This window comes from Gigantopelta aegis, chromosome 3 (assembly GCF_016097555.1).
Source record: "Gigantopelta aegis isolate Gae_Host chromosome 3, Gae_host_genome, whole genome shotgun sequence".
In the NCBI taxonomy this organism is placed as follows: Eukaryota; Metazoa; Mollusca; class Gastropoda; order Neomphalida; family Peltospiridae; genus Gigantopelta; species Gigantopelta aegis.
Genome location: NC_054701.1, coordinates 19,268,636 through 19,339,256, shown reverse-complemented (window position 1 = coordinate 19,339,256; position 70,621 = coordinate 19,268,636). Strand labels below are relative to the sequence as shown.

The window sequence follows — 70,621 nt, the reverse complement described above, 5'->3', positions numbered from 1 at the left end:
GAAGGCCAAGTATCCAGACACGTGATCTTTGTCAAGAGCCACGAGTGGGGAAAGCAGATCCGCAGTAAATTTGAGAAAGCCATTCTGTTGGTGCGCGAACCATATGGAACCTTATTAGCGGAGTTTAACAGACGTCATGGCGGACATATGGGACATGCAAGGAAAGAGGATTTTGGAAAAGGTAGGCCCATGTCATATCTTTGTACTATTATATTTGTTTCAGGAATTATTTAAAAACTAGATGCATTTATTACGGGAATGTTTAGATTGGCTGTGGTGTCCTTACACTGGACTTTCCCTCCGTGTAGATAGCCAGCCCATAGACACTTCTTTGTCAAGTGACAAAGATGGCGGCCTCCATAGGCTTTGAATTTATGGAATCCACCTTTGTACTCAATATTCAGCATGATGTTATGTGTGTACGGTAGTCGACTGGGCCTGGACGCAAAAATACCATTGCTAAGTGAGGCGTCAGGTGAGTGCAAAGAAGGCGGTCGACAGTACAGATCAAAAAAGGAGAAACGGTCAGAACGATGGGAAACTGTTAAAACGACCTTGCATATTATATTATAGATATTCCAATATTTAGGAAGATGTCAGTGTCCTTTAAATGTTTTATGACGCACCAAATTTGAAGTAGAGTTTGTTGGCCTAATGTGTTCCTATGAAAATGTGAAGCACTTTTATACCTGACGAGGTAAGATATTAATAACAACAATAACAATAATATAATATATAAAAGGTATCCACTGTCTGGTCTTTGGGAAGTGCATATAAAAGATCCATTGCTGCATTTTCGATATAGGAGTAGCCCATCTGGCAGCAGTGAGTTTTTCCTTTCTTTTGACGGAGTCAAAACAACCCAAACAGCCGTACTTTAAAATGTGCAGACATGTCTTGAACCAAATGTATCTTTTCTGTACATGTTGTCATTTGCATTATTTAGGGGGAACGAGACGTAGCCCAGTGCTAAAGTGTTTGCCTGATGCGCGTCAGTCTGGGATCGATCCCCACCAGTGGGCCCATTGGGCTATTTCTCGTTACAGCCAGTGCACCACGACTGGTATGTCAAAGGCCGTGGTATGTGTTATCCTGTCTGTGGGATGGTGCATGTAGAAAATCCTTTGCTACTAATGGAAAATGTAGCGGGTTTCCTCTTTTAGACTATATGTCACAATTAAAAAAAAATTGACATCGAATAGTCGATAATTAATAAATTAGTGTGCTCTAGAGGTACAAAACAAACGGGGGTTGTTTTTGGTACTTTTTAATACTATGGTAATGATTTGTGTTTTACAGAATGGTTTGGATATGTTCACAAAACAGCCGTTGCCTGGGTGGAGCACAACGTTGATTGGCTGAAGTTCGATGGCCCTCTATACGTCATGAACTATTCCGAATTAAGACGGAATTCTACGGAGTGTATTGAACATCTGCTTCGGTTTTTAGACGTGAACGTTACTCACTCGGATTTGACGTGCATGGCTAAAAACTCACAAGGCTACTTCAAACGACTTACCTTCAAAATGCTTGACTATGACCCGTATACTTCTGTTATGAAGTATTCGATTTCCAATTACATTCGAAATGTGTCCAAGGAAATAGAAAATTACTACAAGGGAAAGATTAGATAACCCAGACTAAAATTTGGCTAGTGTTGCAACGTTTAGTCATGTAGCCAGGACATTTGTGGGAGGAAGTGTGTGTATGTGTGCGCGCGCGCATGTCTTTTTAAACTGGACTCACACAAATTGGTCTGCAAAGTGCAACCACTGATGTTAAAGGGACAGACCCTAGTTTCAGCCCATGAAAATGCACACTAAGTTTCGTTAATCTACAAACCTGTAACACATTTGGATAAAGTTACAAGTGAGTGAAACATGATTCTGTGACTTTGAAAATAGACTAAAACTCGACTCCATAACCGATACTTCTCAGACGCACGTGCGTTTTTAAAAATATGATAAATTCATTTTCTGATATTAAAAACACCAGGATGACCAAAACCATTTTAAATGTACGCAAATTGATAACCTAAACCATAAAATCCAAGTAAAGTATGACTTCAGTTATCAAAAACAGCTATTATAGTAAAAAATATGCCTTAGTGTTTATAAACTAGGGTACGTCCCTTTAAGTTTTAAGAGCTATTGGTCTTCCTCACTGGGGGCGGGACGTTGCCCAGTGGTAAAGTGCTCGCTTGATGAGCGGTCGGTCTGGGATCGATCCCCGTTTAGGAAAATAGTGGTCAAGCTTGACATAAAAAAGAACACAAACAACAACAACAACAACAAAAACAAACAAACAAACACAACAAAAACATGCAAAGAAAAAAACATTTAAAGTACATGCATATTATAGGGTATCATTATTATTCCTAAAACTAAACACAAGAGAGCTAGACCGCATTGAATCTGCCTCGCTGCACATTTACTTTTAAAGACTCAAAGGGAGAAATGATAACGGTCAATATTTTATTATCATTTTCATTGTTAGTCTTCCCAAGACAATCCGTGCTATTAACTTTAAAAGGTCCCCCTTCCTCCCCCAACTCTTAAACTGCTGTCTTCCAATGTGACGTCACGATTACACTTCCACTGCATCTAACTGCAGACTCCGTATAAGCAACTTCTTTTCAATCAAAGATCTCGAATGCCATGTTTGCTGAGAGCTGGCTTTAGTTTGCAGATTAGACTGCTTCGTTCCAAGAACATCTCTGCCGATATCACAGTCTTTGTAGTACATAACCTCAGATGTAAAGTAATGAAGAATGAACTCAAATATGAATTTTAAAAAAAGTTTGAAATAATTTTATAGCCTAAAGATTTAATCATACGTTTGCTGTTGTGATTCACTACATTTTTTGTTTTGTTTAATGAGGTTTTTAAAAAAATGTTTGGGATATTAAAACTGATATTATGAAATTTGCCAAATATGCTTCTTGTATCTCCACTTCCTACTTCCTGTGGCGAGAAGGAGTTTTCACCACTATAGGAAAGGAAAGGAAAGACCTCAGTATATTTTAAAATATACTACGCTTACGGCTATTAAATGTTTGTGACCAACATAACCTGAGAGAGAGAGCGAGAGAGAGAGAGAGAGAGAGAGAGAGAGAGAGAGAGAGAGAGAGAGAGAGAGAGAGAGAGAGAGAGAGAGGGGGGACAGGGAGAAGGTGGATGTGGAGACTGATGGGAGACAGAAAAAGATACATAGGGAGGGAGAGGGAGGGTGACAGAGATAGATGGGGTGACAGAGAAATGGGGGAGACGGAGAGAAGTTAGGTGGGTCGGTCACAATATAGAGTCATTGTTTAACACAAGTTGAAACAAAACAGATACATGCTCTAGTGCATCATTAATCGTATTTGAATCTTATATCTGTGTGATTCTGTCTGTCATTTGCAAGACAACGTGTCATTAATTGAAGTAAGACAGCCGCTAGCACCAAATTTACATATCCCGACTCATCAACACCATCTTCATAAATCAAGGCTAATATTCGTTCCTCGTATTCAGCCTTGATGCATGTCGTCAAGAAATCGTGCCACAAAATGCTTAAATTTCATTGGATGCGATGAGATCTGATTGCAACGAATCGCAACGCTCCTTATAGATTCCCTTGTTATTGTAAACAAAGATGGCAGCGTTAGCGTCCGGCGGTTAATTTTTGATATTGCTTTCAAGATTGTCACATGTTACCGATGCTGTGATTGGTCAGCGACGTCGTCGTGTAAGGGACATAATCGGTGTTACAAATTTTCTTCCAACAGAGGGCGCTAGTAGTGGATATCAGTAATCTTGACTACATGTGTAGCATTTGGGTTAAATCCCTCAAATCAGAAAGACAACAATGCTGGGTAGGATTCGGTTTATTTGGCAACCGTCAAATAAAGGTCCTGAAAATAGTATATAAAAATATGTAATATAATATAATTGGTAAAACGCCGTGTCATCATCATACAATGCAAATGTTATACATCTCACAACTTGACAAAATACACATCGTCAAGGATACCAAGTTATAGATTACTTAACAGTTATACGTTATCAGAATAAACATGTATATACATCCAAAACCTCATCCGTGGACATAACCCACTGATTCAATACAACATAAATACACTACTGGTTCATCGATCCAGCTTACAAAATGACAAGCGCTGGCCAACACGCTTGTGAAACCAACAACACACGAAAAATGCGTGCGTTGTTACTGGAAACTATACACACAAACACCTATAAATAGTTAAGTTACACACCTTGGCTGTGGGCTATGGACCGAACTGGTTGCCGAGTATTAATGACAATTCCTCATCCTATAAACAAACATCATAATATAAGCGAAAATATATAATGGTTAGACCTATATATATTTATCGTTATTCTATACAATATAATTACCCTAATAATTATTGTCTTTACAGTTAGTAAATTAAGAATATATATTTAAAAATACATTAAAATTACATTAAATATACTTTTAAATACTTATAACCACTACCTTTCCCTAGTGTCAACTACATTATCAATTTATATCTATCCATAGTTAATACAGATTATGATTTTTATTTATCAATAGTTAATACAGATGATTTTATATCTATCAATAGTTAATACTTAAATCATAATGGAACATAATGTGCACAATAATTATATAAATATATAAATTCATGTTAGTCAAACCTGTGTAACCGTCGCAGAAAAGATGAAAAAATAATCAAGAAATAGTTGAGAATTATGTCGTGTGTTGATGGCTTGCTGTTCAATGTGAATGTGGCACGGACTAGCCGTGACCAATGTCACATGACACCAGAATAAAATATCATTGGCTAAACTCCAATTTGACCGGAAAGAAAGGTTAGGGTGTTGTCTAATAGGGTATTCTCTACGACGAATATCCTAAAAACAAACGAAATAACCCATTAATAAAATATTATAAAATAAGTAGCAAATAAAATAAAACATATATACATACAGTGTTATATATTTTTACCCCGTTACACATGTATCAAGGCTGAATACGAGGAACGAATATTAGCCATGATTTATGAAGATGCATCAACACTGAAAGGTAGTGCATTTCAAAATGTGGGGGCGGGACGTAGCTCAGTGGTACAGAGCTCGCCTGATGCGCGATCGATCTAGGATCAATTCCCGTCGGTGGACCCACTGGGCTATTTCTCGTTCCAGCCAGTGCTCCACAACTGGTGTAACAAAGGCCGTGGTATGTCTTTGGGATGGTGCATATAAAAGATCCCTTGCTGCTAATCGAAAAGAGTAGCCTATGAAGTGGCGACAGCGGGTTTCCTCTCAATATCTATGGTCCTTAACCACATGTCCGACGCAATATAACGGTAAATAACATGTGTTGAGTGCGTCGTTAAATAAAACATTTCCTTCCTTCAAAATGTGTGATTCCTGCTAGTCAGACATGATTGAGGTTCAAAAGCAGTCTACGGCACCCACAGGACGTATGTTCAGCCACTACACACTGGCAAACTTGTCATTTTATTATTAATGTCAAAAGGTGAAAAACAGAGTGGCTTTCTAGAAAAACTTTTAAATTTATGCTTTAAATAAAATATTATGTAATAAAAAAAAAAAATCTTTCTTTTTTAAAAAATATTTTTGTAACGACAGTTGATACTTTATGCATTCCAATTTAGTTGTAGTTTTCATAGTAAACTACTAGTATTTTATGTTTTTCTTTACCTGTATATAACAGCGACCTGTACTTAACGGTCACTTTTGTCAGGTCCCATGAGTGGCCGTTATATACAGGTTCGATTGTATACAGGCCCGTAGCCAATGAGGGTCGGTCGACCCCCCCCCCCACCCCCCTTTCCGATGACTTTTTTTTTTTAATATGCCCCCAGACCCACATAAGCAACTCGTGTGAGGCACTTTGTGCCTCACTATAAGCCTAAACGACCCCTCCCCCTCTCAAAATACTGGCTATGGCTACGAAGAAAATTACAAATGTCTGCTACTAACGCAAGCACACAACTACAAACACATTGGATATACAGACATAGCTATTCTAAACCAAAGAATTAATTTAATATGTAATTATTTTATTTATTTTTTATGCCAAAAAGGCTCTGTTAGTCGGAGACATCTTACAATGGCTGCAGACTGCCTTTAATATGCCAGTCTGAAAGCACCATATTTGAAATGAGAAACAGTTAAGTGGATTCACCAACAAGTTCAGTCAGAACATGTACAATTTATTCGCACCTATGGCAGTGGCGGATCCAGAAAATCCATTGGGGGAGGGCAATGGCGAGCCCTGTAACCCCTAAACGTCGTTATCTTCATCACCATTGTCATCATTTATTATTATTATTGTTGTTGTTGTTGTTGTTGGAACAAATGTAGAGGTTTCGGATATCAAAGACTGTCAAAGTAATCAAATGTTTGACATCCAATAGTCGATTATTTAATAAATCAATGTGCACTAGTGGTGTCGTTAAAAAAAATAAACTTTAACATTTCGTATTACTCACAAATTAATTGGCATTTATATTTATTTTAATGATGCTATAGGTTGTTTTTTTTTAAATCACAAATGTAGAGATATTATATTTTAGTGGAATCAAATAACTTAATCACCGCAACACAAATTATTGACGTCATTAAATTTTATGACGTCACTGTGAATGTCTAGAGCCTTAAAAGTAATACAGTTTTGTTGTTGACATTTTGCTCACAAAAATGACTTACCACATAAAAACAACCGACGGAATAAGGGTGCGACTGATTTTAGATCCCAAGCAGCAATTTCCAGAAAAGGTTTACGAAGTTGCAAGCGACGGCTTTCTGATTCAGTGGAACGACAGTGGGACAGGTGTGATTCTTTGCCAAGAAGATCAGTTTGAAAAACATGTCATGAAATGCTATCCAGGATTCGTTAAAATTCCCAATTATGCTAACATCAGACGATTGTTTCGAGAGTACGGATTTGACTGGACACTTCATGAAGACGACTCAATTGAGTTTGAGCACCCATGTCTTGTTCGTGGCAAACCTAATCTACTCTCTGGAGTTAAAACCAGACGAAAATCATTATCAAGCCCCTCGCTACGTAGAGCCAGAGAACACTTTCCGACCAAGAGACCTGCCAAACCAGAACGCCGACTTAAAAAACGACCACGATCTATACCGGAAGAAACAGAAAGCAGCGACGACTGTACAACATCATTGGGAAATTTGTTAACCTGCAACCTCGTAGGCCTACACTCGGAGAATTTGGTGAGGGAAAAACCAGACTTGGATTCCATACTTAACGTGTACGCCAAAAACGAACTGAATGAAGACGAGCTACTGGATCTGATGTACAAGAAGTCGAGTGAGGTCCAGTACACCGACCAATCGGCGCCCCAGGCAGGTTACGAATGGCTGTACAGCTACCCCATTCCACCTGACATTAGCGGAACCGCCGGCATGGAGCAGTCATTCCAGAACTATCAACCAAACGTCTTCCAGAACTACACCGATACCACGCAAGATTTCGGTTCTGGGTGGTATGGCATTTCGTCGCAGACAACAAACTTTGAGGAACAAAACGATGCCACTCAGTTTTTCAATGATTACGACAATTTACAGGACTGTCATCCAGAATCGTATGTGCAGGCTGAGACCACAGAATTTCAAATTTGTGACTCGCCTAAAACGTACGAAGAACTAAAAACAGTACATTCAGGCCTTAATTTGCAAACCGATGTTCCTGAAGATATTAATGTTTTGATGACATCCATCCAGGAGTCGTTTCCCTTAAATTATAACGGTTCTGGCGATACAGAGTCAAAACTAACGTGTTGTGATTGCCACTGCCATAAAACACCCAAACTATACGCTTAAATAGTAAATGTACACAAGGCAGTACCTAGCCTAAAATAACATGGGGGGAGGGAGTAGTGAATCAATTAGGGGCGCCAGGGTGGGAGGTGTCGTTAATATAGGTTCTCTCCAGCTAAACAGAGCACTTATAAACTAAAAAGGGCAATTGTTCGTATTTTGGAAACAGGTAACGCCACCACCCACCCCCACCCCACCCCCCACCACCAACAACTCCCGTTAGGTACGGCCCTGGTATGGTGGATCGCTCTTTATTTATCTATCTCGTGTGTAAACCATAGAAAACAGCACTGTCTGGGTTTAATTATTGAAGCATGACGCATTAAATATAATAATTTATGGTTAAACATTTTGCTGTCTGTAAATTATTATCTTAACTGTAACATGTTTGTTTTGTAAAATAAGAACCTTTGTTTAAGTGTAAATAAACATTAACTAATGTTAGTGTAAATAAGTATTTTTATAACTGAAAGTAGACTTAGAAAGTTCGTTAACTTCTTAAGTAGTGATTGTTAGTACATGTGTACCATATTTAGTTTATATCTCGATCAGATATTGATTCCTCATTTAGTGAACACTAGACCTACATCTTTGAAAAGGTTAGTGAATAGTTTGATACCAACACATTTTTAGACCTGATCACAATATGTGAAGTGGGGGAGGGGAGGGGGTGGATGTATGGAAGTAATTTTTTTAATTATTATTTTATTATCCGTCATCACTAGAATAAATTTCCATAATTTTCAAATCCTCTTGAATGTAACTCACAGAATGCACGCTCTCTATGTTTAGTACTTGGGGGCCTAATTGACGTTACGTTGTGGTGGTGCTAAAGTTATTTTCATTGCATAACAATACATTACAATTATGGTATTTTTTTCTCCAAAAAGCTAAGTAACGGAATTTCCAAATATGTATTGTAAACTAGTTGTATTTATTGGTGTAAATAAACAATATTTATTGTTGATGCAAATTAGTTGTCATCAATGTGTAGGCTAAGCATCTAAGCTAGACTTAGACTGGGAACTTATGCTAGTATCAGAATACCAACTGACACAACGGAGTTGGCAAAATCTCCGATCTCTCGACTTCTACAACTGTCCTATTGCTAGTCATAGCAACTCTTACAACTCGATTCATGTCGTATACAAATCCTACCACAGAGTAATAGTTAATCTAGGCACACCCGCCGTAAGTACGGAGTGGGGAAATTACAACGCAACTGTCGAGTTGGCGAACTCCGTCGTGACAATTGATAGTCTGAGTCTAGCATTAGCTTTCCCCTATAAATTGAAAATGACAGAAGAAAGCTACTGGCGTCGTACATAATACTGTTAAGCAACAAGAGGTCTATTACATTATTTGTGTTTATATATTCACTTCCCTCTAGTTAGTACACACCAAGGTGTTTGAGACTAGCTTTCGGCTCAGATCACCTAAACGCATGGGTATTTAAAACATTGGTCATGACTGCCTGTATTTTACAAATAAAAATCGCACGTGTTTTTTAAAACGTTATGGTATGTAACTTGACAAACACACATCCTCTCTCCAGTGTTTTGTAACTTCAAAAACACATACCATGACCCCCTTCCCCTTTAAATCGTTAATGTAATTGTTGAACAACCCTTGATAAGTATCGGTCTTTATTTATTATTTACTCTCTCTCTCTCTCTCTCTCTCTCTCTCTCTCTCTCTCTCTCTCTCTCTCTCTCTCTCTCTCTCTCTCTCTCACTGCCCTTTTCTTTTCTCTCCTTTGAATACCATCTAGCAGCTTGTCTTTCAACTTCTTTCACTACCACCTCCACATCCTGGTCCTTGTCTCTCCAGCCGCGACAGGTGCTTGTCTCTTGTACCCAGCTGTGCCACACACCTGCCACTTCGAATCATCTTTAGCTGTGGACTTAAGTCTGACCAGAGCGGGATTTAGCTGAGTCGGTTGAGGTGCTTGCGTCGCAGGATCGAACCACCTCTGTGGATCCACTGAACTGATTTTTTCTCTCGTTCCAACCAGTGAACCACAACTGGTCAAAGGCCGTCTGTAGAAAAGCGCATAAAAAAGATACATTACTGCATTAGAAATTTAGAAAGCATTATTTAAAAAATGTACTTTTCCTGTCCTAGACGAAGGAGCCGACCGAGACCGGCACATGTGCCCATGACAGGCGTGCGCTACAACAGCTTGCTCTGAATGTGCACGTTGATCCCTACAACATAACATAACATTAGGGAAAATGTAGCGGGTTTCCTCTGATGACAAGTCAGAATTACCAAATGTTTGACATCCAATGGCCGATGATTTAAGTAATTAATGTGCTCTAGTGGTGTCGTTGAACAAAAACAAACTTTAGTCTGACCACAGGAGACTGTTCAGTAGTTACATCTGGAATTGTTAAGAGGCACTTGTAACTATCTACTATTCTCCATTACTCTATACCGGCAGTCGTTAGCTTTATTAGCGGTATAGGATGAAGATGTTACGCGAGTGCGAGAAAGTACAGAGAGATAGCACCCGTGGAGGAAGTTGAGACAGATGGCCTCGGATCAGTTATATGTCCGCGCAAATAATCTGCTGTTTGACTATGATTATTTCATAAAACGGCAACTATTAGACTGAAGCTGACAGGGGAGAGCATGTAGTTTGTACACGTGTAACTTGTTGACATTGAAGACTTTTTTGTGGCAATTGCAGCCCATGCAAAACTAGTGATTTTTGTGTAAAATGGGTGTACTCCGGCTAGATTTGGTAGGTGTGTTTGTTCAAACCAATATCGTGAGAGAAAGAGCTGGACAATAAGGGTTGTCCTGTCAGGGTATGTTGCCCTCAGGCAGGCAAACGTACATACAAAAATCCTACTGATATTAGTAAAAATACTAACGCTATAATAATAGAAACATATAGCGTAAATAACTGTGGTCTGTGGCAATTAGGTCACGGTGTGGACAGCACAGAATCTAAGGAAATTGAAAGAACAAGGTCTCAACTGAATAACAAGGCCTCAAACTGAATTTTATGCATCTCGACCCCCAAATACCAGTAAACGAAATGCCGATTAATACAATTGACTGTCCCCACTTCCGCCCTCGACTAGCAGCTGTATCTTGTGATGCCTATGACTCGTGAGACAATATCAAAATCTGGCAAATATGTCCAGCCAGTTTCGATGGATGGAAGAAGCGTTTATTTACATAACTAGGAACTAATATAGGAACTAATATACACTGTACATTTAATTTGACAAGCCATACATCATTACATGTAATAAAGGCACACGTGTCACATCCATTTAGTGTTGCAATTACACATCACAAAATCATATTTATCATAAACAGACAATTATTGTGGATTAATCTACCCACCCTGTAGTCATTTGAAAAGAAAATGTATCTTTAAAAAAATACAAAAAACACCCCCACCAGTTTTGATTATGACTATAATGTAAACTTCGACCAAGTACGGAACCAAGAGGGGTGCTGGGATGCGTACTCCTAAGCGAGAAACATTCCAAAAGCCTAACACTCTTGCAGTTCAACTGATGAACTCCCAACAGACCAATTCCCTCGAAGTTTTTCTGTTTATTACCCATATGGTTAAAAATATCTTGGCATACAGTGGCGGATCCAGAAAATCCATTGGGGGGGGGGGGGGGTACCCAATGACATGATCCGCCTCTGATACATATCAAAGTTATACGTCTCACTAGAACGCTAAATGGGACGCAACACTTCGACGTCATCGATTGGAACATTACAACCTTACAGGAACATCTACCAAACGAGTTGAATGATATAAATTACAATCGAATATGTGTAATAAATAGGATATAAATGTTGCTACTATTTGAAAATTATTCCACTCGAAATGGAAGCTCATTTAATATCCTATAAATATATTACCAGTCTTGGTGGTATTTTGGTTAAATCAGGGACGCAGCCAGCCGGTTTTATTTAGATGGGGACTTTCAATTTTAGTTTTATTTTGTCGGGATACTTAATTACAATAGCAGATTCCGGCAAATTCTATGGGGGCAGGTCAACAGTTTTCCAGGTAGTGATGCCCCGTAAGCAAACCCCCAGCCCCATCTGGAGATACAGACCTGGGTTAAATTATTTGGGTTTACGGTGCATTGGTGCTGGTTCACTTCCCAATACTAGCTCCCATCCACAGCGAGTTTCATCGATTCATCGAACTGTGAGATCAACGACACCGGTGCCGGGTCTACGTCTGGCGAGTGTGGCAAACCCACCCTGCCTGGTGAATTGTGACCTCTGGATCTGTAACTGTTGTGTGTTATCAATATGTATTAACTGTGTTCATATCTTTTGATACATTTTCGTCTATTAACACCAATAACAGTCCTGATTAAGAGAATTTTAAATTGCTTAATATATAGATATAGATATAGATATAGATATATAGATAAAAAGAAAGAAAGAAATGTTTTATTTAACGACGAACTCAACACATTTTATTTAAGTATATGACAAGACAAGACATGACAAGGCTTTTATACTGAATAAACATTGTCTTGTCTTGTCTATATATATGTATACCTTTTCTATTGTTTATTAAAATAACAAGTAAGGTTCGAACATTGTGCAAGTGCCACTTTTGCAGTTTGAAAACATAGCACACGTTCTATGTTGTCCGTTAACTGATCTGTAGTTCACCCCAACACAGATACGGTGTGTTTTGGCACATTTCATTCAGTGCAATTTGTAGTGCTCGCTCAGCTCTTACCTTCTTCTTTTTTCTCCCAGTATATAAGTGTAGCCAGGCCTAGCCAAGTGGCTGGTTCGTTTGATACTATGTAATATATATACATGTATATAGAATCACAAAATGGTTATTAATACATGTAATCGTTTTATTTAGTAATGACTTATCTTAGGAGCAAATGGCCAGACACACACACTCTCACTCACTCTCTCTCTCTCTCTCTCTCTCTCTCTCTCTCTCTCTCTCTCTCTCTCTCTCTCTCTCTCTCTCTTTCTCTCTCTCTCTCTCTCTCTCTCTCTCTCTCTCTCTCTCTCTCTCTCTCTCTCTCTCTCTCTCTCTCTCTCTCTCTGTCGGTCTCATTCGCTCTCTTTTATTTTCTACACTGGTCATTTCATTTCCTCTTGGAAACCTGATTAGTATCACTTTCACTCTATGGTGCCCAACTGGCGACTTTACCCAAAGTTTGTATTTAATGTTGAGTGGTCTTCCGACTTTTTTGCCATTTGGCAAGGAGGAAACAATATCTGATCAACATAATCTAATTAACATGATTCCGATGCATTTAAAACAGAGAATCTGGGAGATAATCCTTTTTGTTTTCAATATAGATGTAATTTCACTGGAGAAATAGAAATAGTGAAATGTTTTATTTAATGACACACTCAACACATTTTATTTACAGTTATATGGTGTCGGACATATGGTTAAGGACCACACAGATATTGAGAGAGGAAACCCGCTTTCGCCACTTCATGGGCTACTCTTTTCGATTAACAGCAAGGGATCTTTTATATGCACCTTCCCACAGACAGGACAGTACATACCACGGCCTTTGATGTACCAGTCATGGTGCACTGGCTGGGACGAGAAATAGCCCAATGGGTCCACCGACGTGGAAAGATCCCAGACTGACCACGCATCGAGAGAGCGCTTTACCACTGGGCTACGTCCCGCCCACTTCACTGGAGAACTGGCTCAGAAAGCTGGCTTGAATGGATCATCATAAAGCTTTATACAGATTTTGCAAAACAAAAAAAGTATAGAGTATAAAAACTAATCCGCAAATGTCAAAAAGAGCTAGATCTTTGTATTTCTCAGAAGTCCTTTCATTGTAGATATTGACGAGTCTCTGTAGCCACCACCAAAATGGTTCCTGAAACAAAAAGTGTGAATTAAAAAAAAACAGTGTAAAGAACAAGACAATATGAGTTAATCTCCATGCTCAGTGTTCAAGAGTATAGTTATGTTAATGCATTAAGATGAACTGTTAGCGTGATTGTGATTGTGTTTGTCTTTAATAGCAGGCTATTCAGAATAAATACAATCAACAGTATAGCAGCTTAATGTTCAATGTTCACAAAAGTATACCTTTAAGGTTTTATCAGTCCAAAACCAACATTCTCAGGAGAATAAACCAGGGCTTCTAGATTATGGTAGCCCCACTCCCATGGCTAGTGGTATTCAATGTTGGGCCAGTAAATAACTACAAATGCTATGCCCGATGGCTAGTGACTTTTTTGATCAAATGTTGCAGTTAAGTGTATTTTGTATATATAAATATCCTGGCCCAACCCCAACTGCCAATGTTAGTGTTTATAAGCTCTATCTCCCTCTTTAGGTGACATATCTGATTATTACTATTATTTAGTAAAATTGTATTAACTTAAAAATAAAGTAGGGCTAGTGAATTTTTAAATTCACTGATCCCATGGCTTATGGATTTAATAAAAATTGTAGAAGCCCTGTAAACCAGAAAAATATAAAATAGAGAAAATCTAGTATTTATTATTAAAAAAAAAATACAAAGAAAAGCCAATAATATTGGTCAAATATATATTATAGTGACAGTTATACAGGGGAGGGGGAAGAGTGTCAACAAGAGTGTTAATTGGTTGTCAAGGGGAAGTAATCTTAGCATTACAAAATGGTGGGATAGTTAGGAGATTAACCCCTGCAATTAAGAAAAAGTTTATAATATAGTCTACAGGCTCAGCAAACAAAAAAAGTGCTGTGGGGAATGAAAACCATAACATTGCAGACATATTTTGTTTTACCAGAAAATTATTATGATTGTTGAACAGCCATAATAAAAATAATTAGTATGCTTTAGCATGTGAGATAGTTGAAGTTAAAAAACATTATGTATAAGTTGAGTAATATGTATACCAGTGGTTCATGTAGTGAAACAGCTTGTAGAGCTGCTGTCGTATTTCGTATCCCGGAGACTTTGGTATCACCTGGAAGTAGGCCTGGAAGAAAGCCGAACTGAATCCTCCAAACATGTTGGCTATTGCTAAGTCATACTCAGAGTGTCCATAGAAACTGGCAGGGTCATATATCACTGGAAAACAAAAAACGAATGTAAAATGTTTCTAGCCTGGAATCTGTACAAACATGGAATCTGAACACAATTACTGGTTTCTAACAAGAACCATACTGAACAATAGAACAGACTATTAAAATTCAGCAATTCCTCAGATAATGTAGCCCAGTGGTAAACCACTCGCTTGATGCATGGTTGGTCTAGGATAGATCCCAGTTGGTAGGCCCATTGGGCTATTCCTCATTCCAGCCAGTGCACCATGATTGGTACATCAAAGGTTGTGGTATGTGCTATCCTGTCTGTTGAATGGTGCATATAACAGATCCCTTTTTACTAATGAAAAAATATACCGGTAGCAGGTTTCCTCTTTAAGACTATATGTCAAAATTACCAAATGTTTGACATCCAACAGCCTATGATTAATAAATCAATGTGCTCTAGTGGTGTCCTTAAACAAAACAAACTTTAAGACTATATGTCAAAATTACAATTTTTTTTACATCCAACAGCCGATGATTCATAAATCAATGTGCTCTAGTGGTGTTGTTAAACAAAACAAACTTTAACTTCAGTCTCTCCACACCTACCAGGACCTGATTTGTCCGCTGCAGCATTCCCCGACCACAGATCTCCATGAAGTAAGGCTGGTTTAACATCAACATCTTTAAAGAACGAGTCCAGTCTGGGCAAAATCTGCGACCACAGATCCTCAGCTTCTCGATCACCTTTGACAAACTCGAGCTGCTGTTCAATCTTACGAGCATAAAACTTCACCCAGTCGTCGTTCCAGGTATTGTCCTGTGGGTAGTACCCACAGCAGGTTGCCACGTCAAACCCAAATCTTTCGATGTATTTCAGGTCTCCAGATCCTCTGTGTACCGAACTGTCTTTCTTTTTCAGCTCTTCACCAACCTTCTCATTCTTCAGATGGAGTCTGAATAATTATTAAAATAGTAGTAAAAACATTTTTAAAATAGTATAGTCCTATATACTTGTTCAGTTATAAAGAGCAATAAACTACATACCGGACTGTTTCAGGTACATCCACAAGGAGTGGTGTGTGTGCAAAGGCATCCATTGTTTCAAAGTAAAGAATTAAGCATATTCTTAAACAATGTAATTAAACTGAAATGTAATTTATAAAATGTAACCACCACAAAATTTCAATAGCCAATGAAATTTATCTGTTTCCAGCTTATTAAATTGACATGTCTTGGAATGTGCTGGGATATGTACTATCAATCTCAAACTTTGAAGTGCCCTGAAAAAGCTAATGTTTAATATTGACTTATTTCTTTTTGTGAAACGTAATATCCTATGTACTGTATGTTAATGTACTTTGGAATTATGTAAGTGCTCTTTTTAAAATCCCTAGAAAAACTTGCATCTGTCCAAATGAACAGCAAAGAGTAATACAATAAACCCTGTGAGTTTTACTGTGAACGCTTTGAGACCAGACAATGCCTAATGTAGCTTAATGCCAGCATGTTTTAATACTAGTATAAAGTTTGTTTTATTTAACGACGCTACTAGAGCACATTAATTTTTTATCTTATCATCAGCTATTGGACGTCAAACATATCGTCATTCTGACACTGTTTTTTAGAGGAAACCTGCTGTCACCACATAGGCTACTCTTTTATGACAGGCAGCAAAGGATTTTTTATTTGTGCTTCCCACAGGCAGGATAGCACAAACCATGGCCTTTGTTAACCAGTTATGGATCACTGGTCGGTGCAAGTGGTTTACACCTACCCATTGAGCCTTGCGGAGCACTCGCTCAGGATTTGAAGTCGGTATCTGGATTAAAAATCGCATGCCTCGACTGGATCTGAACCCAGTACCTACCAGCCTGTAGACCAATGGCCTTAATACTAGTACATGTGCATTTCGACCTTCCTACTAGTGTGACCATGCTTGTACAATGAGATCTCACCTCGCAAGCTGCTGACCCAGAAGACCAGCGTGTCTTGAGAGACTGCCTGACAAATCGAGGTACTCCATGGCTATGGCTGCTCCACCCACTGGGAGATCAAAAACCTGTACCAAAACATACAACACATTTTATGAGTATACGGTCACATGACTGTATCATTTCAACAGAGACTGCCTGACAAATCGAGGTACTCCATGGCTATGGCTGCTCCACCCCCTGGGAGATCAAAAACCTGTACCAAAACATACAACACATTTTATGAGTATACGGTCACATGACTGTATCATTTCAACAGAGACTGCCTGACAAATCGAGGTACTCCATGGCTATGGCTGCTCCACCCCCTGGGAGATCAAAAACCTGTACCAAAACATACAACACATTTTATGAGTATACGGTCACATGACTGTATCATTCAACAGAGACTGCCTGACAAATCGAGGTACTCCATGGCTATGGCTGCTCCACCCCCTGGGAGATCAAAAACCTGTACCAAAACATACAACACATTTTATGAGTATACGGTCACATGACTGTATCATTTCAACAGAGACTGCCTGACAAATCGAGGTACTCCATGGCTATTGCTGTTCCACCTCCTGGAATATCAAAAACCTGTACCAAAACACACAACACTTTGAATGAGTTTACACATCTGAGGTCATTTCAACAGATTGCAAAGTCACTGATTTAGATAAGCACTGGTTCACAGACAAGACAAGTACATGTGCGGAAAATTATGCTGGGGGATCTTGGGGATAGGGTTTTGGGTCACCTCACCCAGAAAACATATTTTTAAAAAGAAAATTTGCTTTGAGTGAGATTGACTCCTAAAACAATGCTTGTAAGAATTTATCCAGGGATTAGTGGTGAAAAAACAATAATCTGTTAAAGATTAGTCCTAAAGCAAAAAAACAAAACAGTTCTAACAAAAACAAAAAACAAGCGAACAACAACAAAAACAAAACTAAGATAGCTTATAGCTAACACATTGCATGTTCATACACATGAAAGCAAAACATAACATAAAACCTACTTAATACCTGGAGCCTAATTACAAAGATCTTTTAGACTGTTATACAACAAAGTATCCTCTTTGCAAGTCTTTTAGCATTGCACTGCGAGATCGCAGTTGCGAGAGTTTAGTGAGGTAGGCCCTGATGGATAAACTCAAACAGTTTATGGATGGAATAACTGTTTGAACATTATTGTGTTAAGATTTTGTCTAAAATAAATTAATACATAATGTGATTAATGGCCATAGTATTGAATGCTACCTTGATTGGTTTGGGTACTTTGACTTCAGCAGCTGTGTACATAGCCTTCAAACTAGCAGCTTCTCCATCAAACATACGACGAGCCTAAAAACAAACACTGAAGATTAATATACATTTCTAAAATAAACATATTCGTTGATAGGCTATATATCAATGCATTTCTGAATATTGACAACTCTCCAGCAGCTGTTACTGGCAGTACTGAACTAAAACAATCTTCCTGTGCTCAAAAAAGACAAATGTCCCTGTTGTGCCCAAATTAGTGAGATCTAAAGCCCTTCCGGTTAAGCAATCATGTTGTAGGTGCTGCTTGGTATATGGCAGGGGTCAAAATTGCCTGAAAACCTGTCATGCATGTGTGCCTGCTTTGGCACACTACCCTTTCAGAGGTATGTACTCAGGAATTCATATTTAAACCTTAAGTGAATAAAAGCACAAAAACCACACAAACAAAAACACCTGTGATTTGTTGTTGACTTTGCCTAAGTATCCCAGACCCAACACACTAACATGGCATGGTAAAAATGCTATTTTTGTTTTTTAGTCCAGATATAATTTTATATTTATAATTATTTAACAAATGATCATTAAAAATAAAATGTCTTGCTCTTAAAATAGTTTATAAAAATGTGTATATCATAATTGTCGTACTTGTACTACTTGTAAAACTTATCGTGAATAAATCGAACCGCGAATAAATTGAACTGTGGACCAAAAACCAAAAATAAAAAAACATGAAATGTCCCATCCCTTGTTGTAGGTGCTGCTTGGTATATGGCAGGGGTCGAAATTCCCTAAAATTCTGTCATGTACATGTGCCTGCCTTGGCACACTACCCTTTCAGAGGTATGTGTTCAGAACAGCATATCTGAACCTTATGTGAATAAAGCACAAAAAACACATCAACAAAAACACCTGTGATTCGTTGTTGACTTTAACAAACACTCTGCCGTGATCAGTGTCATATCCTTGTCCACTGCTGATGCAGCCACCACCACCTCCTCCAAATGGCTTCAATGTTGTGGTTTTCAGTTCTCTCTTCAGAAGTTCTTCATCCATACCATAGGGTCCGACAGTCAGTCAGTCGGTCAAGATGAAGCCTTGAATAAAGAAAAAGAATGTCTCTTTAAAAAAGGACTTAGAATTAATATATTTATATACATACATACATACATACATACATACATATTTATTTAGCAGTACGGTACTAAATAAAAAGGAAAATGAAGGGGGCGGGAATCAGAATGCATAAAATATATTACATAATCTGCCATGTGCATGTACATATCTTATCATATTGGTAGGGTTAGTGGCAGTGCCAAAGGAAAGTCTTTCCATAATTTCCTACAGGTAACAGGTTACATTTATATCCAAAACTTGGCAAAAAAAAAAATACAACCGCTAGGTGACCTGACCATTTAAGGGCAATAATTAACTTAACACCGGGTGGGGAAAACCAGGTGTATGTTCAGGAGGCCGATCAATCGTGGTTACTCGAAAGACTGGTTTTTGCTCCCACGTTAGATGAAAAGAAAGAAAGAAAGAAGTGTTTTATTTAACGACGCACTCAACACATTTTATTTACGGTTATATGGCGTCAGACATATGGTTAAGGACCACACATATTTTGATAGAAAACCCGCTGTCGCCACTACATGGGCTACTCTTCCGATTGGCAGCAAGGGATCTTTTATTTGTGCTTCCCACAGGCAGGATAGCACAAACCATGGCCTTTGTTGAACCAGTTATGGATCACTGGTTGGTGCAAGTGGTTTACACCTACCCATTGAGCCTTGCGGAGCACTCACTCAGGGTTTGGAGTCGGTATCTGGATTAAAAATCCCATGCCTCGACTGGGATCCGAACCCAGTACCTACCAGCCTGTAGACCGATGGCCTGCCACGACACCACCGAGGCCGGTCCCACATTAGATGAATGCGATATGCTAGAAGACAATGGACCGATGGTACCAGTCAATTTATTTAGCGAACGCTCGGTCGTCTGAACACGCCTTAGGACTGTTTTTATCAGAGGAAAAAACGAAACGTTTGTTAGGCTAGTTTAGACGCTTCACGTTAAACGGAATTATAACACAAGCAACCAATCAAATAGTTCACACACTGTCGCTGAACGCAGAAGTAATACAGTTATTACAGACCGGAAGTTTGTTAATGGGAACAAATAGTCCAAACACCGGCTACGATAAGAAGCAGTGGAAAACGGCACAGAAAAGCATCAATTTAGAAATGATGAAAGTTGTAGTGATAGTCCCGCAAAAATATCAACGAAAGATGCGGATGACAAACTGTTAAAACATTGTCTCACCTGGTGTGAAAACATTAAATTTGATATTACTGATAAGGTACATGTAGTAAAACAAAGAATGTTTGTATTTATCTGAGACTGTTTTCCGCCAAATTACAACAAAGCACCAGAATGAAAAGTAAAATGAGCACCCCAAACCCGTTGTTTGTTCTTTGTTTTTAAAGTTTTAATATATTTCGGGGTTTAGATATAATCATACAACATATATAGAGAATCCAGCAAGTGAAAAAATATATTTAATTAATATATATTTTCAGAGAACTTAAATTTGTGTTTGTATTCTAGGTAGTGCACGGGGCACGTTAAAGGAAGGGACAATTAAGGCATTTAGCTTGGTATGCATATTCAACGATATATAATGCACATTATTGCTTAATATCAACAAGTATAATCGTATAGTTAATTAATAAAATAGTTAAATGTGACGGCTATTATATATAACGGGCGCAGCCATTTTGTACCATCTCAGTGTCAAGTGAGTACACTCTCTGGCGAGCTGGTGGTTACGTAATACTTAACGCGTAACGTCAGGAATGAGTCTTAGAACTAGAGAAATACAATCTACCTGTTTTTTGCGGGATGATGAATAGTCATACATTGCAATGTTCTGTAATAATACACATCCCAGCAGGCCTTTCCCCAATCTAATTAAAATTAGAAGAAAAATCTCACAAATGAACAACAACAAATCGGATGTTAATTGCGCGAACCGTGCACGAGAAAACAAACCGAACTAAAATGATAACGGTCACGTGATATACCAACGTCTGTGACATTAAAAATAGATTGGACCTCGCTTGCTTAACGGTTTTTTCTCGACAGAACGTCTTGTGTAAAAATGCAAAAAATGCATTTCGTGGTTTTACAAACATCAGGATTACCAAAAAGCACTTCAGGTAAATGGAAATGTGTATTCTAAATAATAAAATGTAAGTAAAGTGCAATTTTATTTGTGAAAAATGGGGTTTAATAGCGAAAAACAACGCCGTAATGGTTAACAAATAAACGTAACTAGGGTGTGTCCCTTTAACTCTAAAATTACGCGTTTTTTATTTGCTAAAGTGTCAGTATGTGTTGGTGGTCCGGGTATGCATCTTTCCAACACAAGGCTCTTGTTTGAGTTGACCCTACCTTTAACACCACAGTTATTACGTCCCTCCGGACTACATTCTAGCATCATACATGATACTGCAGGCACAGATCTAATATTTTTTACAGGGGGTTGCGGGGTCAACATTACAGCTACGTTTAAACTGGAAGTTGTCTGCTAGTGTTACAATAAGTACATACAGTTTTGTTTTATCATGGGCAGGGGTCCGGGCTAATGGGCCCACCGACAGGGATCTATCCTAGACCGACATCTCGAGTCCAGTCATGACATGCAACTTACATGTTGTTAAAGGGACACACCCTAGTTACGGCTAGTTGTTAACCATTACGGCGTTGTTTTTCGCTATTAAACCCATTTTTTCACAAATAAAATTGCACTTTACTTACCGTTTATTATTTAGAATATACATTTCCATTCACCTGAAGTTTTTTTTGTTGGTAATCCTGGTAATCCTGGTGTTTGTAATACCACAAAATGCATTTTTCGTATTTCTGAAAAACGGACGCACGTTTGAGAAAAAACCGTTGAGCAGACAAGGTCTAATCTATTTTTAGACAGGATATTTCCATTTCAATGTCACAGACGTTGGTATACCACGTTATCATTTTGGTTCGGTTTGTTTTCTCGTGCACTATTCGCGCAGTCAACATCCGATTTGTTGTTGTTCATTTGTGAGATTTTTCTTCACAGTTCGTGAACATTTTCAGTAACAATAAAGTTCAGACAAGTAAGTGTCTCAATACAAAACGTTACAAACTCTTAAAACCAATAATTTTGCTAAGTCTTACGATATCTGGAGAGGGGATACAACCAGGACAGAACAGTTGGAGCATGTCCAGGAGAGGTGAAACGAACGCACCCCAAGTCTGTGAAATTTGTCGTGACGTAGTCATTGTTGTGCTTCGAGCGACATCTACCGGTGACATCAGAATACTAACTTTCAAAATTATTTCAAGCAATTGGGACATGGGGATTCCCATGGTATTTATCGATATAAAACCTGCTTTTTCACTCCATTTGATAAAAACGTGATCTAAGTGTGTTACAGGTTTGTAGATTAACCAAATTATACTTTATTTTCGCTGGATGGAACTAGGGTGTGCGGCTTTAACCAGTACCATCGCTATACGAAGAACCCCGACTCCCCTATACGTCACCAGAACAAAATACAACGCTGGTTCGTTTTGCATAGGGGAGTCGGGTTTCGTCGTGTAGCGTTGGTACTGGTTAATAACGTAAGTTTAATGTCATAACGACTCGAGAATAATCAAACTAAAGATCAGTGGCATCAGATTTAGGGGGGGGGGGGGTATTTTAGCTTGCAACCATTTGGTTGTTGACAACTGCCAAAGCATTATATAGACTTTCCTTTAGCCTTATCCCCACATATCATTATCAATAAGCACGGGAGTAGGAAGGTGCCAAAAGTGTTGGGGGGGGGGGGGGTTCACACATATGTAAATGTAAAATATATTTAAAATATGCCCCCCCCCCCCCCCCCCTCCCTTACGCCAGTGATAAGGGTAGGCCCTAGGACTGGAGGTGACTCGAGCTAGTCTACATACAGCAAAATAACCATTCAGTCATTTTTATTTGCTGCAAAAGCCAGAGCGTCTACCTCCAAGTGCAGTACGAATAGCAACATAATGGGATGGGTAGCCTACTTCGTAAGTACGCAACATGGGTCTGTGTTGAAGCCACACAATGGACAAAGTAGCAGCACCAGCATCTCTAACCAAGATCATTAGATGCAACTGCACTGGAAAGTGTGACAAAAACACATGTTCATGTAAGAAAAATGGACTCCAAGTATTTATGTAATTTGGCATGTGGTCAGTGTAAAGAATTAACCTGCTTGAATGGACAAGCACATGATTTCACTGACACACTAGACTAATCCGTGTGCAAACGTCAGAAAATCACCTAAGAAGAGAATGTATGATAATGTAGTGTGAACTTTGCGATATTTTGTAATACCCATTGATAAGAGAGCATATATAATAGGTAGCAGTATACAGTTAGCCCCCTTGTGTACCCTGTAACGGAAAGAGTTTGCTTGTTGTTATTTTAACAGATGCATGTTTCAAGGCTAATTATTTGGAATATAAAGTAAATTCTTAAGCTTAATAATAGCCAAAGAGCTATTTTTATAAATGACATTTGGTTTTTCACCAGAAGTGCAAACGGTTTAGGTGTAATGAGGCTTGGTTCTCATGCACCAGGTTTTCCTTATAACAAAAGTGGTGCTCGGACAATTTGGGTAACTTTCAAACAAGCTGATTTTGTGAAAAAATTAACAGCTGAACCGTTATTCAAATGAGTATTTTTGTAAGGTGTGATGGGCAGTTTCCATAAATATATGCCTGATATCCAGGGCCGTAGCTAGGAATTTTTGTTGGGAGAGGGGACTGAATAGTTAACAGTCTAAAAAATCCTTAAACGGTGAAGATTTTTCTTTAAGTTTCTATAAGATTCACAAATAACTATGGTCTTCTACCAATAGATTGTATGGTAGCCATCTTGTATATTGGCATGGAGATTAATTTAGCCAGTGGTTTGTAGATGGAGTTGTTACAGCCATGTAACTACTTTATAGTGGTCTTAGTTATATACATCTGATAATATTGTACGTTTTTAAAAATATTGGCGGCCATCTTGAAATTTTAGATGACCCTGAATATGAAATATAACATCCATTTTATGTATCTTTTCCAGCTAATGTGATTAGACTCATCATAAATGTATTTATCTTGATTGGTTCCATATTTGTAACGTTGTTGTTTTTTGTTGTTTTTTGAGGTGGCCATCTTGAATTTGACCTAATTTGAGGTATTTGTCCAGTTCAGATTTCGGTAAACTTTTAATTTTTTGATGTAGAGGTATCAAAGAGACAAAATCCATTGAGAAACCTTTTGTGACAATTTTGGTGAGTCTCCTTGCAAGAAAAAACACCTTTCACTGACTGGACTATATCCTCTGATGACTACGAGTCAGAATTACCAAATGTTTGACATTCAGTGGCCGATGATTAAGTAATTAATGTACTCTAGTGGTGTCGTTAAACAAAACAAACTTTAGTCTGACCACTTAGGAGACTGTTCAGTAGTTACTTCATGCATTGTTAAGAGGCACTTGTAATTATCTACTATGTTCCACTACTCTACCGGAAGTCGTTAGCTTTATTAGCGGTTGAGGATGAAGAGGTGGGTGCGGGGACGCACACAGAAACTGCACCCGTGGAAGGAAATGTTTTATTTAACGACACACTCAACACTGCACCCGTAGAGAACGTTGAGTCATGGTGTGGTTAGTTCAAACTCGGAGGAAACTGACAGAACAAGGGCTCAAACTGAATTTTCAGCATCCCGACCCCCAACACCAGTAAATGAATGCCAATTAATATAAATGACTCCCTCATTCCCGCCCTCGACTAGCAGCTATGACTTGTGATACAATGTCAAAATGTAGTAAATATGTCCAGCCAGTTTCCACGAATAGAAGAAGTGTTTATTTACATAAACAAATTAGGAACTAATATACACTGTACATTTAATTTGACAAGCCATACATCATTACATGTAATAAAGGCACACGTGTCACATCCATTTAGTGTTGCAATTACACGACATCACAAAATCATATTTATCATAAACAGACAATTATTGTGGATTAATCTACCCACTCTGTAGTCATTTGAAAAGAAAATGTATCTTTTAAAAAACAGAGAGAAAAAAGAAGAGTTGATTATGGTTGTAATGTAAACGTTCCAAAAGCCCAACACTGCAGTTCAACTGATGTTACTCGCAACAGACCAATTCCCATATAGTTAAAAATATCTTGATCAGTGGCGGATCCAGGGTTGTGTGTGTGAATAGGGTGGCTAGCCACCCCCTTCCTTCCTGGGCACTGTTTTTTAATGTTCATTCCAAACATATACCGTTACTTCAAAGTTTGTTCAGGAAGATGCAAATAAAACCATTTCGTTAGCGAAAATAATATGCATCGCCCTGTTGTCAATCAGGTGTACAATTGAAACGAGTATGGCTTGCATCAATAAGGACAAAATTAAATCGTTTTCTATATATTTTGGTGTGAATCAGGAAAACGGCAAAAAATTTATCAACTTTATGAAATTATTAATTAGGAAATAGATCTTCGGAAATCAGTGAAATAACGTTCTAAAATGTCCATAATGTCTAAACGTCAGGGGGCTTTCCCCCCGGAACCTTCACCATGGCTCAACCCCCGCCGGTTCACTCCATCCCAATCCAGCCACCCCATCTTATTATTTTCTAGAACCGCCACTGCTTGGTACACATCAAAGTGGGACGTAACACTTCGACGTTATCGATTACAGGACCGTCAACCAAACGAGTTGAGTGATATAAATTAAGATCGATTGTTTGTAATAAATAGAATATTAATCTCGCTACCATTTGAAAATTATTCCACTCGGGACATGTTACGAAATGGAAGCTCGTTTAATATATTACCAGTCTTGGTGGTATTTTGGTTAAATCAGGGACGCAGCCAGCCGGTTTTATTTAGATGGGGACTTTCAATTTTATTTTTATTTTGGAGGGATACTTAATTACAAAAGCAGATTCCGGCAAATTCTATGGGGGCAGGTCAACAGTTTTCCAGGTAGTGATGCCCACTAAGCAAACCCCCAGCCCCATCTGGACATCCAGACCTAAAGTGTGCGTGAATATGTGGATGGCAGTCATGCACACGTTTATACCCATAGTGAGAACGTATTACACAGGCACAACATACAGAATTTCAGACATGGGTACGTTGAGACAACCTATTAGTTGGTGTGATAGTAACACATACTCATATTGAAATCCAACTGCTACTTGGGAAACCTCACTCTGGGCCTAATCAACGAAGGCCATACATTCCTTCTTTCATAATTAGTGTGTTGAACGGGCATCGTTAACATGTGTCGTACTAACAATATGAGTGACCCTTCAATAGAGACGCTGAGTATATATACATGTATATAGAATCACAAATTGGTTTACAGTGATTAATAAAGTAATCGTTTTATTTAGCAATGACATATATTAGGAGCAAATGGCCAGACACACCCTCTCTCTCCCTGATGGTCTCGTTCGCTCTCTTTTATTTTCTACATTGGTCATTTCATTTTCTTTTGGAAACCTGACTAGTATCACTTTCACTTAAACTGAGAGATCTTCAGAAAGTCATCCATGCCATTTGGCAAGGAAGGAACAATATCTGATTAACATAAAACAGTTAGATAAGACATTCTGTGTCTCTAAAACTGAGAATCTGGGAGATAATCCTTTTTCTTTTCAATATAGCTGTAATTTCACTGGAGAACTGCTCAGAAAGCTTGCTTGAATGGACCATCATAAAGCTTTATACAGATTTTGCAAAAAAAAAAGTATAGAGTATAAAAACTAATCCGCAAATGTCAAGAAGAGCTAGATCTTTGTATTTTTCAGAAGTCCTTTCATTGTAGATATTGATGAGTCTCTGTAGCCACCACCAAAATGGTTCCTGAAACAACAAGTGTAAAAAGAAACACCAGTAAAAAGACCAAGACAATATCAGCCGACCTCCATGCTCCGTTTTCACAAGTATAGTACTGTTTAAATATTAGTGAATTAAGATGGACTTCAGTGTAATTGTGTTTGTGTTTTACATCAGGGAATTCATAATAAATACAGAAAACAATATATATGAAGTTCAATGTTGACACAAGTATAGTACTGTTTAAATATTAGTGAATTAAGATGGACTTCAGTGTAATTGTGTTTGTGTTTTACATCAAGGAATTCATAATAAATACAGAAAACAATATATACTCTTCAAAAGAAGAAACGCAAAACCACATTGTCGTAACATTTGGAGAATTGATTTAATTATTGAATGGTGAGTCCGATAATTACCAAATGTTGCAGGATTGTTCACAATTCACTCTAGTCCATTGTGGGTAAGTGATAGGACACACCACCAAGGTCAAGGTCATCTGGAGTCAATACCGGGTGTGGCCTCCGCGTGTGTTGACAACTGCCTGGCACCGCCTGCCCATTGAAGCAACCAGAGTACGGATGACGTCCCGGGGGATGGTGGCCCACTCGGCCTGCAAGGCTGCTGCCAGCTCGGGCAGGGTCTGGGGCTGTGGTTGTCGCTGTCGGAGGCGTCGGTCCAACTCGTCCCATAGATGCTGAATTGGGTTCAAATCCGGTGATATCGATGGCCAAGGAAGGACATTAATGTTGTTGTTCTGTAGGAAAGCCGTTGTGAGACGTGCTGTGTGAGGCCTGGCATTGTCATGTTGGAACACTGCGTTGGCGTTGGCCATAACTGGAACGATGTGTGGCCGGAGGATCTGGTCAATGTAGCCCTGTGCATTCAGGTTGCCCTGCACGTGGACCAGGTCAGTTCTGCCAGTGTGTGAGATGGCTGCCCACACCATGACACTACCCCCGCCGAATCTGTCCACTTCCTGCATGCAGTTTGCCGCATAACGTTCACCACGACGCCTATACACGCGTCATCTTCCATCATGACGTCGGAGCAGAAATCGGGACTCGTCACTGAACCACACCTGTCTCCATCGCAGTTGAGGCCATTGTCGATGAATCTGGCACCACTGCAGTCGGAGTCGACGGTGTTGTGGTGTTAAGATGACACCTCGAACTGGACGTCTGGCACGAATTCCTACCTCACGTAGGCGGTTCCGTACGGTCTGGTCGGATATCCTACGCAAACCTGGTATTGCTGTGGAGGTGGCAGTAGTCAATCGTTCCCGAAGGTGGCGTACCCGGATGTAGCGGTCCTGCCCGGGGGTAGTGACCCGTGGTCGACCGGATCTAGGGAGGTCACGTGTTGATCCATGTTGCTGGTAACGGTCCCACAGTCTGGAGATGGTGCTTGGGGACACATGGAATGCCCTGGCAACGGCCGTTCTGGATTCGCCTGCGTCTACTCGGCCGATGGCATTGTTTCTCTGCGGTTCACTGAGACGTGGCATGTCCTGGATTGTCAACTGTCGGCCAGATACAGAGGCCAGGCAAGCGAACACCCTGCACTTTTATACTGTCGGTGGTCATGTTGCACGTGCAGACAACGCACGTGCAGTGGTGACATGGTTTGCACGTGGCTGCGTTTTTGCGAATATTCACATTTTGGAACTTTATTGTACAGTAGCTGCGTTTTATCGAATGTAACCGTGGGAATGTGTTTGGGACATGCAATAACCTTATATTCACAAAGCATGAACCGGTAGGAAACATAAAATCGGAGTTATAACCCATTTGTACCCTTTTGCGTTTCTTTTTTTGAAGAGTATATATGAAGTTCAATGTTGACACAAGCATGGGCGGATCCAAGGGGGGGGGGGGGACCAGGGGGATGCGTCCCCCCAAAAATTGTTCAAGTGCCCTCAAAATGTCCAAGTGCCCTTTTTGTTTGTAGAATTTTTTTTTTTTTTAAGTAAACAATAATTATATTGTAGATAAATGAAATCAAGATTTTCGTGTACATGCGCAAGCTTGCAGATATGTGTCTGTGTTATTGAGTCTCAATGGGGCCCCATTGAGGTTCTAACGCGAGTGACGCCAATTTACTTCATTATTGCTAGTATATTATGACGTAGAACTGTAGGAATTCATATTAATTGTAAATATCAAAACTTGTAGTAAGGTGCCCTTTTGACGAGTCAATGTGCCCTTCTTTCTTGGTTCCCCCCTAAAAATATTTCCTGGATCCGCCCATGCACAAGTATAAATTTAAGATATCGGCCCAAAACCAACATTCTCTGGAAAACAAAGGAACTGTAAACCAGAAAAATATAAAATTGAGAAAATCTATTATTTATTATATAAAAAATAAAACAAAATACAAAGAAAGGCCAATAATATTGGTCAAATTATGTTATAGTGACAGTGATACAGGGATGGGGAAATAGTGTCAACAAGAGTGTTAATTGATTGTCAAGGGGAAGTAATCTTAGCATTACAAAATGGTCAGATAGGAGATTAACCCTTGCAATTAAGAACAAAATTATAATATAGTCCACAGATTCGGCAAAAAAAATGCTGTGGAGAATGAAAACCACAACATTGCAGATTGCAGAGGGCAGCTGCAGGGATTGGGTGATTCGTTTACAAAAAAGCCATATTTTGCTTTGCCGGTATATGATTATGATTGTTGAACAGCCTTAATAAAAATAATTAATATGCTTTAGCATGTGAGATAGTTTAAGTTACAAAACATTATGTATAAGTTGAGTAATATGTATACCAGTGGTTCAAGTAATTAAACACCTCGTAGAGCTGCTGTCGTATTTCGTATCCCGGAGACTTTGGTATCACCTGGAAGTAGGCCTGGAAGAAAGCCGAACTGAATCCTCCAAACATGTTGGCTGAAGACAAGTCATACTCTGAGTGCCCATAGAAACTGGCAGGGTCATATATCACTGGAAAACAAAATACGAATATAAAATGTTAGTAGCCTGGAATCTGTACAAACATGGAATCTGAACACAATTACTGGTTTCTAACAAGAACCATACTGAACAATAGAACAGACCATTAAAATTCAGCAATTCCTCAGATAATGTAGCCCAGTGGTAAACCACTCGCTTGATGCATGGTTGGTCTAGGATACATCCCAGTTGGTAGGCCCATTGGGCTATTCCTCATTCCAGCCAGTGCACCATGATTGGTACATCAAAGGTTGTGGTATGTGCTATCCTGTCTGTTGGATGATGCATATAACAGATCCCTTTCTACTAATGGAAAAATATACCGGTAGCAGGTTTCCTCTTTAAGAATATATGTCAAAATTACCAAATGTTTGACAACCATCAGCCGATGATTAATAAATCAATATGCTTTAGTGGTGTCGTTAAACAAAACAAACCAACAAACTTTAAGACTACATGTAAAACTGTCCAAATGTTTGATATCCATCAGCCGATGATTAATAAATCAATGAGCTCTAGTGGTGTTGTTAAGCAAAACTTCAGTCTCTCTACACCTACCAGGACCTAATTTGTCCGCTTTAGCATTACCCAACCACAGATCTCCATGAAGTAAGGCTGGTTTAACATTAACATCTTTAAAGAACGAGTCCAGTCTGGGCAAAATCTGCGACCACAGATCCTCAGCTTCTCGATCACCTTTCACAAACTCGAGCTGCTGTTCAATCTTCCGAGCATAAAACTTCACCCAGTCGTCGTTCCAGGTATTGTCCTGGGGATAGTACCCTAAGTAGGTTTCCACGTCAAACCCAAATCTGTCGATGTATTTCAGGTCTACGGATCCTCTGTGTACCGAACTGTCTTTCTTTTTGAACTCTTCACCAACCTTCTCATTCTTTTGATGGAGTCTGAATAAATATTAAAATATTATCAACATTAATTTGTTGGAACTCTAGTTCATCTGTAAACAGCAACAAATTATGTACTGTTTTAAGTACAGCTACAAGGGGTGGGTGTGTGCAAGGCAATTATGTTAAATATTTTGTAAGGCAACTCATTCAACAATGTAATTAAACTTATTGTAATCTGTAAAATGTTGCCAGAATAAAAGTTTCAGGAGCAGATGAAATTTGTCAGTTTTTCAAATCCCTACCAAATTAGAGGGACTACCCTGAGTTTATAGCCATTTAAAAGGTTTTCAGCAAATAAAAGATTTTTACATCATTATGATTACAATTTACTTACATGTTCTTGCTTATATTCAACCTCCCTTCTACATTATTTATAAAAAGGGGCACCCTGGAAATATTTTAAGGTAGGGTTCCAAGAGCAAAAAGGCACAAGGAACACCCATGAAAAGGATATTTCAATAAACGTTTGGCATTTGTGTAAGGGCAATTATAAACAAATTGTTAAAAAGGGGGCACTTAATTTTTTTCAGAGGGGGTCAGGTCCCCCTGGTCCCCTCCCTTGGATCCACCCATGTATAAATACACAACCAATATGTAAGAGCCAGGCAGAATGACCATGCTTATACAATGAGATCTCGCCTCGCAAGCTGCTGACCCAGAAGACCAGCGTGTCTTGAGAGACTGCCTGACAAATCGAGGTACTCCATGGCTATGGCTGCTCCACCGCCTGGAATATCAAAAACCTGCACCAAAACACACAACACTTTGTATGAGTATACGGTCACATGGGTGTATCATTTCAACAGAGACAGCCTGACAAATCGAGGTACTCCATGGCTATTTCTGCTCCACCTCCTGGAATATCAAAAACCTACACCAAAACACACACACTTTGTAAGAGTTTACACATCTGAAGTCATTTCAACAGATTGCAAAGTCAATGATTTAGACAAGCACTGGTCCACAGACAAGATAAATACATTTATTTCATTTCAACTTATTTTCGTGCTTATATCCAATTAAAGTTCAAGCACGCTGTCCCTGGCACACACCTCAGTTATCTAAGTGGGTTAGTTGTTAATTGTCAGTGGTCAGTGAGAGAGAAGAGGGTGCGGTGGTCTTACACCTACCCATTGAGTCGTTAAAACTCGCTCTGGGTGGGAGCCGGTACCGAGCTGCAAACCCTGTACCTACCAGCCTTATGTTCAATGGCTTAACCACAACGCCACCGAGGCCGGTGATAAATACATGTGCAGAAAATTGTGATGGGGGGGGGGGGGGGGCTAGGGGTAGGGATTTGGGTCATCTCACAAAGAAAACATATTTTTAAAAAGAAAATTTGCTTTTAGTGAGGTTCACCCCCAAAACCTCTGATCTGCATACACGCCTGTAAGAATTTTTTCCATGAATTAGTGGTGAAAAAACAATCTGCTAGAGCAGAAAAACAAAACAGTTCTAACAAAAACCAAAAACGGGCGCGAGCGCTATCACGCCCGTCAACTCAATCTGACGGGCACGAAATAACGCGCTCCTAAATTGAACAAATCACGCTTGTGTTGTTTTTTAACTCTGCCATTTTAATTGTTTATTGAATTCAATCCACAACGCCACAAATCTTTCCATTCTGTTCACAATGAACTTCCTAAAAAACTTTTTACATATTGAAACACGATTGGTTGGTTATCTTTACACTGAGCCAATCAGCTAGGAGTTCACTTCTTATTACGATCTCGTCGGTTTTGTTTGTTTAATGCAGGTAATGATCGCGAAATGTATTTATACTGTCGTCGTTTTGATCACGTACAGGAAAAATAATAGGTGCGTGTCCAATATATATGTAACCGGGTGTTTTAAACTACATTCACTACACACATACTATTTTAAAACACTGTTCACATAGTTTTATTCTGTCAGGTTATATCTGTGTAGGCTTTCTTTGTTTTCTTACTTTCTCTGGTTTTGTGGGCTTGGGTTGTGCTCACTGACAACTCAGTTCTTGCAAGCCCAGTGTCATTGTTTCTGTGTTCTCCTGGTCAGAAGCTTTATGACATTCAAGGAGAACAGACCATTTTTATGAGAAAACAAGCTTTTGTTCACAGTAACTGCACAACTAACATTCACAGAGAATTTTAAAGGTAAATACATATTGTACATGATTTACACCGTAACTACCTGTTTTAATTACTTATTTAATCAAGAAATGAGATTAGGAGATTTAGTTATTAATATTAAAGTAATAGTATTGTAGTTAAGTTAAATATAACATTGTGACATAGTTTGATTAACTTTTTATTAAATGGTTACGTTCTATTTATAGAATAGTCTATATTTTCTATCATAAATGATTATAATTTACAGTATTTAATAAAGTAACATAATAAGTAAGTTATTATGAGATAGTTGTTTAATTAGTTTGTGTACACGTATGGATTTATGTGTACTTGATTAACTTAATTTTATTATTAGGTGCCACAATCATGTAGGTGACAACCAGCATTATGCTTCTGTAAAGACCCGACCCACAGTCGGTAGGTAAACTATTTGTAGACAGGCTATGGTTTATTTAGCTTTGTATTTATGAAATATGTTATAAGTGATGTTATAGTGTTTCTTGAGAATAGGACATTCAATGTATTAAATAGTGTTTATGTGTAATCAGTGATTTCTAAGTCATTTTATGATTCTTTAAATTCAGTGATGTATTGAATTTAATATATGGATATGTGGTTGGATAAGATATTCTCTTTATATGCTTAAAAGGTCAGTGTGATAACACAGGCTAGTATATAGGTTAATTCTGAATGTTAAGTGTGTAATTAATTTTAAGACGTATTATAACAGATTTATATATATATATATATATATATATATATATATATATATATATATATATATATATATATATATATATGTGTGTGTGTGTGTGTGTGTGTGTGTGTGTGTGTGTGTGTGTGATTTTAAATATTCCCTTTTTGTTGTTTCAGGGTCTTCGTTTGTGTGTATATGTCTGTTATACATGTAGTGATATCTGGAACAAGGGATCTTCATATCCCAACCGATTGATGATCCAGAATAAACCCGAAACCCCTGCTGAGTTGTTCGTGTTTTCCTATATACAACCATTCGGTAACATATATAATGTTTAATGTACAATGTATAATGTTTATACATGTTGATATCACAGTAAACGCGTACACAAACAAAAACGTAATTTAGTAAAGCAGGTTTTGTTTTCGTTAATAACATAGCGATGTACTCGTAGACATTTCTACTTTCTCTTTCACGATACTGCCACGTGATTTAAAGCAAAGGACATTGCCCTTGGTAGAGTCAGATTTCTAGTACATGTGATCGGTTGACGGGACCCTAAAACAAACATACACCGATTTAATTTCAAGTCAGTAATTCGAATTTATCGAGTGTAAAGCATGTATATTTTAAAATTAAATTTACATTAGGGTGGTTATATTGGGGGGTTTTGGGGGTTTTTTTTATGGGTTGCTATGATTCGAGTTAGTATAATAAATGACGTGTTAACTACAGTACACCGATAATTAAAGTTAATCCTGTTTGTAAAAATATATATTTATAAAAATTGTAGTAAGATATATTTGGGTAGAAAACAATAGATGTTGACATTATCTCTGTTATGACATTATTATTATTATCATTTTTAAGTAGAGAATTTGAAGGTACATGACGTATATTATGATATCATGATAAATGTGATAACCCTGTGCCATGTGGTTGTTACACTTTTAATTTCTTTTTAGTTTAAATGATTTACAAATAGGCCTACTGACATTATTTTTGTGAGTGTTTTATTAGATATTTTACAGTTAGAATTCTTAATAACAATACCATAGTTGTTACAATGCCAATTCACATTCAGTTCACAGGTCTGTGTCCATGGAAAAATCATATCATTCTGCGATGAAGATTAAAATTATTGTACTTGTTTTAAATAAAACAGAATAAACACAAACAAATCAGTTTCAATTCATTATTCATAAATAGTCAACAGATTATCATGATTCAGAATTTTAATGCAACATAATATGCATATAATATATAAAAGATCGATAAATGTTGTGTTCATGGTGTTTCTTTTTCTTGTGAAAGACTGCAATGGCCCATTCCTTCATCTTTGAGAACAACTATCATATTAGTTAAATTAAGATATTTATTTTGAAAACACAAAACATTAACTCTTAAGATATTTAATTTAGAAATCATTACTCCTCAAACTTAATCATGTTCATGGGTGCAATTCCTCTCGGTCTCTTACCTCTAATTCTGATTATTGTGAGGAGTGCGATTTTCCTCTCCTCTGCATTTTGAGCAGTGTCATTTCTACTCCCCTCGTAAGCATTTTGAGGAGTGCGATTTTTAGCACTCCTGGGTTTTTCAAAAACGAAGGTCTGGTAACATAACATAAACCTACTTAATACCTGGGGCCTAATTCACAAAGGTCGCTTAGCTCTGTAAGACAACAACGCATCCTCTTTGGAAGTCTTTTAGCATTGCAATGCGAGATCGCAAAGTTGCGAGAGTTTAGTGAATTAGGCCCCTGATGGATAAACTCAAACAATTTATGAATGGAATAACTGTTTGAACATTATTGTGTTAAGATTTTGTCTAAAATAAATTAATACATAATGTGATTAATGGCCATAGTATTGTATGCTACCTTGATTGGTTTGGGTACTTTGACTTCAGCAGCTGTGTACATAGCCTCCAAACTAGCAGCTTCTCCATCAAACATACGACGAGCCTAAAAACAAACATTGAAGATTAATATACATTTCTAAAATAAACATATTCGTTGATAGGCTATATATAAATGTATTTGTGAACATTGACAACTCTTCAGCAGCTGTTACTGGCAGTACTGAACTAAAACAATCTTCCCGTGCTCAAAAAAGACAAATGTTTCTGTTGTGCCCAAATTAGTGAGATCTAAAGCCCTGCCGGTTAATACATCACCATTGGCCTCAGTAGTGTGTGGTTAAGCAATTATGTTGTAAGTGCTGCTCATGGGTGTCGATCGGTGGGGGACAGGGGGGGACGCGTCTCCCTCATTTTTCAATGCCGAGGGACAATCTATATAAATGTCCCCCCCCCCCCCCACACTTTTTCGTTTAGCACACACACGTATGTACGTATACACACACACACACTAACACGCCCCCCCCCCCCCCCCCACACACACACACTTCTAAAGCCGGATTGACGCCCATGGTGTTGCTTGGTATATGGCTGGGGTCGAAACTGCCTGAAATCCTGCCATGCACTTGTGCCTGCTTTGGCACACTACCGTTTCAGAGGTATGTGCTCAGAACAGTTATTTGTTAACCATTACGGCGTTGTTTTTCGCTATTAAACCCCATTTTTCACAAATAAAATTGCACTTTACTTACATTTTATTATTTAGAATACACATTTCCATTCACCTGAAGTGCTTTTTGGTAATTCTGATGTTTGTAAAACCACGAAATGCATTTTTTGCATTTTTTCACAAGACGTGTTGTCGAGAAAAAACGTTAAGCAAGCGAGGTCCAATCTATTTTTAGAGGGGATATTTCCATTTCAATGTCACAGACGTTGGTATATCACGTGACCGTTATCATTTTGGTTCGATTTGTTTTCTCGTGCACGGTTCGCGCAATCAACATCCGATTTGTTGTTCATTTGTGAGATTTTTCTTCACAGTTCGTGAACATTTTCAGTAACAATAAAGTTCAGACAAGTAAGTGTCTCAATACAAAACGTTACAAACCCTTAAAACCAATAATTTTGCTAAGTCTTACGATATCTGGAGAGGGGATACAACCAGGACAGAACAGTTGGAACATGTCCAGGAGAGGTGAAACGAACGCACCCCAAGTCTGTGAAATTTGTTGTGACGTAGGCATTGTTGTGCTTCGAGCGACATCTACCGGTGACATCAGAATACTAACTTTCAAAATTATTTCAAGCAATTGGGACATGGGGATTCCCATGGTATTTATCGATATAAAACCTACTTTTTCACTCCATTTGATAAAAACGTGATCTAAGTGTGTTACAGGTTTGTAGATTAACCAAATTATAATTTATTTTCGCAAGATGGAACTAGGGTGTGCGGCTTTAAGTGAATAAAGGCACACAAAAAACTTTAGGAAAAACCACATCAACAAAAACACCTGTGATTCGTTGTTGACTTTAATAAACACTCTGCCTTGGTCAGTTTCATATCCTTGTCCATTGCTGATGCAGCCACGACCACCACTTCCAAATGGCTTCAATGTTGTGGTTTTCAGTTCTCTCTTCAGAAGTTCTTCATCCATACCATAGGTTCTGACAGTCAGTCGATCAAGATGAAGCTGTGAATAAAGAAAAAGAATGTATCTTTAAAAATCTATAAAAAAACCCAACACTTTATAATAAAATAAAATAAAAGAGCAGTAGGGGCCTACGGTACTAAATAAAAAGGAAAATGAAGGGGGCGGGAACCAGACTGCATAACGTTCCAGCATGCAGTTTATTCAGGCTTAGGTTTAGGGTTAGGGTTAGTGATAGTATTAGCATGCATGCTGGAACGTTCGGAAGTCTTTCCATAAAATATATTGCATAATCTGATTTGTGCATGTACATTCACATTGTCGTAGAATTTCCTCAAACGAGTAGTTTAAAGGCACACCTACCGGTAACGGGTTACACTTATATCCAAACTTAGCAAAAGGTCCAGGCGACCTGACCATTTAAGGACATTAATTAACTTTACACCGGGTGGGGAAAACCAGGGCATGTTCAGGAGGCCGATCGATCGCGGTTACTCGATAGACTGGATTTTGCGCCCTACGTTAGATGAATGTGATATGCTAGAAGACAATGATACCAGTCAATTTATTTAGCGAACGCTCGGTCTTCTGAACACGCCTTTGGACTGTGTTTATCAGACAAAGGGAAAAACAAAACAAAACGTTTGTTAGGCTAGTTTAAGCGCTTCACGTTAAACGGAATGACAACACAAGGAACCAATCAAATAGTTCGTGAACGTCAGCGTCGTTCACTGTCGCTGGACGCAGAATGTTAACACAGTTATTACAGACCGGAAGTTTGTTAATGGGAACAAATAGTCCAAACACCGGCATCGATAAGAAGCAAGATGGAAAACGGCACAGGAAAGCATCAACTTACAAATGATGAAAGTTGTGGTGATAGTCCCGCAAAAATATCAACGAAAGATGCGGATGACAAACTGTTAAAACATTTTCTCACCTGGTGTGAAAACAGTAAATTTGATATTACTGATAAGGTACATGTAGTAAAAGAAAAGAATGTTAGTATTTATCTGAGACTGTTTTTCGCCAAATTACAACAAAGCACCAGAATGAAAAGTAAAATCAGCACCTCACCCCCCGTTCCCCCGTTGTTTTGTTCTTAGTTGGGTTTTTTAAAGTTAGGAAGGACTTTCCTTTGGCACTGTCACTAACCCTAACTATTTATAAGTATTTATAATGTTCTTTATACGTGACAGTGCCAAAAGAAAGTCCTACCAAGTATAATGCTGGTTCGTTTTGCATAGAGATTTGGGTTTCTTTATGGTTAACAATATGTAACTTAGTTTAATGTCATGACTGGACTCAAGAATGATCAAACTAAAGTTCAGTGACATCAGATTTAGGAAAAAATTGGTATTTTAGACACAGTAGCTTGCAACCATTTGGTTGTCGACAATTGTCAATGGGCAATTCCGTGGTCAAGTAAACCAATAGGTCATTTTTAAAAACTCGTTCAAGTGAGACCAGTTTGGTATCATTTGAAAGGTTATTATCTCAAGTGTCAAATATTACATTAATCCTTTTTCAGTAGATGTGTTTTATTCATTTATATTAAATTATAATGCAACTAATGCATCAACCATGAATGCTGCAATATTTTATGAAAAATTATATTAAATTTAACACATTTATCTGCAAATGTTTTATACATAAATGAGTAGAAATAAAAATCTTTATACAGAAATAATCCCAGACATGTCCTTTGTTAATTGACATAATATATAAAAGACATATTTATATTTCAAGCAGACTTTTATCCATAATATTTGACATACGTTACTTGTGTATATGTTCGACACCAAAAATTAAATATAACATTTTTTAATCTCCACTTCTGCTATCTGGTTGTAAAATGTTCTAAGATGCAATATTAATTTTATATGGTTGATTAAAAAATGTAAAAACAATTACTGAATATGTAATAATTGCCATGCTACTGTGGTGCTGTTATAGTGTACGTCTGATGCCATGTATGTACGAAACCATAAAACATGTTTATTTTTTCCAATTTTGAAGCAAAGTATTGATATTTATACAATACCAGTGTGATATTAGGAGACTTTTTTATAACTAGAGCCAGTTATGACCATCAGTATTAATTTTTTATCCATATAAGTGGATTAAGAGGAACTTATCAAAGTGTGCGAACGGCAAATGTTGTGATTATGTTTTATAAGGTAAAAATTATACTTGTATTGTAACTAACTGTTCATCTCCATAACAAAATAACAAACCCAGTAATTGCATTTACTGCCAGAATTATGCAAATTGGAAAATTTGTAAAGGATCACAACTAACATGATAAATGTGACGTCACATTTGAGGAAACAATTGGCATCATTTTACTATTTTGAAATTTTCTGGTTAATTTTACAGAGATTATGTGTGGGATCAATAAATATAAAGTTACTTATCACCAATAAATGCAAAAATATTAAAATATGTTGCTTGCACCTTGTTCAGGTCCCTAGTCAATGGGGGCTGCCACAGTTACCCCATCTTATACGCCTTTAGTTTTAGAATAATGATTTTTTTTTGTTCTGTGGTGCTGTCATCTCGTAGTCATACATGTGTAACAGCTAACAATTTCATCGCCGACGACATCACAGAATGGGACAACGACTCGCTGTAAGGGGTTGAGAGGTTCTTTATTCTGGTAGTGGCTCAAGTTACAACAAAACATCAAATTGTTGAGATACAAATAAAAACATCCTGAAAGGATCAAATACAACATTGTCAATATCATTTCATGACACCACCTAATTCATAATAATACATCACTCCACATACTAATTGTTATGCAGCACAATATTATATTCAATACCTTAATGTACTATTTCATTTCCACCTACACCTTTGACAGACAGCTACAGTCATCAATAAACATCTAGACTTTATCTAATCCTAGTACATATTGAAATAATACATATCTATAACGGTATACAAAATGTCCATGTATACAACATTACATAAATACAACTCACCCATTCAAGAAACCAGGTGACCAATACATGTAACTTGAAACCATCAACCCACGAACTCCTTAAATAAAATACACATGTATAAAATATAATTACCTGACTAAATATACCACTTTAAATCCATAGTCAGAAAGGCATTAACAATATAAATACACTAACATTAATTTTATCATTGTACCTCTAACTCGATACCCTAACCTATAAACGCTAGTTGTACAGAGAATGAAATAAATCTTTTCCTGTCAAAACTAGTACCAACTAATGTATTATAAACTACAACAAGCGTAACATTAGCAAATGATATATTCATACCTCCACAACTACAACAAATTACTCTGTATGTATTATCAAGAATTACCTACGTAATTTTTCCTGTACAGCTTAAATAAACTTACAAATATGTCTGTGTAACTATACGAATTATGTACATATAACTATGAGAAATAAAATGTTCCAACATTAACCTCTCCGACAATTCCGTCCACAATCCCACAACCACGCAGAATTATGCTAGACTGAAATGACAGCGAAACCAATCCACGTGCTGTGTAGCCCAAGTTGCAGGTGCAACCGCTGTTCGGAATTTTATAATACAATACTTGGCAGACAACTACTACATATAATATCTTTTGACAAACATATTGAAAAAACTATATACATTAAAAATAAAACCTCCTGCTACACATGTAGCTAGTGGCAATTTTTCTTGTGTCACTTGTCATTTGTACGTGTACAATGACACTAGTCACAAGGTAGTCACCTTACCCCTCCCCCACCCCATGAAGTCATGGGTGTTATCTTGAATTTTTAAATGGTGTTCATCTTTGCACTGAACTAGCAAAGTTTATGGCTAATATTTAAGGTTTCTTTCAAAACAAAAAACTGCTTTAAAGAAAACACATGGCCACTAGGAGGGTTCATCCCCACCCCTGAACCCCCTTCCTGTGATGCACCTGGTAATTGTTTTTCATTTTCATCCAACAAAAATAATAATTCCTAGCTCAAACTGGTTTTCTTTTTTAATATCATCTTGTTTGTTAACTATAATGACCGTTTTTCAAAACTTGTAAAGTTGTATTTCACACGAATACATCCTACACCAAAAATATTTACGTCTGACACCATGTATGTTTATCTATTGTTTTAGTGTGTGATTAAAACACAAAGTTTTTACATCTGATATATACAGATAAACATCTACCTTACAGGAACAGGACACAATATTTCTAATACGCCCTCATACATCGAAGAGAATTAGACATAACCATGTGTGGGTGAAAAATTACAGTTTGTGTGCATACGTCAGACACCATGCATATTTCCTCCTGTACACCTAAAGCAACATAAGAATGGAATAAAGTTTATATCTAACAATGGTGCCCTAGTTGGTTCTTACAATGTATGACAATAAAAAGTTGTGGAAAATTTTGTACATTTATGTAATGCTTGACTGAAGTGTCTGAAATGTACGTCCGACACCACAGAATTGCCCATATAGACTTTCCTCTAGCCTTACCCCACATATCAATATCAATCAGGGGTAGGGCTGGAGGTGACTCGAGCTACATGTAGTCTACATACAGCAAAATAACCAATCGGTCATTTTTATTTGCCACAAAAGTCACTTTTAAAAAGAATTGCCATAGGCAGGGTCTAAATTGCCATCAATGGGCTGTGTAAACCATGGCTGTTTCAATAAGAATTGCCATAGGCAGGGTCTAAATTGCCATCAATGGGCTGTGTAAACCATGGCCGTTTCAATAAGAATTGCCTTGGGAGATGAATTCTTAAATTTGAGCCCTGAGTTACACATTATTCAAGTGAAAAAAGTAAACACTACCGTACTGTTGGTAACACGTTAGTGTGACAACGCTGAGCAGTAATCGAGAATATTAACACGATTTAAATGTCAGTTTTTATCAATGTTGGTTATTCTGTTTTACAGGTAAAGATCAGCAAAGAAGGCGCTTGTGCTCAATATGGAATGGTTGCTGTGGATGACCTTGAAGAGGGGGCAGTCTTATTTAAAATTCCTCGACCCAGCCTGCTGTATCCAAACACTTGTGGCATTGCAGAGTTACTTCAGAACGGTATACTTATCAAATAGATGCATATATTGTGGTTTTAATGTCTTGTTATTTAACAAAATATATATATTAAAACAAATCTACAAAGTACATTTACATTCAGATATATGGTCAGCTTTGTAATACATTTGTAGTTGTAAATTGGTAGATCCCCGTCGGTGGACCCATAGGGCTATTTCTCGTTCCAACCAATACTCCACAACTGGTGTAACAAAGGCTGTGGTATGTACTATCATATCTGTGGGATGGTGCATATAAAAGATGCCTTGCTGCTAATCAAAACAGTAGCCCTTGATGTGGCGACGGCAGGTTTCCTCTCTCAATATCTGTGTGGTCCTTAACCATATGTATGACACCATATAACCGTAAATAAAATGTGTTGAGTGCTTCGTTAAATAAAACCTTTCTTTCCTTCCTTCCTTCCGGGTGGAAAGAAGGAAGGGGATATTACTTGACTGGAAGATGATATCGTGGGTGTTTTGGATGATGCTAGCCAATCGGATGTTTGGACCAGTCCACTGACATGGGTGAAAGTGCCATAGGTCTGGTTAAGGTTTTTTTTTCTAAGCATACATGCTTGAAATAAAATTTTATTTTATGGATGGTAGGTAAACGAACCAATTCCCTACCGAGCCCTGCCTCTATATGTTATCAGTTCTAGAATAGCTCTGTCATAGATATATCAACATTTGTATTACGTACATGTAGGTGGAAATTCTCCCAGTTTTGATCTTTCTGTTATGAATTAAAAAGGTGAGATATAGGTATTATTTTTCTATTGGCAGCATAAACTTTTGTTTTAAAGTTTTGCATATATATCAGTTTCTCACAAACTATAAATCCTAGGACATTAAAACATTGTTTATATTTGCACCTATTGATGTTTATTAGTTACAGTACACCAAAAACGTTGTAAGTGAGACATTTAATTCCATGGAATTCTTGTTCTAGAATTGTATTGTTTCTGTCTTTGTTCTTTAATAATAAATTGACAGAAAGCTTTACTTTTCAAGACCCTTCAGAGCTGTCTGGAGTTGTTTTTGTCAAGTGTCATTTTGATCTCTGCATGTTAAGCTAACTCTTGCCAGATATACACTTAAAATTAATTTACATGTTTTATTCATAATACAATACAATGAAGGAACTAATTCAAGAATTAGTGGTTTAATAGCATTTAATTAGCAAGAAGTTTGTTGAACTAAGAAAAGTTAAATTTATCTAAATATTTTCAAGCAAAATTAATCAAATGACTAAGTGTTTCTGTTTTGTTTTTTTCTTGTTCATTATTACATATGATAATTGGTTTTGTTATGTTATTACATGATAATTGTTTTGGGTTTTTTTTATTCAGAGGCTGGTGATCTTCAGAGTTCAAGTGGGTGGGTTCCACTGCTGTTGGCTCTCATGTTTGAATATAACAATCCACAGTCAAAATGGCGACCATATTTAGACCTCATCCCTGACTTCAAGGAGTTAGACCTGCCAATGTTTTGGTCACTGTAAGTTATCAGGGCTTTTAGATTATGGTAACCTCACTCCCATGGCTAGTGATATGTTGGGCTAGTAAATAACTACTATTACCATGCCTGACAGGGTTTCTAGATTATGGTAGCCTCACTCCCATGGCTAGTGATATGTTGGGCTAGTAAATAACTACTATTACCATGCCAGACAGGGCTTCTAGATTATGGTAGCCTCACTCCCATGGCTAGTGATATGTTGGGCTAGTAAATAACTACTATTACCATGCCAGACAGGGCTTCTAGATTATGGTAGCCTCACTCCCATGGCTAGTGATATGTTGGGCTAGTAAATAACTACTATTACCATGCCAGACGGCTAGTGAATATTTTTTTGGGGTCAAATGTTGCAATTAAGACTATTTTGTAAATATGAATATCCTGCCCCCAATGTTAGTGTTTTTAAGCTCTATCTCCCTCTTTAGGTGACATATGTGATCATTACTATTATTTAGTAAACTTGTATTAACTTAAATAAAGTAGTGCTAGTTAATTTTTAATCGTGGCTAGTACAAACATTTAATCCCAGATCCCATGGCAAGTGGATTTTATTAAAATTCTAAAATCCCTGGTTATACATACTGACATACAGTTATCACATGTATGTTGAACAACATCGCTAACTACACAACTGTATAATTGAGCTTGAAATCATTTTAAGTGTCCAACAGGGTTCATGTGAATGACTAAAATCACAAACGTCGGAGTTTGCTGATCAATATAATTTCCCAGGTCTTGAAAGTCATGGAATTTTATATTGGTGGATGTTTTTGAAACTACAGTGAAACCCCTCTAAACCGGACACCCTTGTGACCAAGACAAATGTCCGGTATTAAGAGGGATCCGGGTTAGAGAGGTTATGTTCTGTCCTGTCCTGAGTTTTAGAAAGGGACTAGAGTTGTATAATGTCTAGTTTTGATGGAATTCCGGTTTACAGAGGGTCCAGTCTTGAAAGGTTTCACTGTAGTTTTTAAAGAGTTGAACAGTTGATATTTTGTGTTTTAGGGATAATCCTACTGTGTTTTCTCATTTACTGACATATTGGTGGTTTACTATCACAAGTTATTTTTTTTATTGGTGACACATTAAATGAGCCAATAACAATAAATTTGCAATGATTAAATTATGCAGGTATCGAAATAAGTCGAGAACGGTCGTTCAGGTTACCGGGAGGTTACCACATGTTAGAGAAGTCGAGAACGGTGTTTCGTTCTCGACAAAAATTTTCAGCGAACAGTAGTTTCGTTTCCGAACGTAAACCAGGCAATGCATTCAGGACTTCTGCGTTTCATTATCTCGTCAGGAATTGCATCGATGTTCGCACGCAAATCACTCCGCGTTTAAGCAGCGTCCACTAGATGAATTTACGGCTGCGTTTTGTTTTCTCGTACAAAATTGCACACTTGTGGAATTGCAAAGCAAATTTTGGCAATCCGCATTTAAGCAGCGCCCACTAGATAAATTTACTTCCGGATTTCGTTTCTCATACCGATGTTCATGCGCACCGTTACAATTCCAGAACGACCTTGTAGTAGTAACAGGAATTCAATTCTAACTTTCATATAGTTGTGGAAACCTATAGGTTACCAGGTTATATTTTGTGGTAACCTGTACATGGGTTACCAGACACAATGCTTATTTCGATGCCTGATTATGTACATATCTACTTCAGGAAATAAAAAACACATTATGTTTATACATATTCTATTTTTAACTGAGTTTTTTTTTTTTTTTTAAATCTTTTTATTAAAATTAGGTGAGAATAACAAATACAAACATCAGTGGCTGGCATCACAATTATGTAACACAGTAACTAGAACTTTTAAACAGCAATGCAGAAGACCTGAGACAAAAGGATAAAATATTGTAATTGATATAATTGCTCCTGTGTATTATGAGGATGTATTTAAAATACTGTTCTGAAATAAGGTGAAAAACAGAAGTTGCTTGTAAAACAGGTTATCAGGAAGCATAGTGTACATTTGTAGTTGCATTGATTTATTGTCTCATGTGAAGTTCAAACCTAGAGTATTGTTAGTAGATCCATAACCATATGTCCGACGCCATGTAACTGTAAATAAAATGTGTTGAGTGCATTGTTAAATAAAACCTTTCCTTCCTTGTCAGTAGCTGCTAAAATCACCATTTGCTACCTGGACTCACACACTACTAGGGTATGGACAAAGCCTAATAAAATCACCATTTGCTACCTGGACTCACACACTACTCGGGTATGGACAAAGCCTAATAAAAAACATTGTCAGCACAAATTTAACAATTTTAAAAATTAACTTAATGTGATGCTTGAGTTATGATATGGTTCAACTCTGGAAATTTACAGCTGGTAAAATGCAGGTTTTCATATTTCAGATATTAATAGAGATGTAATTAGATTAATTTGTAGAAATATTTTGAATTCGAATAATGTAGTAATAGATGTATTTTGAACTGTAGGTCAGACAGAGAGAACCTGTTGTGTGGTACTGGTGTACAGGAGGCAGTAGACCATGACATGACGAACCTCACTAAAGAATTCAACACATGTGTTCTGCCTTTTGTTCGCAAACATCAACAGGTTTTCAGGTAAATATACCTTTAGCAAGTATATGTCAATCTAACTTTTCTTCTGTTTTTTTAGTTTCTTGTGTCCATTTGTTTTGGGTCTGCTAACCACCAAACTAAGAATAAATAGAGGATTCATCATAAGTTTTACAATATGGAAAATATCAACAGAGCCTCGACAAATACTGATTAACTAGACAAGGTTGATATTTTCCATATTAAAAAACATGAGTAGCGAATTCTATTTATCCTATGGCACTTCTAAAATAACATTTTGAGTGGATATTTAGTAAATTATGGTACTAAAGTCACCTCCATCAGTAATATGATGTCAGCATGATTAGCACAAATTGGTTTGACGTTATGCATTTTAAACTAAATCGTATGAAAACGTTACGCTCAGGTATACAAGTCTAAGGCTTGTTGGTTTGTAAACACATAACCCATTAACAGTACATGTAACTAGAGACCTTGCAAATTTGCATATACCTTTAAATTTGCATACCATTATTAATACACTAAATTATCAAAATATATATCATGGGTAAGTTATAGGATAAAACCTCTACATTGTTTCTTGTAGTCAGAGATTATTGTGTTTTCCACAGCCTGTGTTTTGGTGTTCAACATTTTTTTGGTGGTTTTTTTAGTGCTGCCTGCCAAGATATAGAATTCTATAAGAAAATGGTAGCCTTTGTGATGGCCTACAGTTTTACTGAACCAGCGAATGAGGATGTGGATGAAGAGGATGTTGACGGAGTTACCTCCCCACCTATGATGGTTCCTGTTGCTGATATCTTGAACCATATCGCCAAAAACAATGCACGTCTTGCATTTGAAAAAGATTGCTTGAAAATGGTCACACTTAGAAAGATCCATAAGGTATTAAACACCATACATTTATGTAGTACTTCGTAAATTTTCACTATGTTATAATTAAGTACTACTGTTATTACAGGCATGTTATTTTTCAGCTTTTAATCTGATTTCAGCTTTTATGTGTAAAAGGGGACATGGCGTAGCCCAGTGGTATAGTGCTCGCTTGATGCTCGGTCGGTTTGGGATTGATCCCCGTCAGTGGGCCCATTGCACTATTTCTCACTCCAGCCAGTGCACCACGACTGGTACATCAAAGGCCGTGGTATGTGCTACCCTGTCTATGGGATGGTGCATATAAAAGATCCCTTGCTGCTAATCGAAAAGAGTAGCCCATGAAGTGGCGGCAGCAGGTTTCCTCTCTCAATATCTGTGTTGTCCTTAACCATATGTCCGATGCCATATAACCGTAAATAAAATGTGTTGAGTGCGTCGTTAAAATAAACATTTCCTTCCTTATGTGTAAAATGATTTTCACAAAGTAGACTAGATTTAATCTGAAATGCTGAAAAATGGCCTTTGTTTAGGTGTAGTGTAGAAGTTTCGGCTTTTTAAGGATCATTACAGCTTTTATTTCTAAATGGGTATTACATCCCAGTTATCCGTACTATATTTCAAGTCTTTTACATTTAGTGTTTAAAATGTCAGCCCACACAACAGGAATGTGTTGGGGTTTTTTTCGTAGGGTAGTCTGAATGTTTGTTCTAAAATGTTTCCTTTAACAGTTTCAGTTTGGTTCCACTGTCATTGTAGCTAAATTTAGTATAAAATAGACTAAATATTTAACCTAATTTTTAATACAATATGCAAGGCCTTTTTAACAGTTTTCGATCACTCTGATTGCTTGTCCACTTTTCATCTGTACCGCTCACCACCTACTTACTCGGTACAGTCAACTACCGTATACACATTGTACACGTATAGTACTGTGCAAAAAAAGATCCGAAATTGTAATTTGTGATAACATTTATTACATTTTTAAGAACAAATTGAATACTTAAAAATGATAGATTGTACAATAAATTTAACAAGATGTTGCATCAGTCCCCCTCTCCTCTCTACACACTGGGCAATGTGCCGTGGCATGCTGTCCATTAACGTGTCTATATAACTCTGCTCCAGACTCATCCATGTTTCCACAATTGTTGTTCTCCAGTCATTGTTTGGGCTAAGTTTTTCAACACAGTCTTTCATGATCTGCTAGACATTTTCTATAGGGTTAAATCGGGTGAAGCAGCTGGCTATTCTAGTTTGGTCATGTGATGCCGTTCAAACCAGTGACGGGTGTATACTGCGGTGTGTGGCCTTGCATTATCCTGCTGGAGAAGGAAAGGAATGTTATTTGTCATAATGGCTGAGTTTAACAATCCTTCCTCTAAACTTTCACAGTACTTGACAGAGGAAATATTTCCATTAACCAAAACTTGGGGAGACAATCCCAACTTGCTTATGCTAACAGTGCAGCATGTCTGCTGTCGTTAAAATCCCACTCCATTGTAAACTTTCCCATACTGATAGTAAAGTCACTTAATAAAAAGTAACTAAAGATTGCAGCTTTAAATATTATTCATATACTTTGTGATCTACGGTACGTATATATACATCTGTACTGTTTACCTCAGAATATTAACGTCTGTTGCTTAACATATCTGTGTTGATTAACTGGTGTATCTTTGACAGGGAGAGGAGATCTTCAATACCTATGGACAAGTGTCAAACTGTCATCTTCTACACATGTATGGCTTTGCGGAGGAACATCCAAACAACCACTATGAGACGGTTAGTAAAATACATGTAGTTGTTACAGTGTCATTTCTGATATTACTCATTTTCAATCTTACACACATGTTGGTGTGTGCCAACCAGCATTTTCTTTGTTAATTTAACAAAATGTAGTTACCCTAGATCATTGAAAGTTGGATCAATGTAGTACTTGTCGATATTTATTTGGATGCATGGTTTAAAAACAAAATTATGTTCAGTTAAATGTTTTATTGGGGTTTTTTTATGTTGTTTTATTTAATTTTTATAATGAATTAAAACAAAATAATATATATATATTTGTTTTAATTTTTTTTTTTTTTTTTTTTAAATCAAACTAGTTTATGGTAGTTATTTAGTTTTTCAACAAAGCATTTTAAAATATATTTTCTCATTGAAACAGGTGGATATTCCTATGAAGATGGTCTTCGAAGCTGCCAAAAGTTTGCATTTCAACACTGATAGTCTGCTTGAGGAAAAGTGGCAGTTCCTGCAAGCAATGGTACCTTATGTTTAGTATGAGTCATGTTATGATACGAGCAGCTAGTGCAGACATCATATAATTCTGTTACAAAGTTGGATCAGTTTGTTGTATGAGTTGTCACTACAGACATATCTAGACTACTATACAAGTTTTTGCTAGATATCATTTTTACAAAACAAGTGAACTTCCCATGTTAATATAAGACCAGAGAAGACAACGTCGCTTAATGAAATGATATTTACAGGGATGTGAGAGCTATGTGGAAATGCGCTTTTCCATTTCGTCTTAAAAAAATAAAATCCAACAAAACAAAACTGATGCGAAAACGAAAAATATGAAAGTAGTATCGTGTGATCACAAGTAGTATTCACACGTAGTACATTCCCTTGGCTGGATTTCATCAGCTTCGGTGCGATTGGCCAGTTTTATCCTATCCAGGATATGCTATATGAAAGCCTTTGTTCCAGCCACTCTCACATCCCTGCATTTAGCAACTAATACACAACTGGTGGTGCACATGAAAGTTGTGTGACACACACAGACTTTGACCGGGTGGGTAATAAATGACAAAAGCAGCTTAATTATGTTAAGAAAATGTAGATAGTACACACATAATAGCCAATGAGATGCAGTGAGATACTTGAATCAAAATTGATTGAATAATGTATATTATTTTATTTCCAGGATCTGTCCTCGGATGATGTGTTTGTTGTTGGAGTTGATGGCATTCTGACAGAAGATGAGATGTACAACACACTTAAAGTATGTTTTCAAACCTTTAGCTGTGAAAGAAAGAGCAGAGATGCCAGCCATTCCACATTTTGCTGAATTGTCCCAAATTGTATCTCTGAATTTTTCATTATGAATTGAGATCAAATGGGTTTTTTAATTCTGATACAGGTGGTGAAAATCTTCTTGTGAACTTTTTTAGTTATCAGTTAGGACTTGGTGTTTTTCCGTAACTGGTAGTTTGTTCATGATGCATGGTTTTTATAAATTTCAGGCCGCTGTGCCTACTATAACAAATAATACCCAAGTGAAATAATATGTTTCTAATTGTATTTTTTTTGGTGCTAAAATTTCTTTCCAACACCATTTTAATTGTTATAAACCTCTCACAGTATTTCATTTAATGGGAATTAAATGGGTCCCACTAAACATCCAAACCCATGGACATTTGATTAAAACAGAGTAACTGAATTGTTACAAGTGAGAAATGCCATATAACCTACTAATCAGGTAGGCTGTCTATTGCTTATTTCAAGGGCAAAGGTGATTTCTAAATGGCAACATAACGTCTTTGTCAAAGGACCTTAGAAAGCATGTGTTTTACAAAAGTTTAGAAAATAATAATTTGAAATGTGACCTGTTTTAAAAGAATCAAAAGATAGTGAATGGATGTTCCTAAAGAGAAACTCTTAGATTCCTGAAAATAAGTTTATAAATGCCTTAAAATGGTTTTGAGAATTTTGCATTTCTGAAATGAATATAGGTTATATTTGTTTTGGAAGTAATTTTAAAAATTATTTTGTTGGGTGATTTTTTGTGTGTTTTTTAAATGTTTTGCTGATATATCATTAGTATTAATTAATAAATTAATTATCAGTATAATTTTTTAATGTATTTCAGGTTTTGGTGATGACAGAAGAAAAGTTCAAAGCACACAAAGAGAAGGAAGGCTGGAGTGATGCCGACAGTGATACCAGTGAAGACGAATCTCTCGGGTTTGGTGCGTTTCAAAGATCTCTTCATCCTCAGGGCTTCTAGAATTTTATAAAAATCCACTAGCCATGGGATCAGTGATTTAAAAAATTATATATTCACTAGACCTACTTTACATTAAAGTTAATACAATTTTACTAAATAATAGTAATAATCAGATATGTGACCTAAAGAGCTTAAAAACACTAACATTGGAGGTTGGGGTGAGGACAGAATATTTCATATTAACAAAATAGACAACTGCAACATTTGACAATTTTGTTTTTCACTAGCCATCAGGCATGGCAATAGTAGTTATTTACTAGCCCAACATTGAATATCACTAGCCATGGGAGTGGGGCTACCATAATCTAGAAGCCTTGATCCTATTGCTTATTTAACAAGAGATTTCTCTTACATTGAGATATACCTCTTGAGAAGTACCTTATTCTATAGGTTGTGATTTTATGTTATTTACAATGAAATCCCTCACAGGTGTTGTGAGGTGTTATTAAATAAATATTCCTTTTCTTTGGTCATTTATATTAGATGTATTCCTTGGGATGAAGTTTTCCGTTTGCTCAGTATTTTTTCTTTTAAAAGTCAGTATTGTTTGATGATAGAAGTAATCCTCTCACTAGATGAGTAACACAAATAAAAACAATTGTTTTGATTTAAATTTTACTTCATGTTTTTCAGATAAAATGGCAAGTCTTCCAGATGACTGGAAATTAGTTCTAGCAAGGCAAGTGTGTTATTATTATTCCTCTACCAGTCCAACTGGAGGGGAGTGTGGGTTTGTCTCCATCCGTATGTCTGTCAGTCTGTTACTAGAGGGGAGTGTGGGTTTGTCTTCATCCGTATGTCTGTCAGTCTGTTACTAGAGGGGAGTGTGGGTTTGTCTCCATCCGTATGTCTGTCAGTCTGTTACTAGAGGGGAGTGTGGGTCTGTCTTCATCCGTATGTCTGTCAGTCTGTTACTAGAGGGGAGTGTGGGTTTGTCTTCATCCGTATGTCTGTCAGTCTGTTACTAGAGGGGAGTGTGGGTTTGTCTTCATCCGTATGTCTGTCAGTCTGTTACTAGAGGGGAGTGTGGGTTTGTCTCCATCCGTATGTCTGTCAGTCTGTTACTAGAGGGGAGTGTGGGTTTGTCTTCATCTGTATGTCTGTCAGTCTGTTAGTAGAGGGGAGTGTGGGTTTGTCTTCATCCGTATGTCTGTCAGTCTGTTACTAGAGGGGAGTGTGGGTTTGTCTTCATCCGTATGTCTGTCAGTCTGTCTAGCCAGCTATTCCTCTACCAGTCCAACTGGAGGGGAGTGTGGGTTTGTCTCCATCCGTATGTCTGTCAGTCTGTTACTAGAGGGGAGTGTGGGTTTGTCTCCATCCGTATATCTGTCAGTCTGTTACTAGAGGGGAGTGTGGGTTTGTCTCCATCCGTATGTCTGTCAGTCTGTTACTAGAGGGGAGTGTGGGTTTGTCTTCATCCGTATGTCTGTCAGTCTGTTACTAGAGGGGAGTGTGGGTTTGTCTTCATCCGTATGTCTGTCAGTCTGTTACTAGAGGGGAGTGTGGGTTTGTCTTCATCCGTAAGTCTGTCAGTCTGTCTAGCCAGCTATTCCTCTACCAGTCCAACTGGAGGGGAGTGTGGGTTTGTCTTCATCCGTATGTCTGTCAGTCTGTTACTAGAGGGGAGTGTGGGTTTGTCTTCATCCGTATGTCTGTCAGTCTGTCTAGCCAGCTATTTATCTACCAGTCCAACTGGAGGGGAGTGTGGGTTTGTCTCCATCCGTATGTCTGTCAGTCTGTTACTAGAGGGGAGTGTGGGTTTGTCTTCATCCGTATGTCTGTCAGTCTGTCTAGCCAGCTATTCCTCTACCAGTCCAACTGGAGGGGAGTGTGGGTTTGTCTCCATCCGTATGTCTGTCAGTCTGTTACTAGAGGGGAGTGTGGGTTTGTCTTCATCCGTATGTCTGTCAGTCTGTCTAGCCAGCTATTTATCTACCAGTCCAACTGGAGGGGAGTGTGGGTTTGTCTCCATCCGTATGTCTGTCAGTCTGTTACTAGAGGGGAGTGTGGGTTTGTCTTCATCCGTATGTCTGTCAGTCTGTCTAGCCAGCTATTCCTCTACCAGTCCAACTGGAGGGGAGTGTGGGTTTGTCTTCATCCGTATGTCTGTCAGTCTGTTACTAGAGGGGAGTGTGGGTTTGTCTTCATCCGTATGTCTGTCAGTCTGTTACTAGAGGGGAGTGTGGGTTTCTCTTCATCCGTATGTCTGTCAGTCTGTTACTAGAGGGGAGTGTGGGTTTGTCTCCATCCGTATGTCTGTCAGTCTGTTACTAGAGGGGAGTGTGGGTTTGTCTTCATCCGTATATCTGTCAGTCTGTTACTAGAGGGGAGTGTGGGTTTGTCTTCATCCGTATGTCTGTCAGTCTGTTACTAGAGGGGAGTGTGGGTTTGTCTTCATCCGTATGTCTGTCAGTCTGTCTAGCCAGCTATTCCTCTACCAGTCCAACTGGAGGGGAGTGTGGGTTTGTCTCCATCCGTATGTCTGTCAGTCTGTTACTAGAGGGGAGTGTGGGTTTGTCTCCATCCGTATATCTGTCAGTCTGTTACTAGAGGGGAGTGTGGGTTTGTCTCCATCCGTATGTCTGTCAGTCTGTTACTAGAGGGGAGTGTGGGTTTGTCTTCATCCATATGTCTGTCAGTCTGTTACTAGAGGGGAGTGTGGGTTTGTCTTCATCCGTATGTCTGTCAGTCTGTTACTAGAGGGGAGTGTGGGTTTGTCTTCATCCGTATGTCTGTCAGTCTGTCTAGCCAGCTATTCCTCTACCAGTCCAACTGGAGGGGAGTGTGGGTTTGTCTTCATCCGTATGTCTGTCAGTCTGTTACTAGAGGGGAGTGTGGGTTTGTCTTCATCCGTATGTCTGTCAGTCTGTCTAGCCAGCTATTTATCTACCAGTCCAACTGGAGGGGAGTGTGGGTTTGTCTCCATCCGTATGTCTGTCAGTCTGTTACTAGAGGGGAGTGTGGGTTTGTCTTCATCCGTATGTCTGTCAGTCTGTCTAGCCAGCTATTCCTCTACCAGTCCAACTGGAGGGGAGTGTGGGTTTGTCTCCATCCGTATGTCTGTCAGTCTGTTACTAGAGGGGAGTGTGGGTTTGTCTTCATCCGTATGTCTGTCAGTCTGTTACTAGAGGGGAGTGTGGGTTTGTCTTCATCCGTATGTCTGTCAGTCTGTTACTAGAGGGGAGTGTGGGTTTGTCTTCATCCGTATGTCTGTCAGTCTGTTACTAGAGGGGAGTGTGGGTTTGTCTCCATCCGTATGTCTGTCAGTCTGTTACTAGAGGAGAGTGTGGGTTTGTCTTCATCCGTATGTCTGTCAGTCTGTCTAGCCAGCTATTTCTCTACCAGTCCAACTGGAGGGGAGTGTGGGTTTGTCTCCATCCGTATGTCTGTCAGTCTGTTACTGGAAGGGAGTGTGGGTTTGTCTTCATCTGTATGTCTGTCAGTCTAGCCAGCTATTCCTCTACCAGTCCAACTGGAGGGGAGTGTGGGTTTGTCTCCATCCGTATGTCTGTCAGTCTGTTACTGGAGGGGAGTGTGGGTTTGTCTTCATCTGTATGTCTGTCAGTCTGTCTAGCCAGCTATTCCTCTACCAGTCCAACTGGAGGGGAGTGTGGGTTTGTCTCCATCCGTATGTCTGTCAGTCTGTTACTGGAGGGGAGTGTGGGTTTGTCTTCATCCGTATGTCTGTCAGTCTGTCTAGCCAGCTATTTCTCTACCAGTCCAACTGGAGGGGAGTGTGGGTTTGTCTCCATCCGTATGTCTGTCAGTCTGTCTAGCCAGCTATTCCTCTACCAGTCCAACTGGAGGGGAGTGTGGGTTTGTCTCCATCCGTATGTCTGTCAGTCTGTTACTAGAGGGGAGTGTGGGTTTGTCTTCATCCGTATGTCTGTCAGTCTGTCTAGCCAGCTATTTATCTACCAGTCCAACTGGAGGGGAGTGTGGGTTTGTCTCCATCCGTATGTCTGTCAGTCTGTTACTGGAAGGGAGTGTGGGTTTGTCTTCATCTGTATGTCTGTCAGTCTAGCCAGCTATTCCTCTACCAGTCCAACTGGAGGGGAGTGTGGGTTTGTCTCCATCCGTATGTCTGTCAGTCTGTTACTGGAGGGGAGTGTGGGTTTGTCTTCATCTGTATGTCTGTCAGTCTGTCTAGCCAGCTATTCCTCTACCAGTCCAACTGGAGGGGAGTGTGGGTTTGTCTCCATCCGTATGTCTGTCAGTCTGTTACTGGAGGGGAGTGTGGGTTTGTCTTCATCCGTATGTCTGTCAGTCTGTCTAGCCAGCTATTTCTCTACCAGTCCAACTGGAGGGGAGTGTGGGTTTGTCTCCATCCGTATGTCTGTCAGTCTGTCTAGCCAGCTATTCCTCTACCAGTCCAACTGGAGGGGAGTGTGGGTTTGTCTCCATCCGTATGTCTGTCAGTCTGTTACTAGAGGGGAGTGTGGGTTTGTCTTCATCCGTATGTCTGTCAATCTGTCTAGCCAGCTATTTATCTACCAGTCCAACTGGAGGGGAGTGTGGGTTTGTCTCCATCCGTATGTCTGTCAGTCTGTTACTAGAGGGGAGTGTGGGTTTGTCTTCATCCGTATGTCTGTCAGTCTGTCTAGCCAGCTATTCCTCTACCAGTCCAACTGGAGGGGAGTGTGGGTTTGTCTTCATCCGTATGTCTGTCAGTCTGTTACTAGAGGGGAGTGTGGGTTTGTCTTCATCCGTATGTCTGTCAGTCTGTTACTAGAGGGGAGTGTGGGTTTGTCTTCATCCGTATGTCTGTCAGTCTGTTACTAGAGGGGAGTGTGGGTTTGTCTCCATCCGTATGTCTGTCAGTCTGTTACTAGAGGGGAGTGTGGGTTTGTCTTCATCCGTATATCTGTCAGTCTGTTACTAGAGGGGAGTGTGGGTTTGTCTTCATCCGTATGTCTGTCAGTCTGTTACTAGAGGGGAGTGTGGGTTTGTCTTCATCCGTATGTCTGTCAGTCTGTCTAGCCAGCTATTCCTCTACCAGTCCAACTGGAGGGGAGTGTGGGTTTGTCTCCATCCGTATGTCTGTCAGTCTGTTACTAGAGGGGAGTGTGGGTTTGTCTCCATCCGTATATCTGTCAGTCTGTTACTAGAGGGGAGTGTGGGTTTGTCTCCATCCGTATGTCTGTCAGTCTGTTACTAGAGGGGAGTGTGGGTTTGTCTTCATCCGTATGTCTGTCAGTCTGTTACTAGAGGGGAGTGTGGGTTTGTCTTCATCCGTATGTCTGTCAGTCTGTTACTAGAGGGGATTGTGGGTTTGTCTTCATCCGTATGTCTGTCAGTCTGTCTAGCCAGCTATTCCTCTACCAGTCCAACTGGAGGGGAGTGTGGGTTTGTCTTCATCCGTATGTCTGTCAGTCTGTTACTAGAGGGGAGTGTGGGTTTGTCTTCATCCGTATGTCTGTCAGTCTGTCTAGCCAGCTATTTATCTACCAGTCCAACTGGAGGGGAGTGTGGGTTTGTCTCCATCCGTATGTCTGTCAGTCTGTTACTAGAGGGGAGTGTGGGTTTGTCTTCATCTGTATGTCTGTCAGTCTAGCCAGCTATTCCTCTACCAGTCCAACTGGAGGGGAGTGTGGGTTTGTCTCCATCCGTATGTCTGTCAGTCTGTTACTGGAGGGGAGTGTGGGTTTGTCTTCATCTGTATGTCTGTCAGTCTGTCTAGCCAGCTATTCCTCTACCAGTCCAACTGGAGGGGAGTGTGGGTTTGTCTCCATCCGTATGTCTGTCAGTCTGTTACTGGAGGGGAGTGTGGGTTTGTCTTCATCCGTATGTCTGTCAGTCTGTCTAGCCAGCTATTTCTCTACCAGTCCAACTGGAGGGGAGTGTGGGTTTGTCTCCATCCGTATGTCTGTCAGTCTGTTACTAGAGGGGAGTGTGGGTTTGTCTCCATCCGTATATCTGTCAGTCTGTTACTAGAGGGGAGTGTGGGTTTGTCTCCATCCGTATGTCTGTCAGTCTGTTACTAGAGGGGAGTGTGGGTTTGTCTCCATCCGTATGTCTGTCAGTCTGTTACTAGAGGGGAGTGTGGGTTTGTCTTCATCCGTATGTCTGTCAGTCTGTTACTAGAGGGGAGTGTGGGTTTGTCTTCATCCGTATGTCTGTCAGTCTGTTACTAGAGGGGAGTGTGGGTTTGTCTTCATCCGTATGTCTGTCAGTCTGTCTAGCCAGCTATTCCTCTACCAGTCCAACTGGAGGGGAGTGTGGGTTTGTCTTCATCCGTATGTCTGTCAGTCTGTTACTAGAGGGGAGTGTGGGTTTGTCTTCATCCGTATGTCTGTCAGTCTGTCTAGCCAGCTATTTATCTACCAGTCCAACTGGAGGGGAGTGTGGGTTTGTCTCCATCCGTATGTCTGTCAGTCTGTTACTAGAGGGGAGTGTGGGTTTGTCTTCATCCGTATGTCTGTCAGTCTGTCTAGCCAGCTATTCCTCTACCAGTCCAACTGGAGGGGAGTGTGGGTTTGTCTCCATCCGTATGTCTGTCAGTCTGTTACTAGAGGGGAGTGTGGGTTTGTCTCCATCCGTATGTCTGTCAGTCTGTTACTAGAGGGGAGTGTGGGTTTGTCTCCATCCGTATGTCTGTCAGTCTGTCTAGCCAGCTATTCCTCTACCAGTCCAACTGGAGGGGAGTGTGGGTTTGTCTCCATCCGTATGTCTGTCAGTCTGTTAATGGAGGGGAGTGTGGGTTTGTCTTCATCTGTATGTCTGTCAGTCTGTCTAGCCAGCTATTTCTCTACCAGTCCAACTGGAGGGGAGTGTGGGTTTGTCTCCATCCGTATGTCTGTGTCCATCTAGCCATCTGTCTCCATATAGTTTTCTGGATCTTTTCTCCACAATGGTTTCAGGACGTCGAGTTGAAATCGTGTGTATCACTTTATCATTTAGAATGACAGACGGAGTTTGGACTTTCATGGGGATTTACCTTTACCAAAGTTTGACAATGTTATGGTCCTTGAACTTGGGGGACATGTATTGCTATCAGAATGCTTGTTTTAATAGTTGCACCAGTAAAATATAGCCATACGAAGTTTTGAAGTTAACTAATTTGTAGTTTAAAATACACAGTTCCATATTGAAAAAAGGTAAATAATAGACTGGTAAAAAAAATCAATGTCTTGAATTACAGTTAATTATAACTTGCTTACAACTTGTTTAAATTATCAGTTTTAATCAGCAGTTCCAGTGTGTTTGTGGAGTCTGATAACTTATCATTGAACATTGATTGGGGGGGCTCTACTGATGTGATGATCCATCATAAAAATTTCCAACTAATTCCCAACACCAGTTTGGAGTAGCTCAATTTTTTTTTTTTAATTTAACATCAAGTTTAAAAGAACACTACATATACAGTAGCATGTCTCTTGGTTGAAGTAAAAAAGTCGAATACACCGCAACACTCAAATCAAAAACAAAGTCCCGAGTTAGCTTACACGTTGACAGAATGGTTCGGTCGAACTACCCAATGGGTTGAACACTTTCTGGAGCACAGACGGTTTCGAGCCAACGGGATTCAACTGTATATCTTTAAAAAGAAACCTTTCATTTTATTTTAGCTGTGCCAAAGCCAGTCTAACGAGATACAAAACCAGTCTAGCTGAAGATGAAGAAACGGTTTCATCGGGCCAACTCTCACAGGTTGCATCAAGAAAGAGGTTTTCATTTCACACCTGTTACAGCCAGAAGAAACTGCTGCAGAAAATCATTGAATCTTGTAGATGACAGCAACTCTCAGTGGCAATAAAACGTCTTTTGTAATGTTGTTTTGGCATTTTGACATTTACCCAGATCCTTACGTAGCGATTTTGGCATTAGATCATCTTAAGTGCATTAGGCAGTTGTACACTTAGGTGATTTTAGCTCTTCATAAAAAGGGGCCCCATCACTAGAACATTTGTTATGGAATATAACATCTTGCTATGCAGATTTTGATTTCTGTGAATTTGAAGGCAAAGTTGATTTAGCTCTTGTCGTTAAATATGGCAAATTATGATGGCTATGGATTACATTAGCAAGAGCTAGTTAGCCCGAAATGGTAATAATGCCCATTGTTGTGATGAATACTTTTGCCCTAAACTGTCACAGCAACTCGTCAGATTATCTCCAATTCCAGTGTCAACGTTGGGGCTGCTTTCTGTTAATGCATTTCACTCGAGTTTATCAATACAATGCATATAAATAGGATCTTTTACATTCCACGCACTGGGGGAAAAAACCAGTCGATTGATAAGTACATTTTTTGCACGAAAGTTTCAGTGCTGTGATATAACGTAAAGCATATGGTTGTTGGCAATAGCTCAAATGACAAGTCCAGGTGTTCATATATGGAATACATCGAGAGGCATTGTGCACTTTGTTCTTTTAAAATATAGTGTACCGAAATCTTTGACTGGCAGGGGATGGTAAGGGCAGCAGCAGTGATGGCTTTTATATATTTACACATGTATGTATATATAATGGGTGTGCCCACCCAACTTTTTGGCACCTCCCTACGGCCGTGTCTGTTACTTGCATAAAGTCGATTACCATGAAAGCGGGACAAGTTTAGTCAACCACCTGTTACCGACTTTTGGTGCCACCGATTGGGATCAATCACACATCAAGTGAGCGCTTTACTACTGGGCTAAGTCTCATCCCAAAATTTTCAAGAAGGGGTTAATAAATATAGTTGACACCATTTAGAAAAATGGCCACCATTAGTTGGGCTTCTAAAATGTCCATTGGATATTTTCATCCAGTTCAGACATCAGGCCAACTGAAAACCAGTGTCTTTTTAGTCTTATTTTTGGTAGTTAAATTTTACCTGATTCGTTTGCAACCCTATATAGCTGTATGGTAGCAATGCTATTAAGAATAAATGTAGTTATCCAGATTAGGACAAAAGCTGCCTGCACCCCTACAAAAATATGAGCCTGTATGCCCATGTATTCACACATCTGGTTGGTCAATGAAACGTACCAGTGCTTACATGATACACTGATCAGCAGTTTCATAGAGAAGCACAAATTAATGGAATGAGCTAAGTAATAGTCATGTCCACTACCTGGGCCCAACAAATGTCCGTAACTTCAAAGTTAAAGGGCAATAACTCTGTAAAAATAATCGGTAAATTGCCATGAAAATCAAATTTAATTCGTTACAGAATATTGTAAAGATATACATCTCGAACTTCGACCAAGTCGGATGTTATCTGGCTTAATACTACCTACAGTAATGCATGTAAAGTAGGTTGTGGTGACCTGGTTATGGTACAACACGCTGCCGCCCCAAGTTGAATTGATCAGAAAGATGCCCTGGAAGCAAAATGTTTATGGACAGAAAAAGGCCATACCATATTACAACGCATCAAAGACGGGCGTATAGAAAGACAAACAAACTGGAATTTAACTTGGTTTAATACATTTAACAAATCCATCTATCACAGTTTGTATGTTGTGACGTACATTCATGATGCAGCACTACAATACTCCAACCCTGGCAATTCACAAAATGGCTATAGCAAACAATATGCTGTGAACAAATAAAGTCTTCACTGCATCTTTTCAGGTAATGTGTTCGAAGTGTTTCATTTGTCAGTATTACCAAAAAATAATAAAAAGAACTGATATAGGTAAACTGAAGTTACATGCAGGATTTGTGCCAGAAATTAATGTGAGGGTATGTAATATAAAAACAAAACTGATTAAAATTGTCCCTATTTGGTGGCAACGAGTTGCAAATACTTTGAAATTTGACACATTTTAGGGTACGTAATTTTACCCTCTGTACCCTCTGGAAGAAACCATGCTATGGAGAAATAAATGACTTGGAAAAATGAACACACCATGGCATCGACAATAATCGTGGGTAATTGCCAGGGCTGTAATTGTAATATTAACTTTAGAAATACTACCACGTTTAGCATCAGATTGTCATTTCACCACTGAATGGACATCACTTCACGTAATATCTGGTTTGTAATACCTATAAATACACTTGAGAGTTTCATCGCAAAACGTGATAAACGCCATATTAAAAACCATTATGCGAACACCACTCGGGACACTGTTCACACATAGACGAACACACAAGTTCAAATTCAATTTTCAGCAAAACGTGATACGATTGTCCGAGGATATATTGCAGATTGCAGATAAACTGGTGTAGTGTTTATGGTGGTTTGGAATAAAAATGTTTTTAGGATTGGATGTGTATAGTGGCGTTTATTGCGTTTTTCGATGAAAACTCTTCGACTTTCATAAACAGTAGATACCCATTTCCTAAACGGATTCAGATTCAAGAAGTTCTCCGGTAAGGAATACTATACATCACCCAATATACTCTGAACAAGTGGATCAGTATTAAAAACAAAGACTTCATTTTACCACAGAAAATACCAATTACTTAAATTCATAACGCCATTTTAAGCTAAAAACAATGGGAGGTGAAGAAATTAATATTTTTTAATCAACACTTATTTCAACTCTCTTGATTGATTCAACTCTTGAACTGTTCATTAAGAATGAATATCCTTTCTTTAAACTGAACTTAATGCATGGTTTAACCACGACGCCACTGAGGACAGTTTAATTGCTTAATGTTCTAAAATACATTGTGGAGGTGTTAATTTTTGACACACTATCCCAACCCCCACCACTCCACGTTGTCTTTATTTGCAGTAGGCCATGTTTTTTCTTAGCAGAAACTTTAAAATAATAACAGCAGGCCATATTTTGCTTCTGTTATGAGGCTCAATTACAAGCCTGAGTAAGGATGAGACATTCACATACATTATGAACATGTACCATAAACACCTTAGGTAGGTACATTTCTAACTGACAAATTCTGAGACATTCACATACATTATGAACATGTACCATAAACACCTTAGGTAGGTACATTTCTAACTGACAAATTCTGAGACATTCACATACATTATGAACATGTACCATAAACACCTTAGGTAGGTACATTTCTAACTGACAAATTCTGAGACATTCACATACATTATGAACATGTACCATAAACACCTTAGGTAGGTACATTTCTAACTGACAAATTCTGAGCATTTTCAAACACCAATGGTGATTTAAAACAATAAGTAATGTCAATTCAACTAACATAAAAGAGATGACACGGTACAGCAATACTGAACAGAATTAGCAGACTTAAATACAATATCAGACGAGTTCTTAAGTTAACTGTTGGCAGAGACCTTTAACAGCTACTGCTAGTGCCACTGCTGCCTACTTTTCATGCTTACAATTATACACTTCACCATTCTCAATAGATACTCTTCAGGGTTGGAAAAATCTTTTGCCCGGAAACCAGTTTCGCCCAAGTCTTACTTTTCTACCAGCCTCCTGCATGCACTTTCAATGATAATGAACCAGTGTTTGACAAATGTTTGAGAAATTTCCTAGCCCTTACGGAAGCTTTGGATAGTGTCCTATGTACTATAGTATTACAGCTGATAATTTCCACTAACACAGACCAAAAATTCACTAGCCGGGACACTTAAGGGCCAGTGGATTTGTCAAACCCTGTGATGAACACCCATAACTGGTGGCAGACTTGCAAGATTTGATAGAATGAATGAAACCCAATGATTTACATAGGATGAAAGACAATAGCAGCAGTAAAAAAAATCCACAGACAGAATATTAATAACACAAGTACAAGTTGTGTAACACATTAGTCCCAACAACTGATTTTCAACAATTTCAATCGACTATTTTTACCACATCTCAAAACACAATTAGATCCAAATTTACAAACTGTACATGTAGTTTATTTTAAATAGGCAGGAACCGAAAAAAATGTTTGCTTGTAGCTACTTTTAACACCTGCCTTTATGGCAAATGTCTGTGTGGTAAAGTTATTTGACCACAGGATAAATATATTTTTCAAAAAGGACATCATACAAGAATCTCATTTTGAAACAGATTATACAGCAGGTGATCAGAATTATACAACTGGTGAAAACAAAATCATTACAATGCACAAAATAAACAGTCAAATAAACCTGGGCCCATATTTTCAAAGCTATTCCAGTGCGACAGTATCGTAAACCCATCAGGGGTTATATTATTAGTCAAAGGCTATGCCGGTTTTCGATATTGTCATGCCAAGATAGCTTCGAAAATATGTGGATAAAAATGTACTTTCTGATAACCAGTGAAATACAAGAACCCTTTTACAAATAAAAATTTTTTTGAGAAAGATGAAGATCACAAAAAAAACTATCTTGAATAAAGGTACCTATGGAATACATCAACAACTAAAATCAATTAGTTGAAAAAAACCAAAATGCTTAAATAACCCCTCCCTCCCTCTCTAAAGTATAAAGGATTAGTTTTTAAACACTACTGGCTGCATTGAAACATGGTACCTCCACAATTATTGAAACATTTTGGGTGGGTTTAAATTATTACAGTTAGTAGTAAGATAGTGGGGACACCCCGATCTAAATTTGGACAGAGATATAGGTGCTTCCACCAGGCAGCAGATCCTGTCTAGTGTCCCAGACACTGTAACACTGGGCAGCATACAGAGTTAACAAATTCTTATAGGCAATCCTACCCATTTGAACACTAGTTGACAAAGTAGGCATTCATGTTAAAATGTAATGACATGAACAAATGTAATGAACCACAATACTTTGTGCCAGGAAAGAAAAAGAAAGCAGAGAAAACAATAATTGTGTAAGAGAAAACAAGATATACGTGGGAAGACATTATTAGACCTTGCCATGAAAAAATCTGAGTGGATGTATTAATTGCTCCACCAATTTGGATTATGGGAAACCATTACAGTATTACCATAATGACAACAGATGACATAAATTCACAAATGGAGACTTAAGTTGTACACACACACACAAAGTGTATTGCCAGCAATTTGGCAATATTTGTTTACTCAACGAAACGAAATGCAAATACATACATGTACACACTTGTTAAACAATTCTCAATTTAAGCCGTTTGGAAAATATAAAAATATTTGCCAACTTCAAACTCCATTGGTTATGAACAATATGGTGAATGACAGTTTGAACCCTGCTACATACAATGTATACACACATGACAATTCGTTAGTTCTCCTTATGCAAACCAAATACAAAACGAATCTGTTTAACAGCAACTGGACATGAAATCATAGCACACAGTTTCAAAGAGCATCTAGGTTGACCATACACCAAATACTAACATATGCCTAGAAATTAATTAAGCACCACCTACGTTTCACTACTTAATACTTTGCAAGTAATTGTGAACATTTCGTGGATATAAAACCAAATTTTCAGGGAACATTTTATTCGTGTCACGTTGCGATTCGCTACATAAGTTTCAAAGATCGCTACACAATTTTAAAACATTAAACAGCAGTTGGTAATCAATTGTCAATCAACAAGAAATACCGTTACTCAAGATTAAAAAAAACTAAATGTTCCCTGATGCTGTGTGTATACAGGGGATATTTCAAAAATGATAGACAGCAAGTAACACCGACATTGCATCAATATTGAATGTATTCTAGTGGACGGGAAGGAAATGTTTTATTTAACGACACACTGAACACATTCTAGTGGACAAGACAAACTATAAATATGTGTGTGAAAATGTATGGCAATTAACTATGGAGCTGACACCACATTTATGTGGTTTCGTTAAGTAATTCATTCATGCCATTTTAATAAATACGGAGTAGATACAGAACATGTAAAAATTGTCAATATCTGGCTTTACCCCTATCAGCATAGACAACTGCTTCTAGGCGCCATTTACTTGCAATACAATTTAGGTGATGCTAAATTAATTTCAAGGTGTATAATATCAAAAACAGAGGATGTCATCAGGATACAATATAACCACTTCCAAGCTTTATGTAGTTATTAACCAAGTCAGATATAGGTAATCAATAATGAACAAGCTCTAAAGCACACATTCTTTGCTGCTAATACATCCACTAATATTCTTATTTGTGTAAACAATCATGTCAATCTTATCACAAAAATGTCAAATGACTGCTCTCATTCGACAATTTTAAGAGGTCGTCGTCAAACTATTTCAGTTTTCAGTCTTTATGATGTTAAATTTCCTGATCAGCTTGTCGATTACGCCAAGTAGTAATTCCAGAGTAAAACACTGTTGTAAATGAAATGGGATTCTCACAGAGCACAACGTTTTAGCTTAAAAACACTCGTATTACTTTCAGTCCTCTTTAGTTGTCGAGTCTCCAGTGTTCTGTACACAGTCAGTGCTACCCTTGTCACCGTTACTGCTAGCATTCTTATCACCAGAATCAGTCACTGATAATTCACCAAGTTTTTCTGAAATTTTATCACTGTCGTCTTTCGATGCATCTCCTTCCACATTTTTCTGCGGTGAATTTGATTCAGCTTCATTACTCAATTCATCTTTAGTACCTTTGTTTTCATCTCTTATGCCATCTAAAATACAGATAAATTTGAGATACACAATACCAAATCAATTCAGACAAAAAAAGAAAGGATTATAAAAATTGGACGTCACCAACTACAGCTGAAGTGACCAATGGCATGCTACATATCATCATGAGGTAAACCAAAATGATTCCATCACATTTCTACTTCTATATTAATTAAAAAATGTCACAAAATTATTGAATTTCACTAAAATGAAACACTGACAATGCTCTCAATAAACCTATTGAGACTTGTGATCTGCGTAATTGTGTAGGTAACAACAGTTCATAATTAAATAATTTCTTTCCAATCTTACTTTCATTTATTTTTTCCTTCTTCAAGACCTCTTCCATAATTTCTTTACTCTCTTCAAACTTTTCTCTAAATTTTTGTGCATCTGAAAATAAATTAACATTCAATTTAACTAATGTCCAATGGGTAAGAAAAACATGTGCTAATTGGATAACTTGTTCACAGACTGAAAGGGAATTTTTAACAATACTTCAGAGCATACATTTTTATTTTAATCAGTCATAAATATAATTATTGTATGAGGGCGGGATGTCGCCCAGTGGTAAAGCGTTCGCTTGATGTGCTGTCGGTCTGGGACCGATCCCCGTCGGTGGGCCCATTGGACTATTTCTCGCTCCAGCCAGTGCACCACAACTGGTATATCAAAGGCCGTAGCATGTGTTATCCTGTCTGTGGGATGGTGCATATAAAAGATCCCCAGCTGCTAATCAAAAAGAGTAGCCCATGACGTGACGACAGCGGGTTTCCTCTCTCAATATCTGTGTGGTCCTTAACCATGTGTCCGACGCCATAAAACCGTAAATAAAAAGTGTCGAGTGCATCATTAAATAAGACATTTCCTTCCTTCCTTTCATAATTATTGTGCAGGCCTCATTTTATTTGCCCGCAACACATTCAGATTACCATTCTCCATAAAATCGTATTTAAACAAAGACCACAACCACTAAAGTTTAATGAGTTGTGCATTATACAATTTAACAGTGATATGAATAAATGAAGTTTCTGGATGTTTTAGGACTGTTAGACCTGCTATTACGTATGTGCTTTATACAGTAAAATGTACTACCAGACACTATGCTATTTTGATGCCTGGTTTCATGTCAGAGATTGTGACTATCATCAAAATTATCAGACCGCCCGTCACAATAGTCTCATCATTCATGTGCACAAAATACTTTTACAGAAAGACATTATAACCAATATATAGAAATTTAATACAATGTTACTTAAATACAATGTTAAAAAATTCATGGTCCTTACCCTCTGGAATCACCAGGTGAAACAGCCCACAGATGGCAAATTTTTTTAAAGTGACATTTGCAGAAAATAAATGACTGAAAGGTTATTTTGCTGTATTTAAAACATATTTCAAGTGTGAAAATGTTAAATATTGGCAGATTATATACACCAGGTGTATATATTTTGCTACTGTTGAGAGTTTTACCGACGGAACAAAAGTGCCATCGGTAATGCTCTCTACCTATGGCAATTTATATCTCAACGATGGCAATTGCCGTCAGTGCCGTCGTTAAGTTCAAGCCCTTATTTTATTTTTGGCCAAATTTTAATCAATATGAACTCATCTAAAATATAAAAATTTGAAAACCCCACAAAAGTAATACTTACCGATTCAAATATGAACTTTATTTTATGTATTTCTAAAACATGTAAGTGAATATATGCGAGTAAAAATTTGTACCCACTCAATGTGTTTTTTGTCAAAAAGTAATCCAGTAGTCTAAAAGGTTAACAACATTTGATATCAATTTCAAATTTGATTAGCAACAAGTATTTATCATTTTAGAATTATGTTGTCTGTGGGATGGTGCATATATTTCTAAACAAAACAAACTACCTTTTTGGGGTTTTCTTTTAACAAACACAAGGGTAATCAGACACACAAGATATCCCAAAATTTATAATTTAAGAAAGATGATTTAAATAAGGTATAATTTAACTGTAATCAGCCCTGAAATAGCCGAAAATAGATTGGTTTTTTTCAAACAAAAAGGTCTCAAATTACATGAAATTAATTTGCCAAATTAAAATAAAATTAGCTAATTTGGCAAATGATAGAGCAAGTCCTGATAAAGATGTATACTAAACCGTACTTTCTGCATTTGCGAATCTGATGGCAAGCAATTCAGTTTTCTTCTCCTCGTCAGCAAAATCTGCAGTTGTTGTCCATACCCAAGCTTTATCACTACCACAGTTTGGCTTCAGATCCATATACGGCATCACTAAGAAAGCATAAAATTATAAACTTGGAAGAAATTTTTTAATAACATCTCCACATATTGTTAATCATTTACCATGTTGAAATAACGAGCCCAGGATGAGGAAGCTTGATTCCCGTTAGAAGCCATAGGCGGTTCACACTATTTTTTCTAGAAGTCTGTTAAAAAACTTGGTCCAGTCGAAAGATTATTTCAAACCCTGAGTAGTTGTGAAGTTATTTCCATCATATATGAATTCACAGGCAAAGTTTATTCAGCCTTTATTTCATGGCAAAAAAAGCTCCATCTTCTGTAATGATGTAATTTTCTGCTTGCAATAGAGGTCAAGCACATATAAACATAGGACTGGTGTAACTGTTAGTAGCAGATTTAACTACAATGTTTTGTGAAACTGGCCCCTGTTATTCCTTGTGTTTTATAAAGCACTAATACAGTAAAATGTACTACCACAATGGATCTATTAAAGGTACTCTTAATTTTAACTAAAAAATAAATCTAATTCAGTCTGATTATGCTAGAAACACAATTATTTGAACTTGTCAACTTTACATGTCAGAGGTTGTGACAAACATCAAATGGGTCAGACCGCCCGTCACCAGTCTCATCATACACATGTACAGAATTAAATTAAAACAATTTGTTAAAATATGTTATGATTAAAGTAGTTGTATTTATTAAAATTAAAAAGAAACTTTTTTGACACCACTTCCTTCGCGATGAACACCCAGAGATGCAACTATAAATTATGTTTCTGGATCAGAAACTTAGTTTGTAAAAACAAGAAGCTTAATGTAAAAATATCCAGAGGAAAAGCAACACCTCTATTTCACTCGACACAAATTTTAGTTTTAAAATATATTGAACATTCACAGGTTCAACAATGACCCAGATTTTATTGATCTAGGACTTGCATAGTGCATTAGAAACAGAGCTAAATGCTTAAAGGTTCAAGTCATTGTCAGGAAAGTAACAGGTCTATTTATCACCTTCCAAGATGTGACAAAACCTGGAACTGCATCACAAATGGCTGTAATTAAAGGTGTTAAAAAAAGGTGTTTGCTCCAACCCTTGAAATTCACAGATCTTTTAAAATGAAGCAATACATGTCAGAGAATGTGACAGTCATCAAAATATCAGACCGCCCGTCACATAGTCTCATCATACATTATAAGACCTGCAGAATTTAATCACATCTCAACATACACTGTTAGCCTTTCAACTTTTCTGGTAAAGTAAGAAAAAACCTAATTCACAGTGACGATTTAGCTCCCAATTTTTATCATACCAGTCCTCGCCTCTAAAGTACTCACAACTCATCTACAACCTGCACTGTGACAAAGAGTGCAAAATATTGTTAACATGCTGCATGTCATAGGCTTGTATAAACTGCAGTGAGCAGAACATATTTTCACCAAGATAGACTGATGGAAAGAAATAAGGGAACACACAAATAGTGCCAGCAAATACTGACTGCTACCAGAAACCTCATCAATTATATCAGGACGTCTGGTGTCTGACTAACGGTCAGTGCCACAGTACTGAAATTGAATTCCACACACCGACAGGACTAGCTCAACTACTCACTAATTGTCAATTTCAGAAACAAATGGAGAAATTTATTACAAACATATAAAATAATTGCATTTAATGATTGATATTTTGTCGGAAATAAATGTTTTTTGCAACACATTTAAACTGAATAGGTGACTTGGTGAAATGTTTTGCTTATCCCTACCACACTACATATCTGTATTTTATACAGGCGTAACTACTTTAAAGTGAATTAAATATGGTCTCAAATACTTATGTTCCCTTACAACTGCATTCTGGATTTCCTTTGTCAGAGGTTGTGACAATCATCAAATGGGTCAGACCGCCCGTCACCAGTCTCATCATACATCTTGACAGAATTAAATCAAAACAATTTGTCAAGTTTATGACTAAGGTAGTTGTTAAATAAAAAATGTTTCACGGCAAAAACAGCTAAATGCAAAACAGTTACTTTAGGAAAAGCGACATCTCTATCTCCCAACTTGACATTAATTTTTATTTAAATGGACAACAAATAACATTTAGATTAAACTGTGAACCAAGTTTTATTGATCTAGGATTTGTTAGTCCATGAGAAACAGAAATAACTACATAAAAGGTAAAATCATTGTTAGAAAAGTAACATGGGTCTCTATATTGCCTTCCAAGATGGAACTGCATCACAATGTTCAATTAGAATTGTTGTGAAAAATCTAAACATTATTCAAGATATATTCTGACCAGATCACCTCCTATAGCCTCCAATTAGTACTAAAAACAAGTTCCTGTAATCAACATTTAACTTCCAGCTGAACAAAAAAGGTTGTTAACTTCAAACCCTAAAATTCAGATCTTTTAAAATGAAGCAATACATGTCAGAGAATGTGACAGTCATCAAAACATCAGACCGCCCGTCACATAGTCTCATCATACATATAGACAGGGCATAGAGACTTACAATTGCATTCTGGATTTCCTGTGATCTGACAAGTTATTGTAAGCTACTATAGAGCTATAACAAATTTAAGGATGGCAAGAAATGCACTGAAGATAAAGATATTCTAACGTCAATTTGTAATTTTCATTAAAACAGCAGTTTT

General features: G+C 38.0%; 5 protein-coding genes and 1 long non-coding RNA gene across 8 annotated transcripts in view; 2 read left to right on the top strand and 4 right to left on the bottom strand.

Annotated features, from left to right (window-relative positions):
- LOC121369517 (WSC domain-containing protein 1-like) overlaps positions 1 to 3,065 on the top strand; it is a 12,813-nt gene extending 9,748 nt beyond the window's left edge. The window contains exons 2-3 of the mRNA XM_041494626.1: positions 1 to 181; positions 1,300 to 3,065. The exon at positions 1 to 181 is cut by the window's left edge and continues 59 nt beyond it. Coding sequence (XP_041350560.1) covers positions 1 to 181; positions 1,300 to 1,634 — 516 coding nt within the window. The 3' untranslated portion in view covers positions 1,635 to 3,065. The remainder of the gene's footprint in view (positions 182 to 1,299) is intronic.
- A 723-nt stretch (positions 3,066 to 3,788) lies between these two features.
- Positions 3,789 to 4,947, bottom strand: LOC121390869. Its single transcript, XR_005960274.1, has 3 exons — positions 4,683 to 4,947; positions 4,259 to 4,315; positions 3,789 to 3,895 (listed from the first exon to the last, which is right to left on the bottom strand). It is a non-coding gene; the product is annotated as an uncharacterized LOC121390869 (long non-coding RNA).
- An 8,622-nt stretch (positions 4,948 to 13,569) lies between these two features.
- On the bottom strand, positions 13,570 to 20,566 carry LOC121369515 (ketosamine-3-kinase-like). Of its 3 annotated transcripts, none has more exons than XM_041494623.1 (7): positions 20,083 to 20,566; positions 19,028 to 19,212; positions 18,113 to 18,196; positions 16,836 to 16,939; positions 15,487 to 15,833; positions 14,743 to 14,917; positions 13,570 to 13,729 (listed from the first exon to the last, which is right to left on the bottom strand). In XM_041494623.1, exons 2-7 carry the CDS (start codon positions 19,169 to 19,171, stop codon positions 13,654 to 13,656), a joined length of 930 nt encoding a protein of 309 aa, XP_041350557.1. In that variant the 5' UTR covers positions 19,172 to 19,212; positions 20,083 to 20,566; the 3' UTR covers positions 13,570 to 13,653. The 3 variants fall into 3 exon arrangements, with proteins under 3 accessions (XP_041350557.1, XP_041350559.1, XP_041350558.1); XM_041494625.1 differs by having other exon boundaries at positions 20,234 to 20,566; XM_041494624.1 differs by having other exon boundaries at positions 20,438 to 20,525.
- Positions 20,567 to 26,576: 6,010 nt separating this feature from the next.
- LOC121368535 (ketosamine-3-kinase-like) lies at positions 26,577 to 37,663 on the bottom strand. Its single transcript, XM_041493271.1, has 7 exons — positions 37,607 to 37,663; positions 37,106 to 37,285; positions 35,611 to 35,694; positions 31,560 to 31,663; positions 30,571 to 30,917; positions 29,829 to 30,003; positions 26,577 to 27,077 (listed from the first exon to the last, which is right to left on the bottom strand). Exons 1-7 carry the CDS (start codon positions 37,661 to 37,663, stop codon positions 27,002 to 27,004), a joined length of 1,023 nt encoding a protein of 340 aa, XP_041349205.1. The 3' UTR covers positions 26,577 to 27,001.
- Positions 37,664 to 38,023: 360 nt separating this feature from the next.
- LOC121367651 (N-lysine methyltransferase setd6-like) lies at positions 38,024 to 59,054 on the top strand. The gene is made up of 11 exons (XM_041491945.1): positions 38,024 to 38,220; positions 42,173 to 42,317; positions 43,666 to 43,813; positions 46,289 to 46,417; positions 47,047 to 47,278; positions 48,953 to 49,051; positions 49,437 to 49,535; positions 50,202 to 50,279; positions 51,147 to 51,246; positions 51,918 to 51,963; positions 58,853 to 59,054. The coding sequence occupies exons 1-11, from the start codon at positions 38,071 to 38,073 to the stop codon at positions 59,016 to 59,018; spliced, it is 1,392 nt and encodes a 463-aa protein (XP_041347879.1). The 5' UTR covers positions 38,024 to 38,070; the 3' UTR covers positions 59,019 to 59,054.
- Positions 59,055 to 60,673: 1,619 nt separating this feature from the next.
- Positions 60,674 to 70,621, bottom strand: part of LOC121367649 (ran-specific GTPase-activating protein-like) — a 17,850-nt gene continuing 7,902 nt past the window's right edge. Inside the window, exons 4-6 of the mRNA XM_041491944.1 lie at positions 67,866 to 67,994; positions 66,038 to 66,118; positions 60,674 to 65,727 (exon numbers count right to left, since the gene is read on the bottom strand). Of these exons, the coding sequence (XP_041347878.1) occupies positions 65,489 to 65,727; positions 66,038 to 66,118; positions 67,866 to 67,994 (449 nt within the window). The 3' untranslated portion in view covers positions 60,674 to 65,488. The remainder of the gene's footprint in view (positions 65,728 to 66,037; positions 66,119 to 67,865; positions 67,995 to 70,621) is intronic.

Coding starts and splice junctions, on each gene's coding strand:
- LOC121367651 (XM_041491945.1), top strand. CDS start 38,071: ATGGAAAACGGCACAGGAAAGCATCAACTTACAAATGATGAAAGTTGT. Junction 38,221..42,172: donor AATTTGATATTACTGATAAG/GTACATGTAGTA, acceptor TCTGTTTTACAG/GTAAAGATCAGCAAAGAAGG. Junction 43,814..46,288: donor CTGCCAATGTTTTGGTCACT/GTAAGTTATCAG, acceptor TTTGAACTGTAG/GTCAGACAGAGAGAACCTGT.
- LOC121369515 (XM_041494623.1), bottom strand. CDS start 19,171: ATGGATGAAGAACTTCTGAAGAGAGAACTGAAAACCACAACATTGAAG. Junction 15,834..16,835: donor CTGGGTCAGCAGCTTGCGAG/GTGAGATCTCAT, acceptor ATAATTATTCAG/ACTCCATCTGAAGAATGAGA. Junction 13,730..14,742: donor TTTCACTACATGAACCACTG/GTATACATATTA, acceptor TTTTTGTTTCAG/GAACCATTTTGGTGGTGGCT.
- LOC121368535 (XM_041493271.1), bottom strand. CDS start 37,663: ATGGTCAGGTCGCCTGGACCTTTTGCTAAGTTTGGATATAAGTGTAAC. Junction 37,286..37,606: donor ATAAGTGTAACCCGTTACCG/GTAGGTGTGCCT, acceptor CTTTATTCACAG/CTTCATCTTGATCGACTGAC. Junction 35,695..37,105: donor AAGTCAACAACGAATCACAG/GTGTTTTTGTTG, acceptor GTTTGTTTTTAG/GCTCGTCGTATGTTTGATGG.